This window comes from Diaphorina citri, unplaced genomic scaffold (genome assembly GCF_000475195.1).
Source record: "Diaphorina citri unplaced genomic scaffold, Diaci psyllid genome assembly version 1.1 scaffold296, whole genome shotgun sequence".
Classification (NCBI taxonomy): Eukaryota; Metazoa; Arthropoda; class Insecta; order Hemiptera; family Psyllidae; genus Diaphorina; species Diaphorina citri.
Window position 1 is genome coordinate 84337 of NW_007377732.1, and position 69962 is coordinate 154298.

The 69962-nt window shown below is 39.4% G+C and overlaps 9 protein-coding genes and 1 non-coding gene across 15 annotated transcripts in view; 6 read left to right on the plus strand and 4 right to left on the minus strand.

Moving 5' to 3' along the window:
- Nucleotides 1-7488: 7488 nt before the first annotated feature.
- Nucleotides 7489-35142, plus strand: LOC103507206 (60S ribosomal protein L13a). Of its 5 annotated transcripts, none has more exons than XM_026822132.1 (3): nucleotides 7489-7595; nucleotides 33346-33586; nucleotides 34832-35142. In XM_026822132.1, the coding sequence occupies exons 1-3, from the start codon at nucleotides 7575-7577 to the stop codon at nucleotides 35125-35127; spliced, it is 558 nt and encodes a 185-aa protein (XP_026677933.1). In that variant the 5' UTR covers nucleotides 7489-7574; the 3' UTR covers nucleotides 35128-35142. The 5 variants fall into 5 exon arrangements, with proteins under 5 accessions (XP_026677933.1, XP_017298710.1, XP_026677934.1 ...); XM_017443221.2 differs by lacking the exons at nucleotides 7489-7595; nucleotides 33346-33586 and adding exons at nucleotides 27390-27492; nucleotides 30684-30924; XM_026822133.1 differs by lacking the exon at nucleotides 7489-7595 and adding an exon at nucleotides 27391-27492.
- LOC103507203 (60S ribosomal protein L13a-like) lies at nucleotides 7913-9983 on the plus strand. Its single transcript, XM_026822134.1, has 2 exons — nucleotides 7913-8218; nucleotides 9798-9983. Exons 1-2 carry the CDS (start codon nucleotides 7950-7952, stop codon nucleotides 9802-9804), a joined length of 276 nt encoding a protein of 91 aa, XP_026677935.1. The 5' UTR covers nucleotides 7913-7949; the 3' UTR covers nucleotides 9805-9983.
- Nucleotides 12159-12231, minus strand: Trnaa-agc. The gene has a single exon. It is a non-coding gene; the product is annotated as a tRNA-Ala (tRNA).
- Nucleotides 22564-26484, plus strand: LOC103507204. The gene is made up of 5 exons (XM_008471655.3): nucleotides 22564-22679; nucleotides 23306-23442; nucleotides 23902-24136; nucleotides 24447-24688; nucleotides 24823-26484. The coding sequence occupies exons 1-5, from the start codon at nucleotides 22616-22618 to the stop codon at nucleotides 26482-26484; spliced, it is 2340 nt and encodes a 779-aa protein (XP_008469877.2). The 5' UTR covers nucleotides 22564-22615.
- A 7552-nt stretch (nucleotides 35143-42694) lies between the features above and the next one.
- LOC103507207 (hepatoma-derived growth factor-like) lies at nucleotides 42695-45623 on the minus strand. Its single transcript, XM_026822127.1, has 4 exons — nucleotides 45282-45623; nucleotides 44427-44903; nucleotides 43421-43543; nucleotides 42695-42981 (listed from the first exon to the last, which is right to left on the minus strand). The coding sequence occupies exons 1-4, from the start codon at nucleotides 45487-45489 to the stop codon at nucleotides 42695-42697; spliced, it is 1095 nt and encodes a 364-aa protein (XP_026677928.1). The 5' UTR covers nucleotides 45490-45623.
- Nucleotides 45624-47230: 1607 nt separating this feature from the next.
- LOC103507198 lies at nucleotides 47231-52687 on the minus strand. The gene is made up of 6 exons (XM_026822135.1): nucleotides 52629-52687; nucleotides 51577-51789; nucleotides 50733-50784; nucleotides 49983-50104; nucleotides 48111-48277; nucleotides 47231-47874 (listed from the first exon to the last, which is right to left on the minus strand). The coding sequence occupies exons 1-6, from the start codon at nucleotides 52629-52631 to the stop codon at nucleotides 47661-47663; spliced, it is 771 nt and encodes a 256-aa protein (XP_026677936.1). The 5' UTR covers nucleotides 52632-52687; the 3' UTR covers nucleotides 47231-47660.
- A 2180-nt stretch (nucleotides 52688-54867) lies between these two features.
- LOC103507199 lies at nucleotides 54868-66278 on the plus strand. The gene is made up of 3 exons (XM_008471649.3): nucleotides 54868-55151; nucleotides 55808-56187; nucleotides 56967-66278. Exons 2-3 carry the CDS (start codon nucleotides 55959-55961, stop codon nucleotides 64979-64981), a joined length of 8244 nt encoding a protein of 2747 aa, XP_008469871.2. The 5' UTR covers nucleotides 54868-55151; nucleotides 55808-55958; the 3' UTR covers nucleotides 64982-66278.
- A 494-nt stretch (nucleotides 66279-66772) lies between these two features.
- Nucleotides 66773-68495, plus strand: LOC103507210 (succinate dehydrogenase cytochrome b560 subunit, mitochondrial-like; the record flags this gene model as incomplete). The annotated part of the gene is made up of 2 exons (XM_026822128.1): nucleotides 66773-66947; nucleotides 67839-68495. Coding segments are annotated over 2 exons (324 nt in total), but the record flags the coding sequence as incomplete, so codon positions are not given.
- Nucleotides 68496-68793: 298 nt separating this feature from the next.
- Nucleotides 68794-69962, plus strand: part of LOC103507211 (succinate dehydrogenase cytochrome b560 subunit, mitochondrial-like) — a 1364-nt gene continuing 195 nt past the window's right edge. The window contains exons 1-2 of the mRNA XM_008471662.2: nucleotides 68794-69051; nucleotides 69382-69962. The exon at nucleotides 69382-69962 is cut by the window's right edge and continues 195 nt beyond it. Of these exons, the coding sequence (XP_008469884.2) occupies nucleotides 68854-69051; nucleotides 69382-69630 (447 nt within the window). The 5' untranslated portion in view covers nucleotides 68794-68853 and the 3' untranslated portion in view covers nucleotides 69631-69962. The remainder of the gene's footprint in view (nucleotides 69052-69381) is intronic.
- Nucleotides 69855-69962, minus strand: part of LOC103507212 (superoxide dismutase [Cu-Zn]) — a 57944-nt gene continuing 57836 nt past the window's right edge. For both annotated transcript variants that reach the window (XM_026822138.1, XM_026822137.1), the window contains one exon: nucleotides 69855-69962. This exon is cut by the window's right edge and continues 634 nt beyond it. The gene's annotated coding sequence lies outside the window, so the exon portion shown is untranslated.

A 69962-nucleotide genomic window follows, 5' to 3' on the forward strand; every position in this document is an offset into this window, starting at 1 on the left:
AAAATTCACCGTCCCGAATTTGGTTCTGCACAATGTCTCCCCGATTTCGGTGATATTTTTCGGAAAATTGAAAGATTTTTTGCGGGTTCGATTCCCGCCCGGGGCGAACCATATCCTAACCTGATAAGGTTTCTTCTCGTTACGGCTGGCTTTCTACTATGCTTTTCGTCTCGAAATCGAAGAGAGGAGGACAGGATAGGAGAAAGCCCGCCGTCCCGCGAATGAACCTTAACTGTAGAATAAATTTCGCCCTGGTCGGGGAACGAACCCGCTACTGGGCGCTTACAAGGCAGACGCGCTACCCTCCGCACTCCGCGCTGATTAACACACTTTGTGTGAAAAATTTTATCCGATGTTGAAAAAACAATAGTCCGTCCCTTATACCTTTTTATTACTATTGTAATAATAAAGGAAGGACGGACTAAAAATCTGCAAAACTTCCCTCAGTGGGTAAAGCGAAAAGGAGAGCATCTGAAATTCACCTGCCAAAAAAGAGATCCATTTACCCCCATTTAGGTGGGTAATCATAATATTATAACAATTTGGTGTTCCCTTTCAACTTTTTGGATATCTTTCCAACTTCCCATTTAGTAGATCCCTAGATAATAGAAAGATAGGTAAATTGTAGATTGGTTTAAGACCTAGATAAGGGATCTGTAGCCGAAAAACGGATGAAATTAGATAATTCCATGATTACAGGTCGGTAGAATTTTTGAAAATGGAATCAAATGCAGGTTGTTTTTGTCTCGAGCAGGTAATTTAGAGTACCCTGATTAGGTATTAATTTAATTTGTACCTTCACAACCAAGAATTACGGCGTTCATTCAATTTTGAACCTCCATCCTCGGTAATTGATAGCTGAAAAATGATCAATATTGTAGGAATTTATTAGGATAACAACAAAAAAAGAGAAGCGAATAGCTTGGAGGGTAGCCCTAGGTTGTGGGTTCGATTCCCGCTCGGGGCGGACTTTATTCTGAACATTAGTTCGTTTTTGGAAGGACTGTTTTTCTCCTGTCCTGTCCTTCCACTCCTTTGCTTTTGGGACGATAAGGCCTCCGTTGTTACAGTATGTACCCTCTATAAAAAGAAAAAAAAAATTGTCCCACCACAACTTCCGAAAAGGTTTGTCCGTTTGACCGATTTTGATGAAATTTGGCAAAAAATTGTTCTACCTAGGTACCTACTTGAAACTTAATTTTTCTCATCGGATTTTGGGTCCAATCGAGGGTCCGTATTCCGTAAGTGTCCCTCAAAATTCTTCGTTTATCTCTTGTGCACTACACAGGTAGGTAGGTAGGTACATACTGTTTTGAATCGGGCTTTGTGCTTTTACAATGGCAAAACCTTCTAACGCCAGCCTAGTTAGCTTAGTTGGTAGTGCGTCTGCCTTGTAAGCGCTGGGCCGCGGGTTCGATTCCCGCCCGGGGCGGATTTTATCCTGATGGGATGATGTTCGTTCTCGGAACGGCTGGCTTTCTCCTATCCTGTCTTCCTCTTTTTTTGTTTTTTTTTTTTTTTTTTTTTTTTTTTTTTTTTTTTTTTTTTTTTAAGAGGTTTGACAGAGGGAACTTTAACTGCTATGGTCTTATCGTCCCGAAATCGAGGAGAGAAGGAAGACAGGATAGGAGAAAGCCAGCCGTTTCCGAGAACGAACATTATCCCATCAGGATAAAATCCGCCCCGGGCGGGAATCGAACCCGCGGCCTAGCGCTTACAAGGCAGACGCACTACCAACTAAGCTAACTAGACTGGGCTAAAAACAGAGCGGAGCGGAGAGCATAGCGTATAGAAGAGCATCGACCAGGTAAACAGAAGCGATAATAGACCTTGCTATACCTACTTTCAATGGATCACTAGAGGGCAAAGAGATATTTTTGCAAGAAAGCGCGACAGTGAACTTTGTATCAGCTTCTTTATGACTGGATAACGCAAAATCAGCAGTCATTGTTGAACGGATCACTGAAGTTTTCAATAAATCACTGAAGTTAAGCAACGTTTTGCGTGGTTAGTATCAGGATGGGTGACCTTCTGGGCAATCGCGTGTGTTACTGGCTTTTTACTCAGGCTGGATGAGGTTAATGTCCGCGTCCGAAACTGCTGACATTGACTCCGGTGACTTACTAGCTTACTACCTACTTTCCGTGTCGTCACCATCTTATTCCAAGCGACAATAGAGGGAAGCGATAACTTGAAAACACATAGAACTGAGAGGAAAAAGCTCTAATATGCTCTTTTCTCCCCGCTCCACTCTAGTTAGGCGGATTAGAACCGATTCTTGTTCGAACCCCGTGTAGAACCGATTCTTGTTCGTAAAAAATGCTGAGGGGAGGGCCCCATTGATGGCGTTAACACGGGGGGCCGGGTAGGCTGAAAGCGGCCCTGTTCGGTATAAAATGGTTGTTTTATATGTGAAGACAACACATCACACACAGAGGTACACGGAGTCACAATGCAATTTCTCTTCTTGTGGAGAGACTTTGCTCGGTGGCTTGTGGGGAATTTTGATCGAACGAAATGCTTCAAGACCCATTGGACTGAGTGACATTGGATTTAGGGGACTTTTCAGTTTCATACTGACAGTATATGTATCTATAGGCAAGGTACAATTCTACTTTTATTTCAGGGTTTTAACGTAACGGTATAATTGCTAAAGGTTTTTAGTGACGTGGTTTTACCCTCCTCACACCTCATCCAGCCTGAGTAAAAAGCCAGTAACACGCGATTGCCCAGAAGGTCACCCATCCTGATACTAACCACGCAAAACGTTGCTTAACTTCAGTGATTTATTGAAAACTGCAGTGATCCATTCAACACTGACAGCTGATTTTGCGGTATCCAGTCATAAAGAAGCTGATACAAATTTCACTGTCGCGCTTCCTTGCAAAAATTCCTCTTTGCCCTACAGCCGCCTACCTAAAGGAAACATACAATACATTTTAATGGGATACCTAGGTACCTCTCTCTCTCTCTCTCTCTCTCTCTCTCTCTCTCTCTCTCTCTCTCTCTCTCTCTCTCTCTCTCTCTGGCGCCTAAGCGGAGAGATATTCAGGTGTTTTGCCCCGGGCAAGAATCTCGGTATTCAGGGGCGATGGCAGGGGGGGTCTATCATTTGCCCGGGCTCTTCGGTAGGGTCCCTAAATGGTAGTTTTTTCTTTTCTTCTTCTTCTTCTTCTTCTTTTTAAAAAGGATTTTTTTTAAAGAGGTTTGACAGAGGGAACTTTAACTGCTATGGTCTTATCGTCCCGAAATCGAAGAGAGAAGGAAGACAGGATAGGAGAAAAGCCAGCCGTTCCGAGAACGAACATTATCCCATCAGGATAAAATCCGCCCCGGGCGGGAATCGAACCCGTGGCCTAGCGCTTACAAGGCAGACGCACTACCAACTAAGCTAACTAGGCTGGGCTAAAAACAGAGCGGAGCGGAGAGCATAGCGTATAGAAGAGCATCGACCAGGTAAACAGAAGCGATAATAGACCTTGCTATACCTACTTTCAATGGATCACTAGAGGGCAAAGAGATATTTTTGCAAGAAAGCGCGACAGTGAACTTTGTATCAGCTTCTTTATGACTGGATAACGCAAAATCAGCAGTCATTGTTGAACGGATCACTGAAGTTTTCAATAAATCACTGAAGTTAAGCAACGTTTTGCGTGGTTAGTATCAGGATGGGTGACCTTCTGGGCAATCGCGTGTGTTACTGGCTTTTTACTCAGGCTGGATGAGGTTAATGTCCGCGTCCGAAACTGCTGACATTGACTCCGGTGACTTACTAGCTTACTACCTACTTTCCGTGTCGTCACCATCTTATTCCAAGCGACAATAGAGGGAAGCGATAACTTGAAAACACATAGAACTGAGAGGAAAAAGCTCTAATATGCTCTTTTCTCCCCGCTCCACTCTAGTTAGGCGGATTAGAACCGATTCTTGTTCGAACCCCGTGTAGAACCGATTCTTGTTCGTAAAAAATGCTGAGGGGAGGGCCCCATTGATGGCGTTAACACGGGGGGCCGGGTAGGCTGAAAGCGGCCCTGTTCGGTATAAAATGGTTGTTTTATATGTGAAGACAACACATCACACACAGAGGTACACGGAGTCACAATGCAATTTCTCTTACATTGTGACTATATCCATGGGTCATGTTCCAATACCTCATTGAACAGATCAGCTTTTGTCTTATGGAACCCTAATAATATGAACATGATTCATATTCTTGATTGTGTAGAATGGAACAGACCAAGTCCATGTGTGACCAAGATATAACTTATAACAATAAGAATATTGAAATGAAAGACCAAATAAGAATACAGATGTGAGCCTAGAACAACTAGGACATGTATCAAAAATGATATGTCCAAGACTAGGACAAAGATCATAAGAACTTTGCTATATGGTAATACTCGTACAAATTCTACTTTTTACCTATTTTTACTTTCCACTCAAGAGTCTATTCTTTGGTCCAGTGTATACCGGGCTTTGAGTAGAATAGAATAGAATGGAATAGAGCTTGGTCCATATCAGAACTCGGTTAGATAACGCCCTAATAGAATGACCTCTGACCGACCACCCCACGAGTGGGACATGTACGGACCATAATAATCTGGTCCGCTGGTACTCGATATGTATCCATAATCAACACACACTGGTCCGCTGGTCCTCCATAATCAACACACTGCTGGAATGGTGCTCCATAATCATTGGTGCACGTTACACCAATTACTACACCATATGCACCAGGCAATCAAGGTGTACACGTCTGGAACTCTGCAAACTGATTAACCGTGAAATGAAAAAAAAAAAAAAATCCCAAGAACATCTGAACTCTTGGGTCTTTAGCCTCGGAACTGCTCTTTTTCCTGAAGAAGTTTAATAGAGGGAACTGTAACAGGTCTTATCGTCCCGAAATCGAAGAGAGGAAGACAGGATAAGAGAAAGCCAGCTGTTCCGAGAACGAACATTATCCGTTCGGGGTAAAATCTGCCCCGGGCGGGAATCGAACTCGCGGCCTAGCGCTTACAAGGCCGATGCGCTACCAACCAACCTAACTAGGCTGGCTATTATACTTTTAAAATTCAATATTTTCAACCTTGTTTCAAGATTTTCAACCACAAAAAAATGCATTCACAAAGTGCATTCTGTGCAAGTGTGCAGTAACAATTTAGGTAAAAATAAATGTACCTATGAATAACCTGAAAGAGACCTTGTCAGCCTTCAGCCTGATTTAACCTACCTAAAAAACCACAATCCTATACGGTCAATACAAACATTGAAAGTATACCTCTACGTATAAAAGTAGCTGTTTATTTCTTTTTTTAATGAGTCACCTAATTTGTCTGGCGAATCCGGTTTGGGTTCTGAAAGACAAATACGAGGTGTCCAACTGGTATGACTATGGCATAACGTGGCAGGGCCCTAACCTAACCGGGACCCGGACCCTGGTGTCTTGGCAGGGCAGTACACGGAGAAAAAAGAAATGAGTGATAGGATGCGGATGCCACAAGTTTTAGGAGACTTAGGGTGGAAGAACGGTATTGGGTTATTTTACGCCTCATTTAGAGTGTTGGTATAGCTATGTCTTACTAATATATCAGAGTTCCAGAAACCAGTCACTCAATTGGCCTGCCGATGCCGGCACTCTAGTTTTGCTCTCAGTGTAAAAAAATCGTGTCGTGTGTAGTGGGAACGCTCTCGTTTAAATTACATTGCCTACAAGGACGTTTTGTGTAGTTCGGGAAAAAAAATCATGTCGTGTGTAGTAGGAACGCTCTCGTTTTAAATTACATTGCCTACAAGGACATTTTGTGTAGTTTGGAAAAAAAAGTGTGTGTTGTTGTTGTTGTAGCGGCTTTAGCTTTCGCCGAATGGCGATAGCAGAATAAAGAAAAGATGTCTTTTTGTATCTGCTATACACCGGGGTGATGGTCTCTAGCTCTAGCCATGTTAAATTGGCTGGCTCGTCCTGAACCGCAGTCAACCATCGTGAGGACTTGTGCTTGGTCTTTAAAAGCAGAGAGAACCCTTTGAGGAACTGCCAGCTTGCTAGGCTGGTTAGGGTTAGCTGTTCTCCTCCCTGTTTATAGTCCCACAGCCAGACGCTAGTCTTCTCTCTGTTTAACGTCCCCTAGCCAGACACGTCTATAGTGAGTGGCTAGCCTCAGATAACTTTTGATTGATAGAGGTGTAACGTCACGGTACGAGTATGACTGCTAAGATTTTAAGAGAGGGTGGTCAACTCATCAATTGGCAACAAGCAACCCGCCTTCTCACATTAACATCATCCAGCCTGAATGGGGAAAATGGTGGCAAGAGACATCCAATGTTGTACGACAGGAAAGGGGTTATTGGTCCTCTTCGTACACAAAAACCCCACACTGAGGCTTAGGTGTAGGGGCAAATAGCCCTAAAATTTGGCCTAAGCTTATACGATTCTAACACGATATTGGTCATCCGTATATCTTGCTTTAAAATGCTAGTGCTTATTCTGAAAAGTAAGCCTTGGTAGAAAATACATAGGTAACCGTACGAACTACCAAACGACCTGCTTTACAAGAAATCACACGTGCAAAATCTTCCTTCAAGACGCAACATAGAGTTCAATTGGTTCTGGTGCTGGGAATCGAACCCGCGGCCTAGCGCTTACAAGGCAGACGCACTACCAACTAAGCTAACTAGGCTGGCAGAATATGCTTAAACAACAGTTTGATCGATGTCTATTCTTTTTATCCTCAGAGCCCGAACCCACAACAACCACGACCACAACCACAACCACCACCCATCACCCTCTGATTCGACCCCGTCCGCTGATTCGTCAACGGAACTCCTTCCGTCCCAAATCTGTCTCGTCAAGAGCCACAAAATCCGAACCGGCCGTTCCGTCCACCACGGAAAATTTGGCCGGGGAAGTGGTTGATACTAGCGTGTCGTATAAAGTGAGCGCGAGACACGGGCCCAACTTCCGGTCTCGCGTCACGCGAGAAATCGACCAAGGTAAGCGAAAGGGCAGCTTGCTCCTCGACTATTTTTTTTTTTTTTCGTGTTTTGGCACTAAAAACTGACCGTCGAAAATATTTGACCCGATTACATTACTTTCCTTCCTACAGGATAAGGAGAGTAAAAAATGATTGCAGTGGCGCTATCTATTGAGGATACGAGGTAGTATTTTTTGAATGCGCGGCAAAAAGAAGAAGAGTCGACTCTCGGGAAAACACGAAGAGAGCCGGCTCATGCAAAAGTGCCACAACCCACAACACAGCAGTATTCGGAAATAAAATAAAAAAATAATTTTTACCTGTTCCAACTGATAAAAAATTAGGTACCTAGGTAATTAATTACATAATTTAAAATGTCATTTGATTAGTTTAATTAATCTTTTGATTACGATGAAGGGACGAATGTTATAAAAAAAGTAATTTTAATTTTTTAATTTGGCTACCAAAAAAGGTTGGCAACACTTGTTACAGAAAAAACAACGAGCACAAAACGTAACATCGGCCATTTTGACCGAAAACGTAAACAAGCAAGGCACGAGTCCAAAATCCGTGCCGTGGAAAAGTTGGAGTTATTTTCCATAGAAAATGCCCGGAATCAGTCGGAAAGTAAGTAAATCTGTTCATTTTTTGACATTTCTTCATGTTAAAATCATAGGAAACAAGATTCACAGTGTTATAGCCATCCTGGTTGCTTGTGAAAGGTGAAATTCTTGTCAGTAGGAATACCACCGTGTGTTGTGTGAACCACATCACTCAAAACGTGTCGGTGGTTATTAAATAGACACAATAAAACGTTTTTTATGTCCTGTTATCCTCTTTTTGGTCGTATTCGCTTAATATGATTTGTGACAAACAGGATGATTATTTTTTTATGTTAATTTAAATGTGAGAACAGCTTGAACTCTATATTTGATCTTTACTGACGGACTAACATTGGTATTTTCTGTCCATTTTCCAGGCATGACCCCCCACAAGTTGGACCGTGGTGCCAAGGCCCTCAAGAGACTCAAAGTCTACGAGGGAATCCCACCCAAGTACGCTCGTCGCCAGAGGCTGTGTGTACCAACAGCTCTGCGTACTGTTTGTCTGAAGCCAGGCCGCAGTTACTGTTCGGTGGGCAGAATTTCACATGAGGTCGGCTGGAAGTACAAGACCATTGTGCGTCACTTGGAACGCAAGAGGAGAGAGAAGAGCATCGAGAAAATCAAGCTGCATACTGTGTACTTAATGTAAGAGTTAACTTATGTAGTTGAATTCAGGTGCTAGGCCATGGTTTAAATCTGGCTGGCTTCCTTCAATCCTGTCTTTCCTTCTCACCTTCTTTCTTGAATTTTGGGATATCAGCCTTATAAGTGTTAGGTCGTAGTTCTGATTCCCATCCAGGGGCAAACTTTATCCCCAACAGACGAGGTTCGTTCTCGGAACAAATGGCTTTCTCTAACCTGTCAGTAAGACATTCAACAAATCCTTGTACCTATGATGACTAAAAAACCACCTGCCTTTACTACATTATTATTACCTTACCTACATTATTTGAATGAAAATATGAAACTAAGTGAGGCTCTTTATGAGGTACAAGGAATTGAAAATGTCTACAATATTTTAGGAAGTTATTTTTTCCCTTGTGTGATAGTGATAGAGATTCTAGGTATCGGTTGTACCAATGATTACAAAAAACCACCTTACCTTACCTACATTATTTGAATAAAAATATGAAACCAAGTGAGGCTCTTTATGAGGTACAAATATTTAGAAAATTGTTACTAAATTCATTCATCTAAACTTCAAAAGTACATAGGTAGTTACAAGATTTTTTGTTTTCTAGGTCTTCTATCTGTTGCACCAATGATTACAAAAAACCACATTACCTTACCTACATTATTTGAATGAAAATATGAAACTAAGTGAGGCTCTTTATGAGGTGCTACAGATTCTCACAGAGGGAACAGTAACTGCCAAAGGTCTTAAATATTTTCCCCTAAAATGTAATTTATTACTGAAATATATTGTTTAGACCTTGTTTAGACTGTGAGAGTGTGAGAGTAAAGGGACTTTTCAGTCCTATGCTGGTAGTATAAACAAGGTATTCTATTCTATTATTCTCTCGATAGAGAAGAGGAGAGAAGAAGACATTATAGAAGAAAGCCAGCTGTTCCGAGAACGAACCTTACCGGTGTAGGATAAAATCCATCCCAGGCGGGAATCGAACCCGCGACATAGCGCTAACTAGGCTGGCATTTTTAGTTTTATACGACTCTACTATTTGTTGTACCAATGATTACAAAAAACCACCTTACCTTACCTACATTATTTGAGAGAAAATATGAAACCAAGTGAGGCTCTTTATGAGGTACAACAGGTTGATTAGTATACTCAGTTAGTATGAAAGGTAGCGCGCCTTACTTGTAAGCGCTAGGTCGCGGGTTCAATTCCCGCTCAGCCGAACTGTATCCTAAACAGCAAAGATTGGTTTTCGGAATGGCTGAGTTTCTCCAGTATTGTCATTCTCTCTTCGCTTTCGGGACGATAAGACCTAGGGAGTTACAGTTTCCTCTATTAAACCTCTAAAGGTGTGTTCCTTAGGCCGTTGATCGATGATTCCAAGCTAACATAGTCGGGTTGGTCGACGAGGTAATAATAATAATAGTGCTTATTCATACTGCTCGCATAGGACTGAAAAGTCCCTTTACTCCAGCAGTAGGCTACTACTATTATTGTGGTCTCTCAAAGTAAAGTCACTTTTAGCTATGGACCCCAGGGGGCATTATTTTCCTTCTTTTTTCTTACGCCATTGCCTTTTTGTTTCAGAACCTGACAAAGAAGGCCGGCAAACAAGTGAAGAAGGCTACCTTCCCCTTGACCAAACAGATCAACACTTTTGGTTACAAGTAAACAACTCACTTCCCCGCCTATCATACTTCTGTATCTATCATTTACCGTCTCTCATATCCTTCGATCTTGAAAACCTCTGTCAATAGCAGAAAATACTGACATTTGCAGACAGAAATTACGACATTCTGCGAGAGACAATTTGCTGTGAAAAAGAGAACCTGTTATGTGTAATTTGTGAGAAAAATAAAAGCCTTTTTGTTTTATATTTCTTTGATTCCAAAATATTTGCAATGTTTTTTTTTTTCTTTTTATTTGATGTTTTGTTACGTGTTTCGATTCGATAGAAAAATTGAAATGAAAGAAAAGTAGAACAAACAGATAAACATAGTAATAGGTCTACCTAGTCAAAGGAGAAAAAAAGTTGGGAAAAAAAATTGCGAGAGCTTTTTTCAAGCTTCCCAGACCTGTCTAGTATGAAGGTTCCCACCCGAATCCCACCCTCGGCACCTAACATTGGTAGCACAACTTTGTAGTTCAGAAAGAGGAGGGGCTTAAGTCAGAATCAAGTGGGGGAAATTTCTCCTACATTGCCTTTGAATTGAAGTACCATCGTATACAAAGCTCAAAATTCTGTGGCAGGAGCAGGAGAAATTTCCCCCACTCTTGATTTCGACTTAAGCTCCTCCTCTTTCTGAACTTCGAAGTTGTGGTACCAAAGTTTGGTGCCGAGGGTGGGATTCGGGCGGGAACCTTCATGCTAGACAGGTCCTTTTTTTCATCCCTTCTTTTTTTACCCTACAAAACCTCTTCAAAGCTTAGAACGATGACATAAATTAACAGAACTATTCGAAAACATAAAAATCGTCCAAAACATCAATAAAATCTCTGTTACCAGCCTAGTTAGCTTGGTTGGTAGCGCGTCTGCCTTGTCAACGCTAGGCGAAGGGTTCGATTTCCCCCCCCCCCCGGATTTTATCCTGAAAGGATAAGGTTCGTTCTCGGAACGGCTGGCTTTCTCCTATCCTGTGTTCCTTCTCTCTTCGGTTGCGGAACGATAAGACCTTAGCAGTTACAGTTCCCTCTGTCAAACCTCTTCAAAAAAAAGGAAGCACTTGGTAATGCTGTGATATCCACAAGAAATTGTGAAGAAGCTCTCTCTGCTTTGCCACAAAGAATGCGCGATTCCATTCGATTTGATGCTTATGGTGCTTCCCCATTTAAATTACATCGTCAGTCATACGCAGCACATCACTCGCTGACATATCCCGTGTTCTCTTTATAAATTGGGCAATCTCCAGGCGATACTGACAGATGAACTCCATCCTTCTATCTTCGATTTCGGGACGATAAGACCATAGCACTTTGCAGTTCCCTCTGTCAAACCTCTTCAAAAAAAAAAAAAAGGAAGCACTTCGTAATGCTGTGATATCCACAAGAAATTGTGAAGAAGCTCTCTTTGCTTTGCCACAAAGAATGCGCGATTCCATTCGATTTGATGCTTATGGTGCTTCCCCATTTAAAATACATCGTCCGTCATACGCAGCACATCACTCGCTGACATATCCCGTGTTCTCTTTATAAATTGGGCAATCTCCAGGCGATACTGACAGATGAACTCCATGTTTGCCGGGACGGTAAACAGGGAGGCGAACTTATCGAGCGCCCTGGTGGCGAGAGTTCGAACTACGGCGGCGTGTTCGTCGAATGTAGATCGCGTACTGGGGGGCAGTTTGGCTTTGACGCGCTCTCCTGAATACCTGGAAAAGGGTTAAAGGGAGAGTTTTTATTAAGACCGGAGTCAGAAAGGGAGTTTAAACTACGTTTAAGAGATCTGATTGGCTGATGTTTTATTATTATTATTTTAATCAACCAATCAGATTGCTTAAACCGAGTTACTTAAATCTCACTTTGAGTGAACGAAGGAAGTAAAGTTCTTTTTCTTCTTTATGATAAAATAAATAAGGGCCTGGCCGGGGTACTTTAAACAGGGAATAGACCAGCTTGGTCTAGCTGGGGGACTTTACAAGTAGGATAGTAGAGTAGAATAGAATACACCTTGTTTATCCTGCTAGAATGAGACTGAAAAGCGCGTATGCCTTGTAAGCGCTAGGCCTCGGGTTCAATCCCTGCCCGGGACGGATTTCATCCCAAACAGATAAGGTTCGTTCTCGGAACGACTGCTTTCTCCTATCCTGTCCTCGTTCCTTCGGTTTTGGAACGATAAGACCTTCGTTGTTACAGTTCCCTTTTTCACACCTCTATGGGATGAGCATGCTACTACACAGACCACACGAGTCTAAGTAAAAAAAAAAAATCATTACATCTTGCAAAAATGTTTGGAGGTGCGGGGCATCGATCCCCGTACCTCTCGCATGCTAAGCGAGCGCTCTACCATCTGAGCTACACCCCCTGTTGGAATGAGAAGGCAAGTTTAGTGTTTATAAAGTGGATAATATTCGGTAGTATTGATAAGAGATAGTTCCAGTTCGAGACCCGATACAGATAACATCAAGGTCATCTAGTGATAACAAAATCTCTGGCTATTCTGAAGTTACTGAACCAGTTTTGGATTGATTATTTCTGGGTCGGCAACTCGGTACTATTTTTTCAACAATTTTTTTTTTTTTTTTTTTATTTATATTTATTTTAGAGTGGCTTCCTACTTTTTCTAGGTGATTAAGTGCTAGGTTGCAGGTCTGATTCTTGCCTGGTGCAAAATTTTTCTTCAACAGATAAGGTTTGATCTCTGAACAGCTAGCTTTCTCCTTCCCTGGGTTTGTCTTTCCAAAAGTATTTGTACCAATGATTACAAAAAACCACCTTACCTTACCTACATTATTTGAATGAAAATATGAAACCAAGTGAGGCTCTTTATGAGGTACAAATATGGAGTCTAATGATGATGTCCCATATCCAAATCATGAAACACATTTGTGAACCAATTTAGAGTCTTTTATGGTCCATATCCAAATCAATATGAACCACTTTAGAAATTGAGATTTTATTTAGAGATCTTTTAATTCTTCTGGTGTTGGTAGATTACCAATGATTACAAAAAACCACCTTACCTTACCTACATTATTTGAATGAAAATATGAAACCAATTGAGGCTCTTTATGAGGTGTCTACCAACACAGGAATAAATACCTGAAAATCCATTTCTTAAAATTGAGAAGGATGCTTTCTCATAATTTTGACTAAGTAGGTAAGAGACCCTTCTTTTAAAGGGATATGTGGCTTTTAACCTAAAATATTTTCAATCAAAAATGGGCATGATCAATTTTGAACTTTTTCCTGTGTTGATTTTTCTCTGACGTACCAATGATTACAAAAAACCACCTTACCTTACCTACATTATTTGAATCAAAATATGAAACCAAGTGAGGCTCTTTAAGCTGACTAAATCAAGACTTTAACTTAAATCAAGTTTAAACGCTCATGCTGGTGGTCCCTGGCATGAGCCGCCTCGTACTGGAATCAACTCTTAGCGCCCACCTTCGCGTTGTTAGCAAGTTTGAATTGGATATAAAATACAAATCTTCCTGCAGAATCCGATTATTGTATTGAACGCATTTTGCACGGTCACCCAGCGCACAGGGGCCCGATAATGGGATTATCAGATGTCTTACACCCGTATTAAATTCACTCTCTCAAGTCTGACTGAAGTCATCAAATTTCGCCAGCCTAGTTAGTTTGGTTGGTAGAGCGTCTGCCTTGTAATTGGCAGGTAAGATTCTCGCCCGGGTCGTCCTTTATCCTAAACTGATAAGGTTCGTTCTCGGAATGGCTGGGCTTCTATCCTGTCGTTACAGTTCCCTCTATCAAACCTCTTAAATTTTAGTTTTAGAACGATTTGTTTAGATTTTAGAAGTCACTTTGTCAATAATGTTCAATAACTTGCAACAAAAGAGAACCAATTTATTATTTTTACAACATCTATCTACAACTATTCACAGAATACAAGATTTTTTTTTACAATTTACAACACCCATCTACCTACCTACCTACCTACCTAATAAAATATTTTTAAAAGGTTCCACGCCTTGTTTTCGATTTCCAAAGAATTCAATTTATCTCTCGTTGGGAACCCAATAGACAGATTTCGCAACGCATTTTTTTTGGGGATCGTGACGATGCTCGACGAGTTTTGGTTTCTGCGCATGACACACATTTTGGGGTTTTGAACACGAGGATCGGAGTTACGATGTTTTGGCTTGAACATGGTAATTTTTTTCGTATTACGAAAATGAAATTTCCATGTTAGAAACGCGCGTAAATTTAAATTCTTTTTGAATAGATCACGGTTATTTTACATTTTTGAAGGGGATTTGAACACGAGGATCGGAGTTACGATGTTTTGGCTTGAACATGGTAATTTTTTTCGTATTACGAAAATGAAATTTCCATGTTAGAAACGCGCGTAAATTTAAATTCTTTTTGAATAGATCACGGTTATTTTACATTTTTGAAGGGGAAATTAATTTTGACTGAAATTTTTTGATGTAGGTAGGTACCTTAATTAATTCAGAAATTAATTAAAAACAAAAACATAGCAAAAAACTCATTTTTCATGTAATAATTAATTATTAATTTTTTCTTTTCTTCGTTATCTGTTATGTCCTTTTTTTACCTATCGTTTTATTTGTACAAAAAAGAACGTAACAGATAACGAACACGGTGGAATAATTAAATTGAGAAAACAAATAAATAATTTTAAAAAATCATTGTTTCCTGTTTTTAATTAATTAATTCAAAAACTGATTTGAATAATTTGTTATTTAGGACAAGACAAAACATTGAACAAATGAAAGGTATGATTACTTGAGCGTCCGCTAGGTTCGCTTCGGTTTTCAGTTTCGGTTTTCGTTCGGTTTTCGATCTCGTGCTAAATCTAAAAACATGATGTAAATGTAAACAAGATGGCGCTAACATGGGTTGCGTTATGGGGATCAGGATTCGATGCGAAATCTCCCTAGTGTTTCATAAGCTGGTATGAGAGACCACCCTATAACTATTTTGTCACATAGTATGAAGACGACTCATGTCTAAGATAAACTCCTAAACACTAGGATTACTTCTGGTGCTCTATTGTCTATTCTATTATATTTTAAGAATTAAGAACAAGTCCAAGAACTAACCATAAACAATCTCTGGAGGTGGTCACTGGTCATAGACGAACAAAGGTTTTGGTAGCCCACTGTCCCACTGACACCAACATCACCTACCACCTAGCCAAATACCACCTTGGAGAACCAAAATTAATTGACGTGTAAAATCCAAATTGAAATGGAACAATTCGTCAAAGCCAAGACAAAAACCAACAAAGAAAATCTACAATCAAACTTTTTGAACAATCGAAGTACCTAACACAAAAGATCTAGAGTGATTGAACAATCAAACACAAATATCTATACAATGATGCTGGACAATCGAACAGATACTTTTTCAGAAGTGGGATGTGATTTCTGCGAAACCTTCCTACTGACTATACTAACATTGTCAACGACACAAAGGATGCCAACTGTGGCAAGTGGACGCCTGTATCAAAATAAACACAGACATTGTAAGATGTTTTGTAGATGAGAAGCAAAATGAAGATGTAGTAGATTATGAAGGTGAAATGTAAATTCGTAAAGAATACATACGTTACAAAGAAGAAGGCAAATACAAAGAAGAATTACTAATACAAAAGAATGAATAAAAGACAGGAATCACAAACAATTAGGAGAGAAGTTAGAGAAAAAGAAGAGGTAGCCAAGATGTTGAGGAGGAAAAAGAGGAAATTGACCACCGAAGTCATTTACGTGTCAAAAGAAGCAGAGATAACAAAAGAGGTGTCCAAGATGATGAAAAAAAAAAGAAGAAGAAAAAGAAGAAGATGAAGAAGAAAAAGAAGAAGATGAAGAAGAAAAAGAAGAAGAAACATGAGATTACTCATACGTAACTGTTGTACAACCTATATGTTGTAGACACCTCCACTAATTCGAATGCAAAATTAGTGGAGATGTTTGAACTACAAAATGTCTAATTTGTCATTTCACAATACGAAAGAGGCCTTACATGTTTATTGAAACTAATTACATACTAATTGGGTTTGTATATTAGGGCTAACATGCCAATAGACAATAATTTCAGTTTTTCAAGTGTGCTTTCAAATATCCTTTCATTTTTGCTGCACACTAGATTGACTTTATATTGTAGGAATTTATTAGGATAACAACAAAAAAAGAGAAGCGAATAGCTTGGAGGGTAGCCCTAGGTTGTGGGTTCGATTCCCGCTCGGGGCGGACTTTATTCTGAACATTAGTTCGTTTTTGGAAGGACTGTTTTTCTCCTGTCCTGTCCTTCCACTCCTTTGCTTTTGGGACGATAAGGCCTCCGTTGTTACAAGTATGTACCCTCTATATAAAAAAAAATCTTTGTCCCACCATAACTTCCGAAAAGGTTTGTCCATTTGACCAATTTTGATGAAATTTGGCAAAAATTGTTCTACCTAGTACTTGAAAATTAATTTTTCTCGTCGGATTTTGGGTCCAATCGAGGGTCCGTATTCCGTAAGTGTCCCTCAAAATTCTGCGTTTATCTATTGTGCACTACATAGGTAGGTACAGTCATACTGTTTTGAATCGGGCTTTGTGCTTTTACAATGGCAAAACCTTCTAACAAGCAGGCTTAAAGACCAAGTGCCTGGCCAATAAAAGAAATCCCAGCAGATAGAAACGCGTCTACTTTATGGCCAGAGAGGGTGGGTGTAAAAACACATCGGATTGCCCTGGCGCCTATGCGGAGAGATATTCAGGTGTTTTGCCCCGGGCAAGAATCTCGGTATTCAGGGGCGATGGCAGGGGGGTCTATCATTTGCCCGGGCTCTTCGGTAGGGTCCGGAAATGGCAGTTTTTTTCTTTTTTTCTTCTTCTTCTTCTTCTTTTTAAAAAGGATTTTTTTTTTTTTTTAAGAGGTTTGACAGAGGGAACTGTAACTGCTATGGTCTTATCGTCCCGAAATCGAAGAGAGAAGGAAGACAGGATAGGAAAAAGCCAGCCGTTCCGAGAACGAACATTATCCCATCAGGATAAAATCCGCCCCGGGCGGAAATCGAACCCGCGCATACAAGGCAGACGCACTACCAACTAAGCTAACTAACTCAACCTTTGCTGTTTCTTTAGCAAGGAAATGTCAGGCTGGTATACTCCTTGTTTAACGTCCTCCAGTTAGTATTCTATTCTATAAAATGTTAGTTAAGCAATATACTGCCCTAGGTATTTCACGAAAAGTCCGCCACTGATCGAAGTTATTAATTTATAAATAGCGATTTTATAGCTTTAATAACAGTTATCAAGTTATAATTAGGTTCTTAGCTCGGCTACCTAATGACGAATACTAGTACCTAATAAAAGACTAGTATGTTTTGATACCCAACAGTTACCTAGATTGCTCATCATCCTCTATAAATGCAAAAAGCACGTACTTTTACGTCAGATAGCTTGTAAAAAAATCTTAAGTATCCCCAAAAATAGATTAACAACCCCACTTGAAATCGCAATGTCCAACTTCAATAATATGTACAACAACTTGGACATTAGCATGAATATAGGGGAAATCATAAAAAGATTAAAATGTAATATCTAGCTAGGTAGTCAGTACCTTGACTACATAGGTAATTTTAGTTATATTATAAGCTCCAAATTCACTTAATTGTATTTTCATAAATTTATTTTAAAAGGGGCACGACTTCGAATGTCATTAGCCCCAATTGAGGTAAAGGTCTATTTTTGATAAACTCTCTCTTCTAAAATGCAGAGGTAGCTCTAAGTTCAGAGGTTGGATTCCAGAACAGGTAAGGTGATATCCGCTTAACCTGACTTTGTTCAACTGTCGGAGGAAGCACTGTGCAAAATTACCTTCCCCTTTTAAAGATTCTCTACCTCTACCATTGTACATGTGACATGTTTGGCAACAATGCCTATTTTTTTGCTGTCACATTGATCTGGACACACTTTAGTCTTCTACGTAATCAAAGCTCTTGCATTCAGCTTTTCCGGTTAATATTCCGGTTGTCAGCGCCAAACTGAGCAAAACATTCCGCCCGGAATCCTCGAACCCAGACCCTCCCAAGTGCAATGACCATCACGACGCGACTTCCATGACCGTTTTAAGATTTAAAGACACCCCACGGACCTAGTGCACCTTCGCCTCTCTCTCTCTCTTTCTCTCTCTCTTACTGATTGTGGTGCCTACCTCTACATACTAATGAAGCCAAGTTCAGGACCGTCAGCGGGACGAAACGGCGGGACAAGATAAGCAAGGCACTTGAATGTATCCTAAACAGATGAGGTTTGTTCTCAGAACGGCTGGCTTTCTTCTACCCTGCCTTTCTTATCTCTTTGCTTTCGGGACGATAAGACGATACAGTTCCTCCTTTCCAACATCTTCAAATTAAATTGATCTCAAGGGCAAGAAACCCAGATCCTTGACAAATTTAGAGTGTCTGAACCCATAAGGCATTTGGTGTGTTCCAATTTAATCTACCAAGGTCACTTTCTTAGGCCTGCCACTCACTATCAGCTAAGGAAGGTAGAAAGAGAGAGAGAGAGAGAGAGAGAGAAAGAGAGAGGGAGAGAGAGAGAAAGAGAGAGAGAGGGAGAGAGAGAGTCTGGCGTTTTGGCATCTCCACTAATTTCTTAAAGGTAGAGTAGTGATACTCTAAGTTCTAAGAGATAGTTTTAGGCAGGGACATCGCATTACAATTATTACCAGCAATATTGTCATTATTGGTTATAATTTTAACTCTTGGATATTTTTTTCGAATTGCTTAATGCTTAATCCATTAGTAAAACCGACTTGAAACTCTGATTTTGGTTCCGGCCAAAGTTTTTTTTTGAAGAGGTTTGACAGAGGAAACTGTGACAACTAAGGTCTTATCGTCCCGAAATCGAAGAAAGAAGGAAGACAGGATAGGAGAAAGCCAGCCGTTCCGAGAACGAACATTATCCCACCATATTTGCATGATACAAATTTCTTGACCCCGCCGGGAATCGAACCCGGGTCTCCCGCATGCAAGGCGAGCACAGTGACCACTACGCCATGGGAGCTGACTAAATCAAGAATTTAACTTAAATCAAGTTTAAACGCTCATGGTGGTCCCTGGCATGAGCCGCCTCGTACTGGAATCAACTCTTAGCGCCCACCTTCGCGTTGTTAGCAAGTTTGAATTGGATATAAACCTTGTTTTACAAATTCCTCGCCTCCATGTATGCAGTTGCAACTACAATTTAGCCACAGAAGAAGAAGGAAGAGAGAGAGAGAAAAAAAGAAAGAGAGAGAGAGAGAGAGAGAGAGAGAGAGAGAGAATGAGAGAGTCTGGCGTTTTGGCATCTCCACTAATTTCTTAAAGGTATAGTAGAGATACAAATTAAGAGATAGTTTTAGGCAGGGACATCGCATTAAAATTATTACCAGCAATATTACCATTATTGGTTTAATTTTAACTCTTGGATATTTTTTTTAAATCAATCAGTCAATCGAATTGCTTAATCCATTAGTAAACCGACTTGAAACTCTGATTTTAGTTCCGGCCAAAGTTTTTTTTTTATTTTTTTAAAAAAGAGGTTTGACAGAGGGAACTGTAACAACTAAGGTCTTATCGTCCCGAAATAGAAGAGAAAAGGAAGACAGGATAGGAGAAAGCCAGCCGTTCCGAGAACGAACATTATCCCACCAGGATAAAATCCGCCCCGGCCAGGAATCGAACCCCCGGCCTAGCGCTTACAAGGCAGACGCGCTACCAACTAAGCTAACTAGGCTGGCCAAAAGTAATTCTATTAGTTTTCCCTCCTTCCAGTAAGAAATCTAAGTCCTTCTATGGGGACAGACTGACAGACACCGAAGCGAATACAATAGCCCGTCCACTATACCTTTTGTTATTACGATAGTAATCCTTTGTTATACCTTTGTTACTATCGTAATAACAAAGGTAGGACGGGCTAAAAAAGACAGAATACAAGAAATACTTTTTGATCGGTACCTACCTATAGCTAATTTGGGAATTCAACGCTTTTTTTAAAAAAAACTACCTAGGTAGGTATAATGATTAATATAAATAAAACAAACATAGGTACAGTTTTCTGCTGAAGGTACAACCAGTGAACTCGGTACAACATATTTAATTTGTCACAACAAAAGTTAAGTTCACAAAAAGAGGATCACATTGCGCTTTCAGTGAAGCGACCTTTTAATAGGGTAGGTCACACAAAGAACAAAAGATAAATAGGGGAGGGTTCTTTTGTCCCTCCCTCTCCCCCCCCTCTCCCCCCTGGATTATCTCCTAATATCTGATTCTGATATTTGATGGATTAATGTAGGGTTGGGACATCGAGACGAAAACATCGATGTTCGATACATCGATGTTTTTAAACTTCGATATATCGAGTATCCGATGTAAAGCCAAAAAACGGATGAAATTAGATAATTCCATGATTACAGGTCGGCAGAATTTTTGAAAATGGAATCAAATACAGGTTGTTTTTGTCTCGAGCAGGTAATTTAGAGTACCCTGATTAGGTATTAATTTAATTTGTACCTTCACAACCAAGAATTACGGCGTTCATTCAATTTTGAACCTCCATCCTCGGTAATTGATAGCTGAAAAATGATCAATATATTGTAGGAATTTATTAGGATAACAACAAAAAAAGAGAAGCGAATAGCTTGGAGGGTAGCCCTAGGTCGTGGGTTCGATTCCCGCTCGGGACGGACTTTATCCTGAACATTACCATATTCGTTTTCGGAAGGACTGTTTTTCTCCTATCCTGTCCTTCCACTCCTTTGCTTTTGGGACGATAAGGCCTCCGTTGTTACAGTATGTACCCTCTATAAAAAGAAAAAAAAAATTGTCCCACCACAACTTCCGAAAAGGTTTGTCCGTTTGACCGATTTTGATGAAATTTGGCAAAAAATTGTTCTACCTAGGTACCTACTTGAAAATTAATTTTTCTCATCGGATTTTGGGTCCAATCGAGGGTCCGTATTCCGTAAGTGTCCCTCAAAATTCTTCGTTTATCTCTTGTGCACTACACAGGTAGGTAGGTAGGTACATACTGTTTTGAATCGGGCTTTGTGCTTTTACAATGGCAAAACCTTCTAACGCCAGCCTAGTTAGCTTAGTTGGTAGTGCGTCTGCCTTGTAAGCGCTGGGCCGCGGGTTCGATTCCCGCCCGGGGCGGATTTTATCCAATGTAATATCGAAAGGATGAATAAGCTATAAGCTCAAATACTAATGTAACTTATAAGCTCCCTATAACCTATACGATATTAATGGTAAGATCAGAAAGATACATTATTACAATGTGGCCTCTGTGTCTATTGTTGGGAAAATTTACCAGCACTTTGAGGAAGCTTTTGAGGGTAGTGCGACCGGTCAAGTTTTAGCTTTCTTCCTCCTTCTTTTCTTATTCCTTCATCCTCCTTTTTTTTCCTCTCGACAAACAATACAAACATTCACTTGTTTACCGGTGTGCTGGACAGAGGACAGACATTCTCTTAGGTTCTTCTTCTTTCCCCTCCTCCTCTTTTTCTTCTTCCTCTTCTTCTTCCACTTCTTCCTCCCCCTCCCCCTCCTCCTTTCTCTTCTTCCTTCCTTCCCTTTTCTCCTTCTCATTCTTCTTCTTCTTCCTCAAAAACCGAAACGAAGGAAAAAATCTCCATCTCCATAGAAGTTAGTCGAATCTTTGAGTTCTTTTACGTGCATTTTTTTCAGAGCCTCACCTCATCATTCCGCGATCGCGATAAACTTGACATTCTTTTTTTCCGCACGCACCGTTTTTCACCCCTCGCGGGAGGCGTGCAGGCGTGCACGTGACCCCGATCGTGCACGCCACGTGTTGCACGTGCAAAAACACAACTCCCTTGTTTTGACCTCTGTCTAGGTATTAAAATGAGGAATGGAAAAAGATTATTAGATTACCCTGGGAAACATTTCAATTAGATTTAGATAGATTTATATACCTGTTTAGGTTTAGATTTATGTACCTGTGTGTTCTGGTCTAATTAAAAATCTATAAAATACAAGTGCTACAAGGGTTGGACTGGTTGGAGATCGTAAATTTGTTGGCAAAGAGAGAACATGTAAACTTGTTTCTGGATCAGATTGATTGACTATTTAGGTAAGTATTTTTAAATTATGATGTCAAGAAAAAAAGTTTTAATTCCCTGTTTCTTTAACAAGGCATTCCTAGACTGAAAATAGGGAGGGATGATAAATTTCACCTTACGGCATCGGAATCATCAGCTTTTTGCAAATTTTACCTGAAAAACACTCGTAGACTGAAAACTTTCAAGAGGTTTGATAGAAGAAACTGTAACTGCTCAGGTTTAATCGTCCCGAAACCCGAATGCGAAGAGAGAAGGACGAGAGGATAGGAGAAAGTTAGCCGTTCCGAGAACAAACCTTATCTGTTTAGGATGAAATCCGCCCCGGACGGGAATGGATCTCGCGACCTAGCGCTTACAAGGCAGACGCTCTACCCTCGAAGCTAACTAGACTGCCTAGGGTTATACATAGCAGGCTTTTGGGCCTCTACTTTTCACTGGGATTTTCCCCGAGAGTCACACTTCAGTGGTCCGTTGGGAACTGTTGATGAGCTATTGCCGCTGGCATGTGATCTGTTCGGTATCAAAGTTTGTGGTAAAATTTGGCCATTTCCTTCAAACTTTCCGAATAATGGACAGAGTTTACTTGCTTAATTTTCTATCTAGGTGTTCAATTTTACTGTTCGTGTCGTTTTATCGTTAAAAGAATGTTTTATTCGTTATGTGAGACGGTGGTTTTAGTGTTTTTGTTGACAAATTTTAATGTTTATGGTAAGTGGATAGGAATTCTAAAGTCCTAACTACTAGAGATTGATCTTTTTCGCTTACCCAGGTGCATTAGAAAATTAGATCAACATAAAGTTAACTTACTTGGAATTAGAGGTGTGTAAAGACTGTAAAGAGTAACTGCGTTATATACATATATATATAAAAAATACCCTTTTCAGTAGGACTACTCGGACCAAAAATCAAACGCGTTTTGATTCTCTCGGACCGGACCAATGGTGGGGCGGCAAATTTGGTCTGCCGGACCAAATTTTAGACTACACACTAGTCTGGCGGACCAAAAATTTTGGTCCGGAGAATGGTCTGGTGCAGTCTGCTCCGTGGCTCCGTCTAATGTGTAGTCCACTTTAATAATTCACATTTTAACTTCTTATACCTTACAGTCCTTACCCTGTCTTTTAAGTAGTTCTTTTTTGTTGGAACTGCCGCTCAACTAACTTTCCTCTCCCGTAGGTTCATCAGCTGTGGAACAGGACAGTGAATGTGTTCAATGTACGGATCCACTGAAATCTTGCAGTCGATATGTGGAAGGAATTAGACTTCAACTAACTTTTCTCACCGTAGTTCTTTTTAGTTGGAACTAGACTTCAACTAACTTTCCTCTCCCGCAGGTTCATCAGCTGTGGAACAGGACAGTGGATGTGTTCAATGTACGGATCCACTGAAATCTTGCAGTCGATATGTAGAAGAGTTGGGAGAGGTGGAACATAGACGGGCGGCCCAATTAGTGAACACTCCAAATAGCCAAGTGAGTTGCTAATTTTTTTTCTAATTTAACCATTCAGAAGCCACGACAGTAAAAAAAAAGCTCCTTTTTTGTGTTTAACCTAACCCTGTAATAATACTGGTCACTGCTTACTTGTGACAGCTCCGTTTTGTGGCGATTCTTCACTGTCGTGGCGTTTCATCTAGATTCTATACTTATACAATGTTTTTGAAGTAAGAGTGTTCGTATTACGTCCGCCACTCACGCTTAAACTGACAGACCGCAGTCTCACAGCTCTGGCTGTCAGACGGTCTTGACACGGCGGAAAAGTTCGAGACCTAGGTCTCTCAGACGCTCTAACAGACGTAGGTCCCTACCCTATAATTTTCCGCCATTCACGCTGACTGTCAGACACATCCTATGACACCACGGTCTATCAGATGGTCTGAGCGTGGCTGGACTTGAGCCTTGAGGTTGTTAACCACCTATGAATTCTCTCAGGACCAATACAGATGTATGCGCAGCGCAGACTATGCGCGAGATTTGGGAGACGCCACCAGAATGCGCATCAGTAGCAAAATCATGCGCCTGAATCGCATAATCGACGAGGCGAAGAAGCACGAGAAAAATATGGCGGACGAAGGCTCGAACCTGATACCCATCAAGATGAAGGACGTCAACCGTCTGTCCTTGACCAATATTCGGAATAGGGACTCGTCTAAACGTAGTAAATTTAGTAAGTATGTACTTGTATTCACCGCGGACACCTTGGGAAAAGGAAAACAATACACTGAGAAAAAATCTAGTGTGTCGGAAACCCAATCGAGTGACTGGATTCTGTAACTTTATAGGTTAAAAAAAGGGAAATAAATAAACAGAGAGAAAAACTAAGGTGCTGGAAACCCAATCGAGTCACTGGGTTCCGTAACTCTACATATATCAGCGAGCTCAATAATATTATAACGTATAGGATTCCAACTTTCAACACCCTAGATCAGGGGAAATAACCCTCCAGCTCCAAATCAAATAATTTCTTCTTTTTACAGAAGGCCACGGCGAATACAAAATCAAAGACATGGTCAGCGAAACGCTCAGCCCGGACGTCAACATTCAAATCGATGCTATCAAAGACAGCGTCACCAACTTGAAAGAAGAGCCCGTGCTTCTGACGGAAACCGATTCGAAAACGGTCGGCGAAAAGAAAGACCTCGTAGAAGTGAAAGACGAACTAAAGGAGACGGGTGGCGAATCGAAAGAAAAGGTCAAAGAAGCGAAAGGCAAAGAGAAGGTGAAACGCTTCTGACGGAAACCGATTCGAAAACGGTCGGCGAAAAGAAAGGCCTCGTAGAAGTGAAAGACGAACTAAAGGAGGCGGGTGGCGAATCGAAAGAAAAGGTCAAAGAAGCGAAAGGCAAAGAGAAGGTGAAACTGTCCAAGGACCGAAAGCTGTCGAAGAAGCATAAAAGCAAGCACAAGGTTAGAGATTTCAAGCGGCCAAATGCACTGGACGCTGAGAGTTCATCCGATTTTGAAGATGAAAATGGTGAAGTCATCGCAGCAGACGAAACACGTGGTGATAGTGCCATGAACAAAGATACAAACGAGGGAAGCAACGCATATCCTACTGACTCCACTGACAAACAGTTGGGAGATTACGTCTCTAGTTCAAATAACGAGGAACAACCGTTTTCTGACCAGGAGCAATCGTCCGATGACCAACTGAGCGATTTAAACTTGAAACTAAACCGGAAATCTCCAAGCGATCCTTCTGAAGAATCTGCCCTGGGTGACTCTAATAACAGTGGGGACGGTGTTGAAAACGGACCCGACGGTATTGAAACCAAAGAAGTTGATGGACTCAGAGAATATGGCGATTCCGACCAAGCCTATGACAACGTCCAGGGTGGAAGCCAAGACGAAAGCTCTCTGACGGAAACCGAAACGAGTAACGCCGACAAAAGCTTGGCGAGGCCCAACTGGAACTCCCAGGTCAATCCGCCATACAAGATCAAACCGTGCAACTGCGAATGCAAACCGCCGGCGAGCACGACGAAATCCACGTGGACTACTCCGTGCACTATGCCTTGCACAAATAAGTGTACTACTCCGTGCACCACAAAGTCTACAAACACTTGCCCCACCACCTGCCCCACGACAAACAAATCCCTCATGTGCTGCCCGGCCAAGATCTACATCTGCTCCAAACCGCAGACCACCTGTCCACCGCCTGCGTCCTGTCCTATGTGCAACAACGCCGAGCTGAGCGAAGACGCTGACAAATCGGACGAAACGGAAAAGTGCGAAGCTGCCCCGAAGGCGACCGAAGAAGAGAAACCCGAAAAGGCCGTCGAGGACAGCAATGACAGTAACATAGCGGTGCTCTCCAAGGAAATGCAAGGGATCAACAATCGTTTGGAGAAGATAATTAAGATCATTCACGGCCAGAAGAAGTCGCTGGAAACGTGCGAAGCTGCCCCGAAGGCGACCGAAGAAGAGAAACCCGAAAAGGCCGTCGAGGACAGCAATGACAGCAACATAGCGGTGCTCTCCAAGGAAATGCAAGGGATCAACAATCGTTTGGAGAAGATAATTAAGATCATTCACGGCCAGAAGAAGTCGCAAGGCCTGGGCATTGATAAAACAGTCAAAAACGACGCAGGAGAGATCCACAAGAAATCTCTAAACTTGGATAGTGACAAAGGGACTAACCTGGTGGAGGTTCAGAAGAAATCCCTGAGCTTAAACAATACCCAAGCTGGCGTCAACAATGAAGGGAACAAAGTTGAAGTCCACAAGGCTCAATGTTTGGACAAGAACAGAGCTAACCTCCTAGACGCAGACAAAGTTGAAGTCCACAAATCTCAAAGTTTGGACAAGAACAGAGCTACCCTCCAAGACGCAGACAAAGCGGACGTCCACAAGTCTCAAAGTTTGGATGACGAGAAGAGTAAAAGTGACGGCGAATCCAGAGTAGAAGTGGAAGCGTTGAGTAACGTCGGTGAACTGGGTATGTTAACTCCTGGCTTTCTTTTCGCCCTTCTACTTCAGTACCTTTCACATGTTTCCTGTGAACAACAAACCTAACCTCAAACTTGTACCTCCAAGTAATATCTGTTCTATTTGGGCCATTGACAGAACTTAGCTAGCCTCTGGACCTATAGGTTTATATTTTAAAGACCTCCATGCTTGGAACTTGCGCTTAATATTCATGTTAGTTAACTCCTGGCTTTCATTTCGCCCTTCTAGTACAGTACCTTTCACATGTTTCCTGTGAACAACAAACCTAACCTCAAACTTGTACCTCCAAGTACTATCTGTTCTATTTGGGCCATTGACAGAACTTGGCTAGCCTCTGGACCTATAGGTTTATATTTTAAAGACCTCCATGCTTGGAACTTGCGGATTAAGTTTGCTCCGGGCGGAAATTGAAACCGCCCCGCGCGGAGCTTTTTTCTAAGCTTGAGTGGGGCTAAGATAATACATCAGCACGCGAATGTTTACTTATCCGGATACCGACCTTGCTCAACGTTGCTTAACTTCAGTGATCTATCGGAAACTGGTGTATTCAACGTGCTGTCGGCTATCATCAATGGATTCCAACAGCCGGAGAAGGAAAATGATTGCAGTGGCGCTATCTATTGAGGATACGAGGTAGTATTTTTTGAATTCGCGGCAAAAAGAAGAAGAGTCGACTCTCGGAAAAACACGAAGAGAGCCGGCTCATGCAATAGTGCCACAACACAGCAGTATTCGGAAATAAAATAAAAAATAATATTTACCTTTGTAATAAAATAATAAAGTTCCAACTGATAAAAAATTAGGTAGGTAATTAATTACATAATTTAAAATGTCATTTCATTAGTTTAATTAATCTATTAATTACGATGAAGGGACGAATGTTATAAAAAAAGTAATTTTAATTTGGCTACCAATAAAGGTTGGCAACACTTGTTACAGAAAAAACAACGAGCACAAAACGAAACATCGGCCATTTTGACCGAAAACGTAAACAAGCAGGGCACGAGTCCAAAATCCGTGCCGTGGAAAAGTTGGAGTTATTTTCCATAGAAAATGCCCGGAATCAGTCGGAAAGTAAGTAAATCTGTTCATTTTTTGACATTTCTTCATGTTAAAATCATAGGAAACAAGATTCACAGTGTTATAGCCATCCTGGTTGCTTGTGAAAGGTGAAATTCTTGTCAGTAGGGCCACAAGAAATCTCTAAACTTGGATAGTGACAAAGGGACTAACCTGGTGGAGGTTCAGAAGAAATCCCTGAGCTTGGACAAAACCCAAGCTGGCGTCAACAATGAAGGGAACAAAGTTGAAGTCCACAAGGCTCAAAGTTTGGACAAGAACAGAGCTAACCTCGTAGACGCAGACAAAGCGGACGTCCACAAGTCTCAAAGTTTGGACAAGAACAGAGCTACCCTCCAAGACGCAGACAAAGCGGACGTCCACAAATCTCAAAGTTTGGATGACGAGAAGAGTAAAAGTGACGGCGAATCCAGAGTAGAAGTGGAAGCGTTGAGTAACGTCGGTGAACTGGGTATATTCTTTCTGTGGCGTCTATCGAAGGACTTATCGTCCCGAAAGCGAAGAGGAACGGAAGACAAAATAGAGAAAGCCAGTCGTTCCTAGAACGAACCTTACCTAATAATTTACCTAAACCTTTGGTGACCGATAGATGTAAACTGTAGTTTATATCGAGGTTTAGACGTTCTGCGTAGCAAACTAATCCTATTTAGCGCCAAAGGGCTAACTAGGTACCTACTTACCTATGTCGGTACATCAATGATTCATAAATTAGATTATTAGAGAACAGCCCGGATTTTTCTACGTGTTGATGTCGGTAAGTCGATTGACTCCACAATCGGCAGTGTGTGCCAGTCTAGGTAGTTAGCTTGGTTGGTAGCGCGTTTGCCCCATAAGCGCCAGGCCGCGGCTTCGATTACCGCCCCGGGCGGATTTTATCCCGATGAGAAAATGTTCGTTCTCGGAACGGCTGGCTTTCTCCTATCCTGTCTCCCGTTACAACGGTGAGATCTCCGTTGTAACGTGTTTCAATCGATGTCGATTGACCTTAACGTAGACGTTAGAGTATATAGATAGAGTTTAAACTCTGCTTTAGAGATTAGAACCAACGATAAAGACAATAATATACAGTGGAACCTCGATAAGAGATATGTAACTCGATAAGAAATAGTGTTTCTAGAAAACCTCGATAGTAAATAATTTTTTAGGCAAACCCCTCGATAAGAAATAAAACTCGATATTAAATAAATCTCGATAAGAAATAACTTTGGTCTTTTCCCTTGAATTATTTCTTATCGAGGTTCCACTGTAGTACCACCCATGTTAAAAGTTCTTTTACCACCTACATCTTAACATTCCAATCCTGGCATTCTTATAAGAGATTACTGAACTTTTAATCGGGTTTTATCTTTTCACTTAGGTACATTACATCTTCATTTTAGCACGAACATTGTCTTTATTTCTATTTGCCTGTAGGGTATTTTTTATTTCGCTGAATCTTTTTTTTTTTTTTTTTTTTTTTTTTTTTTTAAATAGGTTTGATGAGAGGGAACTGTAACAACAATGGACTAATAGGAGATCTTCTCGTTTCGAAAAAATGGAAGAGAGATCAGTACGGGATTGGAGAAAGCCAGCCGTTCTGAGAACGGAACACCTTATCGTGCGGATTATAGTTTGCTCCGGGCGAAATTGAAGACTGCCCCGGCGCGGGAGGCTTTTGTTTGCTAAGCTTGGAGTGGGGCTAAGATAATAATCAGCACGCGAATGTTTACTTATCCGGATACCGACCCTTGCCTCAACGTTGCTTAGACTCAGTGATCTATCGGAAACTGGTGTATATCAACGTCTGGGTCGGCTATCATCAATGGATTCCAACAAGGCCGGAGAAGGAAAAGATTGCCAGTTGGCGCGTATCTATTGAGCGATACGGAGGTAGTATTTTTGAATTCGCGGCAAAAATTAAGAAGAGTCGACTCTCGGAAAAACACGAGAGAGCCGGCTCAGCAAGTAGTCCACAACACAGCAGTATTCGGAAATAAAATAAAAAATAATATTTACCTTTGTAATAAAATAATAAAGTTCCAACTGATAAAAAATTAGGTAGGTAATTAATTACATAATTTAAAATGTCATTTCATTAGTTTAATTAATCTATTAATTACGATGAAGGGACGAATGTTATAAAAAAAGTAATTTTAATTTGGCTATCAATAAAGGTTGGCAACATTTGTTACAGAAAAAACAACGAGCACAAAACGAAACATCGGCCATTTTGACCGAAAACGTAAACAAGCAGGGCACGAGTCCAAAATCCGTGCCGTGGAAAAGTTGGAGTTATTTTCCATAGAAAATGCCCGGAATCAGTCGGAAAGTAAGTAAATCTGTTCATTTTTAGACATTTCTTCGTGTTAAAATCATAGGAAACAAGATTCACAGTGTTATAGCCATCCTGGTTGCTTGTGAAAGGTGAAATTCTCGTCAGGAAGAATACCACCGTGTGTTGTGTGAACCACATCACTCAAAACGTGTCGGTGGTTATTAAATAGACACAATAAAACGTTTTTTATGTCCTGTTATCCTCTTTTTGGTCGTATTTGCTCAATATTCATGTTTGTTAACTCCTGGCTTTCTTTTCGCCCTTCTACTACAGTACCTTTCACATGTTTCCTGTGAACAACAAACCTAACCTCAAACTTGTACCTCCAAGTAATATCTGTTCTATTTGGGCCATTGACAGAACTTAGCTAGCCTCTGGACCTATAGGTTTATATTTTAAAGACCTCCATGCTTGGAACTTGGAGTTTTTCAAGCTTGAAGACTGAATGGTCTCGTAGCATATTTTGAGGTCAACACAAACCTCTAGGCTGTAGCCTAAATGGTCATGTTAATCCTTTCAAATACCGTTCCCCCAGGATTAAGACTAATCGAGGATCAATTTTATACTGTCACCTTCCAATATTAGGTGGGTCCATTTGTGGAAGGGAATGTGTTGTTACTAGCAACAAGTGAATGTTCATTTCACTTTTCCTATAGATCAGGGAAATCAACAAAAAAATTTCTTGTACAGCTTACATCCCAAAAAACATCCTTATTGAAATTGTTCTTGGGTTCATTCCGGGCCAAACAAGTGCAAATTAGGGGAATGAAGCTGATTTTTGACATACCCCAGGGTAGTGATTTTGCCAAATACTGGAAACAAATTATTTTGAACCTCAAATAACTCCAGATTTTTTTCTTCTTACTTACAGCCCATCTTGATCGATGGCAGAGGCCATCTGCTTGGTCGTTTAGCATCCATTGTTGCCAAGACCATCCTGAACGGAAACAGAGTTGTTGTAGTCCGTGCCGAGCTGCTCAACATTTCCGGTAACTTCTTCCGAAACAAGCTGAAGTACTTGGCCTTCTTGAATAAAAGATGTAACGTAAACCCTGCCCGTGGACCCTTCCACTACAGAGCCCCTGCCAGAATATTCTGGAAAACAGTCAGAGGTTAGTATACTTCCTACTTTTTCTAGGTGATTAAGTGCTAGGTTGCAGGTTTGATTCTTGCCTGGTGCAGACTTTTTCCTCAACAGATATGGTTTGATCTCTGAACAGCTAGCGTTCTCCTTCCCTGGGTTTGTCTTTCCAAAAGTATTTGTACCAATGATTACAAAAAACCACCTTACCTTACCTACATTATTTGAATAAAAATATGAAACCAAGTGAGGCTCTTTATGAGGTACAAATATGTAGTCTAATGATGATGTCCCATATCCAAATCATGAAACACATTTATGAACCAATTTAGAGTCTTTTATGGTCCATATCCAAATCAATATGAACCACATTAGAAATTGAGATTTTATTTAGAGATCTCTTAATTCTTCTGGTGTTGGTAGATTACCAATGATTACAAAAAAACCACCTTACCTTACCTACATTATTTGAATGAAAGTATGAAACAAATTGAGGCTCTTTATGAGGTGTCTACCAATGCAGGAATAAATACCTGAAAATTCATTTCTTAAAATTTCTCATAATTTTGATTAGGTAGGTAGGATTCATATCCCTTCTTTTAAAGGGATATGTGGCTTTTAACCTAAAGTATTTTCAATCAAAAATGGGCATGATCAATTTTGAACATTTTCCTGTGTTGATTTTCCTCTGGTGTACCAATGATTACAAAAAACCACCTTACCTTACCTACATTATTTGAATCAAAATATGAAACCAAGTGAGGCTCTTTATGAGGTACACATTTGACAGCGTAGATGCCGTTAAGAAAAAAGCGGCAGAAGTTATGAAAGGCCTTACACAAAATGACCTTCACCACTGTTTCGATTAATGGAAAATTCGCCTGGAACGTTGTAGGGATAGAGGAGGGGAGTACATTGAAGGGGACAACTACTAAAGTTGGGTAAGTTAAACACACATCGTTTTATGGGAAAAGTCCACGAACTTAATAGCCACACCTCGTATATTATATTAGATTAAGACAACTTTTAATTTTAATAATAGAACACGTTCATTGTACCATAATATCATAAAGAATAATTATTTTGAATTTTATATGATTTAGATTAGAAATTGACCATTGTACAATGTACTTTCATGTATCTTATGTGCAAATAAAACATATATTCAAAAATAGTTTATCTCTTGCTCATATTATAATACCTATTAATTATTAGATATACATACCTACATAATTATATTGTCACTTCTGGTGGTAACTTATCAGAAGAAAACTGTCCTTCCTAGGAAGAGTGGGTAGGTATACCGCGGAATTCAAGAGGCAAAAAAAAACTTTGAATCCATTGGGAATCAAACCCAGGACCTCCGGTGTGATGGCCTCTGGCCACAGATGTTGCTCGCTTAAAAAAAGGTTATCAACTTATCATAGGTTTTCGAAGGTCCTCTGAAGGTGTGTCCACACATAGTCGCCCGGCCGTCGATCGACCGATTGACCCGTCCACACTGCCTCGATTTTCGCCCGATCGACTTTTTTTTGGACACACCTTTATAGTCATCATTTAAGTATCTTCCGTTTCTACGTACTTATAGCTAGGTAAATCATTTAGCTACTTCTGGTTCGAAGGTCCTCTAATCCATTCCTGACTCCCTCTCCTCCCCCTCTAACCTGCCCAATAAATACCTCATCATCTTTCACAATCCCTCTCGACACAAAGCGGCCCCGGTATCCCGTCACCTCTAATCACATTCCAAAAGGTATTAAATCAGAGAATGAAGAACTACTCTCTAGTTGCGTTCGAAACGACCCAAGGAGTACTAATGAGAGACACTTTTTTTTTTAAAAAAAAAAGAGGTTTGACAGAGGGAACTGTAAAGTGCTATGGTCTTATCGTCCCGAAATCGAAGACAGAAGGAAGACAGGATAGGAGAATGCCAGCCGTTCCGAGAACGAACAATACCCAACAGGACAAAATCCGCCCCTGGCGGGAATTGAACCCGCGGCCTAGCGCTTACAAGGCAGACGCACTACCAACTAAGCTAACTACTAGCATATTTTGAGGTCAACACAAACCTATAGGCTGTAGCCTAAACGGTCATGTTAATCCTTTCAAATACCGTTCCCCCAGGATTAAGACTAATCGAGGATCAATTTTACACTGTCACCTTCCAATATTAGGTGAGTCCATTTGTGGAAGGGAATGTGTTGTTACTAGCAACAAGTGAATGTTCACTTTTCCTATAGATCAGGGAAATCAACAAAATCTTTCTTGTACAGCTTACATCCCAAAAAACATTCTCACTGAAATTGTTCTTGGCTTCATTCCGGGCCAAACAAGTGCAAATTAGGGGAATATCTAATTTTTGACATACCCCAGGGTAGTGGTTTTGCCAAATACTGGAAACAAATTATTTTGAACCTCAAATTACTCCAGATTTTTTTCTTCTTACTTACAGCCCATCTTGATTGATGGCAGAGGCCATCTGCTTGGTCGTTTGGCATCCATTGTTGCCAAGACCATCCTGAATGGAAACAGAGTTGTTGTAGTCCGTGCCGAGCTGCTCAACATTTCCGGTAACTTCTTCCGAAACAAACTGAAGTACTTGGCCTTCTTGAATAAAAGATGTAACGTAAACCCTGCCCGTGGACCCTTCCACTACAGAGCCCCTGCCAGAATATTCTGGAAAACAGTCAGAGGTTAGTATACTTCCTACTTTTTCTAGGTGATTAAGTGCTAGGTTGCAGGTTTGATTCTGGCCTGGTGCAGACTTTTTCCTCAACAGATAAGGTTTGATCTCTGAACAGCTAGCTTTCTCCTTCCCTGGGTTTGTTTTCCAAAAGTATTTGTACCAATGATTACAAAAAACCACCTTACCTTACCTACATTATTTGAATGAAAATATGAAACCAAGTGAGGCTCTTTATGAGGTACAAATATGTAGACTAATGATGATGTCCCATATCCAAATCACAAACACATTTGTGAACCAATTTAGAGATCTTTTAATGCTTCTGGTGTTAGTAGATTACCAATGATTACAAAAAACCACCTTACCTTACCTACATTATTTGACTGAAAATATGAAACCAATTGAGGCTCTTTATGAGGTGTATACCAATACAGGAATAAATACCTGAAAATCCATTTCTTAAAATTGAGAAGGAGGCTTTCTCACAATTTTGATTAGGTAGGTAGGATTCATATCCCTTCTTTTAAAGGGATATGTGGGTTTTAACCTAAAATATTTTCAATCAAAAATGGGCATGATCAATTTTGAACTTTTTCCTGTGTTGATTTTCCTCTGACGTACCAATGATTACAAAAAAACCACCTTACCTTACCTACATTATTTGAATCAAAATATGAAACCAAGTGAGGCTCTTTATGAGGTACATCAGAACATTGAAACCAAAGCTTATCTTGATTGAAGTAATGAACTCTTATGTCTTTTAGAGTGCTCTCAAAATCTAAATTTGGACCTTTACCTATAGGTCAAAACATCTACCTCCTGGCTATGGTAGGTATTTATTTTTCCACTACAGAATATGAATCATCATCAATTAATGAGATTTGTGACAAAAAAAAGAAGAAAAATGTCTGTGCAACTGGTTTGTCAAAGTCCGTTCTGTACGCAACTAGTCCACAGCCAAATCAAAGAGAGATGCACCCATAAACTTCTACTCTCTATTAGATAGAATAGAATAGAATAGAATATATATATTAGGTTAATTTATTACCCGTACAGGTGTATCTCAAGGTCACACACCTGAGAATTTCAGTACCAAATATTCTTTAAAGGACCCAACCCGGTCTTATGGTCTCCGAAGGTTGCTGGGATTTGTTTTCTTCTTCTTCTTCTTCTTCTTCTTCTTCTTCTTCTTCTTCTTCTTCTTCTTCTTCTTCTTCTTCTTCTTCATTGGTATTTTTTGTCCATTTTCCAGGCATGACCCCCCACAAGTTGGACCGTGGTGCCAAGGCCCTCAAGAGACTCAAAGTCTACGAGGGAATCCCACCCAAGTACGCTCGTCGCCAGAGGCTGTGTGTACCAACAGCTCTGCGTACTGTTTGTCTGAAGCCAGGCCGCAGTTACTGTTCGGTGGGCAGAATTTCACATGAGGTCGGCTGGAAGTACAAGACCATTGTGCGTCACTTGGAACGCAAGAGGAGAGAGAAGAGCATCGAGAAAATCAAGCTGCATACCGTGTACAATGTAAGTATTATTGAATTTAGGTGCTAGGCCATGGGTTTAAATCTTTGCTGGCTTCCTTCAATCCTGTCTTCCTTCTCACCTTCTTTCTTGAATTTGGGACTATCAGCCTTATAAGTGTTAGGTCGTAGTTCTGATTCCCATCCAGGGGCAAACTTTATCCCCAACAGACGAGGTTCGTTCTAGGTGCTAGGCCATGGGTTTAATTCTTGGCTGGCTTCCTTCCATCCTGCCTTCCTTCTCACCTTTTGGGACTATCAGCCTTATAAGTGTTAGGTTGTAGTTCTGATTCCCATCCAGGGGCAAACTTTATCCTCAACAGATGAGGTTCGTTCTCGGAACAAATGGCTTTCTCTAAGCCTGTCAGTAAGACACAGGTGCTAGGCCATGGGTTTAATTCTTGGCTGGCTTCCTTCCATCCTGTCTTCCTTCTCACCTTTTGGGACTATCAGCCTTATAAGTGTTAGGTCGTAGTTCTGATTCCCATCCAGGGGCAAACTTTATCCCCAACAGACGAGGTTCGTTCTCAGAACAAATGGCTTTCTCTAAACCTGTCAGTAAGACATTCGAAAATCCTTGTACTAATGATTACAAAAAACCACCTTACCTTACCTACATTATTTGAATGAATATATGAAACCAAGTGAGGCTCTTTATGAGGTACAAGGAATTGAAAATGTCTACAATATTTTATCCCAAATCTCTTGTTAACAAAAGTTATTTTTTCCCTTATGTGATAGTGATAGAGATTCTAGGTATCGGTTGTACCAATGATTACAAAAAACCACCTTACCTTACCTACATTATTTGAATGAATATAAAAATCCTTGTACCAATGATTACAAAAAACCACCTTACCTTACCTACATTATTTGAATAAAAATATGAAACCAAGTGAGGCTTTTTATGAGGTACAAATATTTAGAAAATTGTTACTAAGTTCATTCATCTAAATTTCAAAAGTACTTACATAGGTAGTTACAAGATTTTTTTTTTATATATATATAGGTCTTCTATCTGTTGCACCAATGATTACAAAAAACCACCTTACCTTACCTACATTATTTGAATCAAAATATGAAACCAAGTGAGGCTCTTTATGAGGTACAAATATTTAGAAAATTGTTACTAAGTTCATTCATCTAAATTTCAAAAGTACTTACATAGGTAGTTACAAGATTTTTTTTTTATATATATATAGGTCTTCTATCTGTTGCACCAATGATTACAAAAAACCACCTTACCTTACCTACATTATTTGAATGAAAATATGAAACCAAGTGAGGCTCTTTATGAGGTGCTACAGATTGTCACAGAGGGAACAGTAACTGCCCAAGGTCTTAAATATTTTTCCCTAAAATGTAATTTATTACCTATGAAATATATAAGACCTTGTTTAGACTGCAAGAGGTAAGGGACTTTTCAGTCCTATGCTGGTAGTATAAACAAAATATTCTATCTATTCTATTTATCGTCCCGAAAGAGAAGAGGAGAGAAGAAGATATTATAGAAGAAAGCCAGCTGTTCCGAGAACGAACCTTATCCGTGTAGGATAAAATCCATCCCGGGCGGGAATCGAACCCGCGACATAATAACTGCCCAAGGTCTTAAATATTTTTCCCTAAAATGTAATGTTATTACCTGTCAAATATATAAGACCTTGTTTAGACTGCGAGAGTAAAGGGATTTTTCAGTCCTATGCTGGTAGTATAAACAAGGTATTCCATTCTATTATTGTCCCTAAAGAGAAGAGGAGAGAAGAAGACATTATAGAAGAAAGCCAGCTGTTCCGAGAACGAACCTTATCCGTGTAGGATAAAATCCATCCCGGGCGGGAATCGAACCCGCGACATACACTTCGTAATGCTGTGATATCCACAAGAAATTGTGAAGAAGCTCGCTCTGCTTTGCCACAAAGAATGCGCGATTCCATTTGATTTGATGCTTATGGTGCTTCCCCATTTAAAAAACATCATCAGTCATACGCAGCACATCACTCGCTGACATATCCCGTGTTCTCTTTATGAATTGGGCAATCTCCAGGCGATACTGACAGATGAACTCCATGTTTGCCGGGACGGTAAACAGGGAGGCGAACTTATCGAGCGCCCTGGGCTACCTAGGCTGGTGATGGGCCTTTTTTTTCAAGAGTTTTGATAGAGGGAACTGAAACTGCTAAGGTCTCATCGTTCCGAAATCGAAGAGGGAACTATTTCTTCTATGGGGAAAGTAATAAGTATAGGGTGGACTCACCTCTGACATTTTCGAATCGTGTCCATCACCTCCGGGTTTTTCTTCAACATGAGTCGCGTCACCTTCAACCCCACTATGGAATTCAATGCGGACAGTGCCTGCGCGAAGTCCACCCTGTTGAGAGTCAGACTCTCCTTGATTGAATTTTCCAGAGCGAGCAGTGAGCACTCGGTGCGTAGGTCGTCGTATTTAGACATGGGGATAGTCGGCGCCGGTGCTTTCTCAATTTGAACTGGCGGGGAAGCTGGGCGGGCGGTGCTGGTGTGTTGAGGAGTGGTGGATGCTGGAGGAAAAGAATACTAGTATTTTATTATGTGACTTTTAGCTAAATCCCCTTTAAGGATGTGCTATTCATTCTTTTTTTTTTTTTTTATTGAACGTTATTTACAGAGGGAAACTATAACAATCAGAGTCCTTGTCCCTTATATTCATTTCTAATTTTCAGATTCAACCAAGGAGATATGAATTTTCAACTTCAACACCCTGACTGCCAAAGCATATTCTATGGTGATTACTGATTACAGTGATTACCCATAGAAACCCATGTATTAAAACATCTCTCTTACCATGGGAGACAGATTCTTTGATTCTTGGTATTTTTTAATAAATAGGTAAAAAAAAAAAAAAAAAAAAAAAAAAAAAAAAAAGCCTCCCGCGTGCAAGGCGAGCGCAGTGTTCACTACGCCCTAGGAGCTGACTTCCGTTTCTACATAGCTAGGTAAATCATTTAGCTACTTCTGGTTCGAAGGGCCTCTAATCCATCCCTGACTCCCTCTCCTCCCCCTCTAACCTGCCCAATAAATACCTCATCATCTTTCACAATCCTTCTCGACACAAAGCCGCCCCGGTATCCCGTCACCTCTAATCACATTCCAAAAGGTATTAAATCAGAAAATGAAGAACTACTCTCTAGTTGCGTTCGAAACGACCCAAGGTGTACTAATGAGAGACACTTTTTTTTCTTTTCTTTTTTTTTTAAGAGGTTTGACAGAGGGAACTGTACGAGTAAGTGCTATGGTCTTATCGTCCCGAAATCGAAGACAGAAGGAAGACAGGATAGGAGAAAGCCAGCCGTTCCGAGAACGAACAACACCCAACAGGACAAAATCCGCCCCTGGCGGGAATTGAACCCGCGGCCTAGCGCTTACAAGGCAGACGCACTACCAACTAAGCTAACTAGGCTGGCATATTAGAGACACTTTTAAAACACATATTAAATTATTGCAAACAAAAATTAAGTAAAACCATGTAAAAAGAATCAGAATGCCGGCCTAGTTAACTTGGTGGACAGCTCACTAGAGCGGAGGGTATAAGCTCACTGCCTTGAAGCTAACTAGGCTGGCATATTAGAGACACTTTTAAAACACATATTAAATTATTGCAAACAAAAATTAAGTAGGTAAAACCATGTAAAAAGAATCAGAATGCCGGCCTAGTTAACTTGGTGGACAGCTCACTAGAGCGGAGGGTATAAGCTCACTGCCTTGTACATGCTAGGTCGCGGGTTCGATTTCTGCCCGGGCGGACTTTATCCTAAACAGATAAGGTTCGTTCTCGGAACGGCTGGCTTTCTCTTGTCCTGTCTTCCTTCTCTTTTCGCTTTCGGGACGGTAAGACCTTAGCAGTTACAGTTCCCTCTATCAAACTTCAAGAAGAAGAAGAAGAAGAAGAAGAAGAAGAAGAAGAAGAAGAAGAAGAAGAAGAAGAAGGAGGAGGAGGAGGAGATGCTAGGTCCTGGGCTCGATTTCCGCCCGGGCGACTTATTTATCCTAAACAGATAAGGTTCGTTCTCGGAACGGCTGGCTTTCTCTTGTCCTGTTTTCCTTCTCTTTTCGCTTTCGGGACGTTAAGACCTTAGCAGTTACAGTTCCCTCTATCAAACTTCAAGAAGAAGAAGAAGAAGAAGAAGGAGAAGAAGAAGAAGAAGAAGAAGAAGAAGAAGAAGAAGAAGAAGAAGAAGAAGAAAAAAATAAGTAAAACTATGTAAAAAGAATCAGAATGTAAAAAGAATCAGAAAAAAAAAGAAGAAAAAAAAAAATGTCTGTGCAACTGGTTTGTCAAAGTCCGTTCTGTACGCAACTAGTCCGCAGCCAAATCAAAGAGAGATGCACCCATAAACTTCTACTCTCTATTAGATAGAATAGAATAGAATATATGTATTAGGTTAATTTATTACCCGTACAGGTGTATCTCAAGGTCACACACCTGAGAATTTCAGTACCAAATATTCTATAAAGGACCCAACCCGGTCTTATGGTCTCCGAAGGTTGTTGGGATTTTTTTCTTCTTCTTCTTCTTCTTCTTCTTCTTCTTCTTCTTCTTCTCCTCCTCCTTCTTCTTATTCTTTCTGTGGCGTCTATCGAAGGACTTATCGTCCCGAAAGCGAAGAGGAACGGAAGACAAAATAGAGAAAGCCAGTCGTTCCTAGAAAGAACCTTACCTAATAATTTACCCTACTAGGTACGTTAGGTAGGTAGGTAGATCAATGATCTATAAATCAGAGAACAGCTCGAATTTTTCTCCGTGTCTATGTCGGTAAGTCGACTGGCCACAGTGTAGACTCTGCTTTAGGCTAAAAACAGGGTGTCAGCCTAGATAGCTTGGTTGGTAGCGCGTTTGCCCTATAAGCGCCAGGCCGAGGGTTCGATTCCCGCCCCGGGCGGATTTTATCCCGATGGGAAAATGTTCGTTCTCGGAACGGCTGGCTTTCTCCTATCCTGTCTCCCGTTACAACGGTGAGATCTCCGTTGTATAACGTGTTTCAATCGATGTCGATTGACCATAACGTAGACGTTAGAGTATAGATAGATTTTAAACTCTGCTTTAGAGATTAGAGCCAACGATAAAGACAATAATATTACCACCCATGTTAAAAGTTGTTTTACCACCTACATCTTAACATTCCAATCCTGGCATTCTTATAAGAGATTACTGAACTTTTAATCGGGTTTTATCTTTTCACGTAGGTACATTACATCTTCATTTCAGCACGAACATTGTCTTTATTTCTATTTGCCTGTAGGGCATTTTTTATTTCGCTGAATCTTTCTTTTTTTTCAAGAGGTTTGATAGAGGGAACTGTAACAACAATGGACTAATACAGGTATTCTCGTTTCGAAATGGAAGAGAGAGTCAGGACGGGATTGGAGAAAGCCAGCCGTTCTGAGAACGAACGTACCTTATCTGTGTAGGATAAAGTTTATTATTATTTTTTTTTTAAAGAGGTTTGACAGAGGGAATTGTAACTGCTATGGTCTTATCGTCCCGAAATCAAAGAGAGAAGGAAGACAGGATAGGAGAAAGCCAGCCGTTCCGAGAACGAACATTATCCCGTCAGGATATCGATAAAATCCGCCCCGGGCGGGAATCGAACCGGCGGCCTAGCGCTTACAAGGCAGACGCTCTACCAACTAAGCTAACTAGGCTGGCTGATAAAGTTTGCTCCGGGCGGAAATTGAAACCGCCCCGCCGGAGCTTTTTTTCTAAGCTTGAGTGGGGCTAAGATAATATATCAGCACGCGATTGCCAAAATGTTTACTTATCCGGATACCAACCTTGCTCACCGTTGCTTAACTTCAGTGATCGATCGGAAACTGGTGTATTCAACGTGCTATCGGCTATCATCAATGGATTCCAACAGCCGGAGAAGAAAATCTGGTGTGAACATCACACGACTTTCCTCATCCTATTGAATTATGCTTATTTAGAAAATTGTTACTAAATTCATTCATCTAAACTTCAAAAGTACATAGGTAGTTACAAGATTTTTTGTTTTCTAGGTCTTCTATCTGTTGCACCAATGATTACAAAAAACCACATTACCTTACCTACATTATTTGAATGAAAATATGAAACTAAGTGAGGCTCTTTATGAGGTGCTACAGATTCTCACAGAGGGAACAGTAACTGCCAAAGGTCTTAAATATTTTCCCCTAAAATGTAATTTATTACTGAAATATATTGTTTAGACCTTGTTTAGACTGTGAGAGTGTGAGAGTAAAGGGACTTTTCAGTCCTATGCTGGTAGTATAAACAAGGTATTCTATTCTATTATTCTCTCGATAGAGAAGAGGAGAGAAGAAGACATTATAGAAGAAAGCCAGCTGTTCCGAGAACGAACCTTACCGGTGTAGGATAAAATCCATCCCAGGCGGGAATCGAACCCGCGACATAGCGCTAACTAGGCTGGCATTTTTAGTTTTATACGACTCTACTATTTGTTGTACCAATGATTACAAAAAACCACCTTACCTTACCTACATTATTTGAGAGAAAATATGAAACCAAGTGAGGCTCTTTATGAGGTACAACAGGTTACTCAGCTTAATTAGTATGAAAGATAGCGCGCCTTACTTGTAAGCGCTAGGTCGCGGGTTCAATTCCCGCTCAGCCGAACTGTATCCTAAACAGCAAAGATTGGGTATTGTCAGTATTGTCAGTTTCTCCAGTATTGTCAGTCTCTCTTCGCTTTCGGGACGATAAGACCTCGGGAGTTACAGTTTCCTCTATTAAACCTCTAAAGGTGTGTCCTTTAGGCCGTCGATCGGAACAAATGGCTTTCTCCAAACCTGTCAGTAAGACATTCAAAAATCCTTGTACCAATGATTACAAAAAACCACCTTGCCTTACCTACATTATTTGAATGAAAATATGAAACTAAGTGAGGCTCTTTATGAGGTACAAGGAATTGAAAATGTCTACAATATTTTAGGAAGTTATTTTTTCCCTTGTGTGATAGTGATAGAGATTCTAGGTATCGGTTGTACCAATGATTACAAAAAACCACCTTACCTTACCTACATTATTTGAATAAAAATAGCAATTTCAATTTAGTAGCATTAGCCATAGACAGCCTGGTTTGCTTGGAAGGTAGTGCACTTGGTTGGTAGAGCGCCTGTCTTGCAACCGCTTGGTTACGGGTTCGATTCCCGCCCAGGCCGAAATTTATTCCAAACAGATGATGTTTGATCTCGGAACGGTTGGCTTTCTACTATCGGAAAGGCTGTCTTACTTTTCTCAGGACGACAAGATCTTCGTTCTCCGTTACCGTCCCTTCCATCAAACTTCACCAAGTCCATTATGACGGGTTTTTTTTTTCTCTCAAGTCCCGAAATGAAAGAGAGAAGGGACAGGACAGGAGAAACTGAGAACGAACATTATTCGTCCCGGGCGGGAACCGGAACCCGCGGCCTAGCGCTTACAAGGCAGATGCGCTACCAACTAAACTACCTAGGTTGGTGATGGGCCTTTTTTTTCAAGAGTTTTGATAGAGGGAACTGAAACTTCTTATCGTCCCGAAATCGAAGAGGGAACTATTTCTTCTATGGGAAAATATAGGGTGGACTCACCTCTGACATTTTCGAATCGTGTCCATCACCTCCGGGTTTTTCTTCAACATAAGTCGCGTCACCTTCAACCCCACTATGGAATTCAATGCGGACAGTGCCTGCGCGAAGTCCACCCTGTTGAGAGTCAGACTCTCCTTGATTGAATTTTCCAGAGCGAGCAGTGAGCACTCGGTGCGTAGGTCGTCGTATTTAGACATGGGGATAGTCGGCGCCGGTGCTTTCTCAATTTGAACTGGCGGGGAAGCTGGGCGGGCGGTGCTGGTGTGTTGAGGAGTGGTGGATGCTGGAGGAAAAGAATGCTAGTATTTTATTATGTGACTTTCAGCTAAATCCCCTTTGGGGAGGTGCTATTCTGTGACTTTCAGCTAAATCCCCTTTGGGGAGGTGCTATTCATTTCTAATTTTCAGATTCAACCAAGGAGATATGAATTTTCAACTTCAACACCCTGACTGCCAAAGCATATTGCATGGTGATTACTGATTACCCATAAAAACCCATGTATTAAAACATCTCTCTTAACATGGGAGACAGATTCTTCAATTCTTGGTATTTTTTATTAAAAAAAAAAAAATTAATAAAAAAATAGTGTAGTGTAGTTATCAAGTGGGGAATGACATTTGTGAGAAGCATTTAGGCTTAACACAATTAAAATTACTCTTTTTTTTAAGGTATTTACTTAAACAAGAAAAAAACAAATACCTACTTGTGAAAATTGTCTCACCTGTTTTTCTTCTTGGCCTAGTTTTAGAACTGGATGGTTTAGGTGTATCATTGTTGGCTGGGGAATCTTCATCATCTAGATTTGGTTGGGTTTTATCACTGGAGACATCTTGTCTTTCAGAGTCTGAAAAAAAATAATTGGACTTTTAATTTAATAATAATAAAAAAAAAGGAGCTGTAACTTACTCATGGAACAAAGGTAGGTATCATCATCCCAAAATCAAAGAGACATGGAGGACAGGATAGGAGAAAGCCAGAATGAACCTTACAATACATATCTGTTTAGCATAAATAGTTCACATTTCAATCTAATTTAGGCTAATATAAATGGTATGGACATGTAAGAAGAATGGATGAGAATAGATTGCCTAAGAAATACTTCCAAATGAATATAGAAGGAACCAGAAAGCAAGGTAGACCACGACTGAGATGGAATGATCAAATCAACAAAGATATCATCAAAAGAAATCAAAATCCCAGTCTCATTGAAAACCAACAAAAATTTAATGATAGAACTTGGTGGAGAGGTTTTGTGAATAGTCGACCTGTTCCACCAAACAGAACGACTTAGGATATGTATGTATGTATGTATAATGGAACAATTTGTTCTACGCTGATAGTCTAAATGAAGCACTACTTGTACTTATAGGCTGACATATTTTATTTTTGCATGTCTGTGGAGTTGCAAATGTTTCTTCCTTTTCACTACCTTCTGCTCTTTCATTAACCACATCCTCTTCATAAGGCTCCACATTTGTCACAAAGGTAGGTATCATCATCCCAAAATCAAAGAGAGATGGAGGACAGGATAGGAGAAAGCCAGAATGAACCTTACAATACATATCTGTTTAGGATAAAGAGTTCACATTTCAATCTAATTAGGCTAATATAGTGGAACAACTTGTTCTACGCTGATAGTCTAAATAACGCACTACTTGTACTTATAGGCTGACATATTTTATTTTTGCCTGTCTGTGGAGTTGCAAATGTTTCTTCCTTTTCACTACCTTCTGCTCTTTCATTAACCACATCCTCTTCATAAGGCTCCACATTTGTCACCGTTTCCTCCTTTCTCGATCCTACACTCCTCTTCTTTTTACTTTTTGGTGTAGATTCTTCCACAGATTCATTCATCTTCTGCTTTTTTGTTTGTAGTGTAGACTCTTCAACAGAATCATCAAAGGAAATTTTCTGAACTGAACCATCCTCCATTTCATCAAGCAGGGGTCCGTTGTCATTTTCCTCCACAGATTCATTCCTCTTCTGCTTTTTCGTTTGTGGTGTAGACTCTTCAACAGAATCATCAAAGGAAATTTTCTGAACTGAACCATCCTCCATTTCATCAAGCAGGGGTCCGTTGTCATTTTCTATTTCTTCCAGGGCAAGTTGAAAGGTGTTTTTCAGGTTCTTGGATGACTGACAGATGTCTTTGAACCTCTCTTTGTTTGCTTCATAATCATGAATATCGGTAAACGCACACTGACCTATTGGACAAAAAAGAAATAAAGGTGTCAATGTCAACAAGTAGTAATCAACAATTTACTATTCAGTAGGTACATATTAGGTACAGGGAACTATGGACTAAGAGATCAATGGTTTAGGTCCAGATTTGTATAACAGCTTAGCCCAAATTTTTGGGCTGTTTGCCCCTACCTTTAAGTTCTTTTTAAAACAAAACCCAATTCCCAACTTACCGATTTGGTTAGACCCATAGAAGTACACTTCACACTTAGATTTCAATGACTTGCTCTTAGCATCCACCTTGATATTGGTAATTTTAGCCGGCCAAGGTGGATAGCATTTTGGACTGTTTGCCCCTACCTTTAAGTTCTTTTTAAAACAAAACCCAATTCCCAACTTACCGATTTGGTTAGACCCGTAGAAGTACACTTCACACTTAGATTTCAATGACTTGCTCTTAGCATCCACCTTGATATTGGTAATTTTAGCCGGCCAAGGTGGATAGCCTCTGAGCCGTGCAAACACTTTATCGTACACATGAAAATCTCGCTTCTCTGATGACCCGTACTTGTCAGAGGCTGCATTGGATTTTCTTTTCAAAGGTGCCATGACTTGGTGAGATTATTGGGACGAAATACACATAAATACACGAATTTACAAATGATTTGATGGATTGATAATGAAGTTTTCTTTGAAAGTTCACACTCTGATCAACTTTTGAGCTTTTCACTGCTTTTCTTTTCAAAAATTCAAATATTCCCGCGCACAATTTTTTTACAAACAAATGCAATGCAACGTTGCCAGTTCTACGGATTCCGTCTGTCGTGCATAATTTTATGCACAAAAAAAAAGTTTTAAAGATGAGAGCTTTTAAAATTTAAAATCGCAGAAAAGGTTATTATATTAAATTTGAATTTCCCATGTGCATTTATCTAGGTACCTGTTTCCACAGGTGCACCTATTTCTTCGAAAAATAAGACCCACATCACTTAACTTTTGCAAAGTGCGATGTTTCTTTCGGGCACGTTCGTTGCCCTGTAAATAGATCACATAAAAGTTTAAGATGAGAGCTTTTAAAATCGCAGAAAAGGTTATTAAATTTGAATTTCCCATGTGCATTTATCTAGGTACCTGTTTCCACGGGTGCACCTATTTCTTCGAAAAATAAGACCTGCATCACTTAACTTTTGCAGAGTGCGATGTTACTTTAGGGCTCGTTCGTTGCCCTGTAAATAGATCACATAATAAAAACATGAAATTAAACAAATTTTCATAGAAGTCAACACAATTTTATTCTTCTTTAGGAAACAAAACTATCGGAAAAAAAGGGTAACTCAAAAAACAATTAAAAAATATAAATTTAGGTATATAATACACAATAATACAGTCAGGTAAAATAATGCTACCTACAACAAAGAAATGAACTCTAAAAAATGCAATAGAATAATAGGAAGTAGAAGATTTACAAATATTATACAAACCATTCAATTCACTGTACATAAAATCGATTTTCAATTTTAACCAAATTTCCCCAAAACTGCCGCGGTGTCCAGATGTGTAAGTTTTTTTTTGTACCGCGGAACCGCATTTTTTTTTTTTTTTTTTTAAGGTTTTTTAAAGGGAACTGTAGAAAAAATAAATAAAAACTATAAATTTAGGTATATAATACACAATAATACAGTCAGGTAAAATAATGATACCTACAACGAAGAAATGAACTCTAAAAAATGCAATAGGATAATAGGAAGTAGAAGATTTACAAATATTATACAAACAATTCAATTCACTGTACATAAAATCAATTTTAAATTTTAACCAAATTTCCCCAAAACTGCCGCGGTGTCCAGATGTGTATTATTATTATTATTATTTTTTTTTGTACCGCGGAACCGCATTTTTTTTTTTTTTTTTAAGAGGTTTGTTTCAATCCCAGCCGAGGTATGGAATTTTATCCTCAATATAATTTGAGAATTTGACCACAATAATAGTAGTAGCCTACCCAACAATAAACTGAAGTGCGTAAAACCAACAATTGGCCCCTGGAATGTATCCGATTGCAACAATAGATATGAGGAAGTTGTGCTGACCAGAGTGAGAATCGGACATACGCGCCTGACCCACAGTTACCTCTTTACCAGATCCGTCTTGCCAATGTGGGTTACGCCTGACGCCCTGACCATCCGCCACTTGCTGGAATGTCGCTCCTACAATGTCCTACATTGATCCATCCCGTCCAGCCTTCCACAGGATCCCTTCACTGGATGATGACCGGGATTCCGTTGAGAACCTATTTGAATTCCTAAAATATATTAATGTTTACAACCTAATCTAATAAAGAAGCCAGCGCGAATGACCTTGTAGTTAAAGCGCTTTACTAAAAAAAAAAAAAATCATTGCTTTTTCGCTGTAGGTAGGTACTGGTTTTCATTACCTACTTCAACTATATTCCGTTAATGCCGACGAAGCGACTTTTCAGCAACAATCCTTGAGAAAAATACTAGAGGAGATCCAAAGATTGCAAAGAAAGGATACTTGCAGAACGAGGCATACTGTTCTAGATTAAAGATTTAAAGAAGAGTACACTTCTAGGTTTCAATCACAAAGTAGTTTGCAAAAATCTCTTGGTTTTTCTTTGCATAGCATGCTCCTCTTTGACTTAGGACACTATACCTCATTCTGTAGGTACCCTAAAAAAAGCTTGGGCGCAGAGAAGCTATGCCCAACAAACACTCAGTGACTCAGTTTACGTGACTTCATGACTTGTCGACTATTGGTTAGGTTCACGACTTGTGTTTGGTCGCTCCCGTACTCTTGCGCTGTTCATAGTCCGCGCAATACACCTCATAGAACGACTTGCCCGGGGGGATGTCAAATAGCGCGGCAAACTTCTCGCAGACGCGCTCCGCGCCAAACCGTATGAGCGCGGCCTGGATTTGCGCCACGGTGAAGTCGTCCTCGTTGGAAATGCCGCTCAGTTCGCGATGAACGTTGAACCTGGGAACAGAACATTGGGAAATAATTAGTGAATACTAAAATTTATGTAAAAAAAAAAAAAAAAAAAAAGATCTAGAAAGCGAAGAGAAAAGAAAGACAGTTGTTCCGAGAACGAACCTTAAAGGCCGAGAATCGAACGCGCGACCTAGTGCTTACAAGGCAGACGCGCTACCCTAAAAGCTAACTAGGCTGGCTTAAAAGGGTTTGAAAAGGGGTGAGAAAAAAAAACAATATACCTTTGTAATCGTCGGAACGTGTCGATCACCTCCGGATTTTTGATCAACATCTGTGAACTAATATCTAGGAACATCATTGCGTCAATACGGGACAAAGCTCGTGGGAAATTCATCTTGCTCATGGTCAAACTATCCTTGATTATCTTCTCTAACGCCAACATCTTACACTGAAAAAATAAACATTAACATTAATTAATGTTAATCTGTGAGCTAATATCTCGGAACATCATTGCATTAATACGGGATAGAGCTCGAGGGAAATTCATCTTGCTCATGGTCAAATCAAATTACATAAACCATTTCAAATTTTCAACACATTTCCCCCTATCTTAACTCCGTTAATTTTCCAAAAAGGTTAACATCTGTGGATGGGGTTAAAGGATTCTCCATTCGTGGCACAAGCTTTGCTTTCACGGATGGGTATACCATTTAGGTATATGCATTTTTTTTTTTTTTGTTTTATTGATATGCTGAATTATTAATAAATAGAAACGTAAAATTTAATTAATTTAATCCTAAGGCCTAATGGAATTGAGAAAAGTGTACACACCGAAAGGTATTAACACAATAAAAAATATTATCATAATTAAACATACCTCTATCCTTAGGTTATCATATTTCACAGCCGGGTTATTGATGAGTTCTGACTGGCGATTCTGCCATGGAGCAGAAGATGAAGAGGAGTATGGGGTGTCATATTCGAGAGGTATGGCGCCTCCTAGAGAACAGAACCAAAATAAAGTTGAGTCAAAAATATCTATTTATTTGTTACACATTTGGCAATTAGTTATCAGCCATTATTGGAGATAAAAATGATGGTAGAATATGATTCAGTAGAATAGAATAGAATATACCTTGTTTATCCTGCCAGAATGAGACTGAAAAGTCCCTTTACTCCCGCAGTCTAAACAAACTATATAGTTTTATCCACCCATAATTTGTTGATCTGAAATGTATGAAAACCAACTTCTATGTTGATCATTTTAAATTTGTTGATCGTTCTGTTAATCTGCGAGCTAATATCTCGGAACATCATTGCATTAATACGGGATAGAGCTCATGGGAAATTCATCTTGCTCATGGTCAAATCAAATTACATAAAGTTAATCTGTGAGCTAATATCTAGGAACATCATTGCATTAATACGGGATAGAGCTCGAGGGAAGTTCATCTTACTCATGGTCAAATCAAATTACATAAACCATTTCAAATTTTCAACACATTTTCCCCCTATCTTAACTCCGTTAATATTCCAAAAAGGTTAACATCTGTGGATGGGGTTAAAGGAATCCCTATTCGTGGCACAAGCTTTGCTTTCACGGATGGAGGAGTGGTTTAGGTAGGTAATTACATAAACCATTTCAAATTTTCAACACATTTTCCCCCTATCTTAACTCCGTTAATTTTCCAAAAAAAGGTTAACATCTGTGGATGGGGTTAAAAGATTCCCCATTCGTGGCACAAGCTTTGCTTTCACGGATGGGTATACCATTTAGGTAGGTATATGAATTTTTTATGTTTTATTACTTTAATTGATATATATATAGTTGTAAATCTGTCCTGGGACAGGTACCACCGTGAACTTCAACTTTTCTGATTCATGATCCTCTTCTCCATCTTTCACGATCTTGTGCTTCTTCCTTTATGTCTTGAAAAGTCTTTCCCTGCAAGATGTCGGTCAGCATTCCGAATTTCTTCCTTCCTCTTGATCTTGTTCCTTCTATTTCACCTTCCATTATTCTTCTCTGTTTTATTGATATGCTGAATTATTAATAAATAGAAACTTAAAATAAGGCCTAATAGAATTAAGAAAATTGTACACACCGAAAGGTATCAATACAATACAAAAAATATTATTATAATTAAACATACCTCTATCCTTAGGTTATCATATTTCACAGCCGGGTTATTGATGAGTTCTGACTGGCGATTCTGCCATGAAGCTGAAGATGAAGAGGAGTATGGGGTGTCATATTCGAGAGGTATGGCGCCTCCTAGCGAACAGAACCAAAATAAAGTTGAGTCAAAAATATTTATCCATTTATTACACATTTGGCAATTAGTTATCAGCCATTATTGGAGATAAAAATGATGGTAGAATATGATTCAGTAGAATAGAATAGAATAGAATATACCTTGTTTATCCTGCCAAATGAGACTGAAAAGTCCCTTTACTCCCGCAGTCTAAATAAACTATATATATAGAATTGAATAGCATAGAATTTTTTTTTCATTTTCGATATCCTGCTCAGATAGGACTGAAAACTTTTACTTTATCTGGACCTAAACACACCAGTTCCAAAAGTTACAGTAATTGTTTGGGCATTCCCAGCCCCACTCAGGCTGGGTGATATTAATGTGAAGAGACAGGAAGATTTTGATAGAAGGAACAACTGCTAGGGTTTTAGCACCCCAGGATTGAAGAGAGAAGGAAGACAGGATAGGAGAAAGCCAGCCGTTCTGAGAACAAACCTTATTCTTTCAGGATAAAATCCACCTCAGGCGGGAATCAAATGGGCCTAGCACTTGCAAGGCAGACATGTTACCAACCAAGCTAACTAGACGAGCTATAAAAACTTTTAAAACTTATTAAATTCCAGCCAAAAAAAAATGTTGATTTACCTTTTTCAATCAGTCTTTTCAAGTTCTCAAACTCTTGCACTTTGGCCTGGACCCCGGTCATATCCGTCGGTAACAAATGAGTTTATTTATCTATTACACATTTGGCAATTAGTTATCAGCCATTATTGGAGATAAAAATGATGGTAGAATATGATTCAGTAGAATAGAATTGGATAGTGTAGAATTTATTTTACATTTTCGATATCCTGCTCAGATAGGACTGAAAACTTTTACTTTATCTGGACCTAAACACACCAGTTCCAAAAGTTAAGTTACAGTAATTGTTTGGACATTCCCAGCCCCACTCAGGCTAGGTGATGTTAATGTGAAGAGACAGGAAGATTTTGATAGAAGGAACAACTGCTAGGGTCTTAGCACCCCGGGATTGAAGAGAGAAGGAAGACAGGATAGGAGAAAGCCAGCCGTTCTGAGAACAAACCTTATTCTTTCAGGATAAAATCCACCTCAGGAGTTAAGTTACAGTAATTGTTTGGGCATTCCCAGCCCCACTCAGGCTGGGTGATGTTAATGTGAAGAGACAGGAAGATTTTGATAGAAGGAACAACTGCTAGGGTCTTAGCACCCCAGGATTGAAGAGAGAAGGAAGACAGGATAGGAGAAAGCCAGCCGTTCTGAGAACAAACCTTATTCTTTCAGGATAAAATCCACCTCAGGCGGGAATCAAATGGGCCTAGCACTCGCAAGGCAGACATGTTACCAACCAAGCTAACTAGACTGGCTATAAAAACTTTTAAAACTTATTAAAGTCCAGCCAAAAAAATGTCGATTTACCTTTTTCAATCAGTCTTTTCAAGTTCTCAAACTCTTGCACTTTGGCCTGGACCCCGGTCATATCCGTCGGTAACAAATGAGGTGGCAGCTTATCCGTTGACTCAATCGGAATGAGACCATCAGGAAATTTATCAGCAAACTCAGCGGCTGCTGTGAGAGCATCCAATGGGTGTTTACCGAGAAGAGTGTCGAGTTTGTCAATGGAAGGATGTTCAACGGGGACGGCATTTGGGTTCAAGAGGGAGCCGTCTTGAAGAGTAAAGTCCTTCAAATAGAATAGAATCGAATGGGATATACGCTGTTTATACTGGCAGAAAAGTCTCTTTACTCCCACAATCTAAACAAGGCAATAGGAAAATAAAAATTCCTGACATGGGAAATTTCAAATTCCCGAGATCGTGTTCAACGGGGAAGGCATTTGGGTTCGAGAGGGAGCCGTCTTCAAGAGTAAAGTCCTTCAAATAGAATAGAATCGAATAGGATATACGCTGTTTATACTGCCAGAAAAGTCTCTTGTTTTTTTGTTTTTTTTTAAAAGATGAGTGTTTCACCGCCATTTTTATTTCGTAGCAATGAAACAACTGCTACATTGGACGCATGTGGTCTGTGTCATAGCATGCCTAATAAAGATTTCTATAAGTACTCTTTAGATAGTGTAAGTTAATTGTATTCTTCAGGAAATTGTCTGACAATTGATTTAAAAAATAATAGGTAAAAAGGACATCACTTAGCATAGAATTTGAAGTACGCAAGTATAAATCGATAAATTGAAGTAACTTCTTAAATTCTGAACTTCAATATTTATAAATGCTTGATTATGTAAAAGTTCTTACCAGACTGAGACATTTGTGTTGTTTCATGAAACACTTCTTGTTCATAATCATTTTCATCTCTCTCTCTCTTTCTTTCCTCCTATGTCCAGTCTCTCCATCCTCTTCGCCCAAACTATCTCAGCCTGCCCTCTTGTATTTTCTTGGACTACCATGCCCTTCAAATTACATGACACAGACTACTTGTGTCTAATGTAGCAGTTGTTTCATTGCTAAGAAATAAAAACGGCACAGTGGTGGAACACTCATCTTAAAAAAAAAAAAAAAATCTTACCATATCTAATTCTCCAGTATGTTGTTGGATCAGATCCTGCTCAGTTGGGGTGACTAGATGGAACGACCAGTGCCTTTCTTTGGACGGCCTCTTTTCTTGGCTACACAAGTCCACAATGAGGGGAAAAAATAGCAACAAATTAATACTTTTTAATATGTAATTGACCATTTAGTCTAGCTGATGAAAAAAAAAAAAGAAAGAAAAAAAAAAAAAGAAGTCCAATCCTGTCTGTCCATGGAAAAAGGTAAAGGAAAAGAAGAATTGACTAGTTATTCCCAACCTTGCTCCTACTTGGTGAGTGAGAAAGAACTTCTCAGTTAATGAACTCTGAGAAAGAAGCTCATTATTCCTAAATAATTCCAAACATGACCAAAATGACTGAGCCCTCATACCTTTTCTTCCTCTTTGTTTCGGCTGAGATTTGACCTCTTTGTATTTGAACAGGGATGTATCTACATCAGCATCCTCCTCTGTACTGTTACCATCTCCCGGGAAATTGACGGGATCCTGTTCATCCTGACTGTCGTAATTACCTGTGAACATTGGAGAACAGTAAGATTATGATTAGGTACTTGTGAATATCAGAGAACAGTAAACTTGTATTTTTTTGTGTGGAGAAGCAAGCACCACTCCACTATTACATTTTTTTTTTTTTTTTTTTTTTTTTTTTTTTTAATTTTTTGTCCACACTTAAAAATTTCATTGTTCCCAAGTCCACAGGCTAACGTATAAACAGTCCAAGCAAAAACAGCAAATATAAAGAAAGTAATAGTAAAAAAAGGACATCACTAAGCATCAGAGATATTGAAAGTATGCAAGGTAATAAAATCAACCACACTAGAAGTACTTCAAATCTGAACTTCAATATTGTAAATGCCTTGATACTGCTAGAAAGTCTTACCAAGACTGAGACATTGTGTTGTTTCATGAAACACTCTGTTCATATTCATTCTCGTCTCCTGTCACCACAGCATCTGGCCACCTTCTCCGATACAATTGACTCGGAATACCTTTCTTTTCCTTGGACCTCTTCCTTTTTTAGAATGGGCTGTTAGTTCCTTTTCTTATTTCTGCCCTGATCATTTTCAATTCCTCCAAGCCCAGTTTGAACAGTTTGCTCAGAACTTTAGTATGATGGAAATGCTTTTTGAAACTGGGCCTTGTTGGATTCATATTTGTGAATATGTATGAGTTGCGACAACAAGACAGGGGAGGGGGGGGGGGGGGGAAAGGTGAGTAATCAAATGAAAAGACTGTCTTATGACTAGGATTACAGAATTTGATCCCTACTTGTTCAGAAGTCACGACAAAGGAAAATTGCTACAAAAAGGAGCTGTCAGAAATGAGTGGTGACCTGTTAGTATAGGGTTAGGTTAAACACAAAGAGCATTTTTTTTTTGTCATAGCTTCCAAATTATTACCCATAAAAATTAATTGGGAACCTTCTCACTTACCACACTCCCTTCGCCCATAGAAGTACACTTCACATTTGCTCTTGGCTCGGTTCTTAACATCGGGGAAGAGTTTTGTGATTTTCCCCGGCCAAGGGGGGTACTCTTTGAACTGTGCAAAGACTTTATCGGAGACATGAAACTCTTTCTTTGGAGAATCTGCATCGGAGGTGGGATTGGGTTTCCTCTTGTAAGTTCTGGGAGGCATTGTATTCTGTGAACCAGCTACACACTGCTATAACTGTCACAGGTGAATGGTCTGTGAAGGATCACATTCAAGTTATACCAAAGTACCAAACTACCAAATCGACTCAATCGAGAGAAAAAAAGAAAAATGAAAAATCTCTCCTGGAAAATCACATAAAATGGAAATGTCGCGGGATAATCGGGATATAAGGGAAATGAAAATTGGCAGGACAAAAAAAAAACTTCGAACACGGACTTTTCCGGCTAAAGAGTTCCGTTTCTAGTTTCAACAATTTGATCGTTGGACGATTTTTATTTCCATCCTACCTTTCCCAGACAACTAAAAAAAAGAAAGAAAATTCACCTTTATTTTATTGTAGTTTTAGAGCTCCAAGGTAATAATTATCATGGCACCCTCCACCCTCCTGATAATTAGTAAAAATCATTTTCCGTCCCAAAAGGGCATAAAGGGGGTTCAACATCGAAGACCTGTGATCGTGTAAATGGTTCTTTATACTCGCAAAAAGTTCGAACACAGCCCTTTTTGTTTACATTGGCAGCCATTTTGATTATTTTTATTTTTTTCTGAAAACCAAGAGCGAGCGAAAAAAGCGTAGAGCGTACTTCTGAAAATATCAAGGGAAAAAACTACCCTTTACCATTAATTAATTATCAAAATAAGTCAATTGAATGGTAATTCTTACAGTCAAGTTGAAAGTTCAATAGGGAAAAACATTTGAAGGATTCAGAGGGATTTCATTAATGCTTCATGTCCCCCCAGCAACTCCAGCCATCAGCCCTTTCAGAGTACTGAGCACAAGCAAGAGTGACTTGAACCAAGGCAGTCATATTCGTTGGAACTACAGTCAACATCTCTCTAAACTGGGTAATTATTATCTTTTTTCTAAGTAAATGCCAGCTATTGCTATCTTGGGCTGCATTGGTGCACAAATATCCATTGTACGTGCTATCAAGGTCAACATTTATTCCATCACTGCTCACATTCAAATGAATTCTGTGATATTTTTCTCTCAGTAGTGTGACCTACCCATTTATTCACTTCACCAACTGGTACACTATTCAGATGGAGTGTTGTGATATGTAAAAATGGCGTTTTTCTTTTTCACTAAATCTAAACATTCGGGGGAAAATAATAGTATTTGCATTAATGTTTTTTTCCCTCCACATGCATTTGTAAAGTTAATGTTGATGCTTGAAATTTGTGACGAGTATTTCACAATGATTTGCTAATATTGTGAACTTCTACTCAAGAGAGCTATATGGGTGGGTGTTGATGTAGTAGTTTATTTTTGTCATAATCATAGTGAAACAATAGACCTCCTAAGTGATGATGTCATGAATATCACACACGGAGTAAACATTGTAGGTATCGGCAACTTTTATTTTCATGGCACCCTAGTTGTTAGTTGTTCATTGGATTTTTTTTTTTAATAAAGATTTCTATAAGTACTCTTTAGATAGTGTAAGTTAATTGTATTCTTCAGGAAATTGTCTGACAATTGATTTTATTATTTTTTCCAGGTTCAAATTTGCAAGAAATATGGCGGGCGGGTAAAACATGCCTACTAAGTTTACACTAATATAAAGCTAAAGCATTTCAAGCAAAATTATATATCGAGAAGATGTATGCACTTCTGTAACATAGTATCGAACTCTTTTAAAATACCTAACAATGGAGGTAGATCATGGCCCAAGTTTGAACTCTTGTGTTTCAAGTGACTCGGAAGATGAAGAAAATGATGGTGTGATGCAGCAAACTAAGGATAGTATGGAAGAAGAACAATTGAATTGTATTCAAGATCCTGAGAAAGAAATTTTAGGAGTAGAAGACAACTTGTCCAACCCTAATGGAAATAGTCTAGAGCATCAGGGTGGAATGTATGAAACTAATACAAGAGTAGGTGAGTATTACTTTCTATTACCCTTACGTATAGGGAACCTATACAAGGTAATGATAGTCTTACATATAGGTAGGTAATGATAACTAAACAAGGTATTGTAATTGGTCCTTTTTTTTTTAATTTCACTATCAATATGATCATTAAACTAGGGACCTTCAAATGCGTTTTTGCACTAGAAACTGACCATCCAAAATTTCATCTAAAAACTTGACTTGCCTTCCTATCCTATGGAATATCTAGGTAATATTAATGGTTTAAATGTAATGTATTCAAAGCTCCCATGGTGTAGTGGTCACTGTGCTCGCCTTGCTTGTGGGAGACCTGGGTTCAATTCCTGGCAGGGTCAAGGAATTTGTATCATGCAAATGATTGATTCCATGACTGGCTGTTGCAGGGCCCACTCAGCCTTGTGAGGAAAATGAGTAGCTATGACATATAAATGCACATAGCAACCGGTGCCAGCATCGTAGGTAAACATTGGATTAGTATTATTGAGATATTGGGAAAATCCTACAATGCTGCAGTGAGCACCAAAGTTGTGACATAATAACACAAAGAAACTGCATTTACATTTTTACATGTAGTGTTATTTCAATATTCTCATCTGGCCAAACAAGTAAGGGTGAGTCACTAGGTACTCAGTGTTTTTTTTTTTTTTTTTTTTTTTTTTTTTTAAATAAATTTCATTTTTTTTTCCAGGCCCCGCTTTTACAAATCAGTGTTTTTTTTTTTTTTTTTTTTTTTTTTTTTTTTTAAATCAATCTCAATTTTTATTCCAGGTCCAGCTTCTACAGAAAAAAACCTTCAAGAGGGTACTCAAGTTATCAGTACAAGTAGTAAAGAGCCTCAAGAAGACATCCCCATAGAAACTGCAATAGATGAAGCTGTAGAAATGTTATCAAAGGACAAAGATGCAGATGTATTATCAAAAGAAGAGGATCTAGAAATGTCAAAAAGTGAAGAGCGTGTGGTTCAGAATTCACCTGAACAAGCAGCAGAATCCAGGAGTAGACAAGAGGAAGCAATGGAGGATTGTACAGAAAACCATTTTAGTAGTAATGTATATTCTAGTTCTAGTGTAAATAGTATTCCTACATCTAATGTAAACTTAGTGACACAAACGTTCCCTACCTACTGTGATGAAAATACTAGCTCTTCCCCTATTGAACCTGAACCTATGGAAAGTAACAAGAACTCAAGTAGGGAGGTTGGTTTAGATACAGTATTGTACAGGGATAAAGATTCTGGTGAAGAGAGTTTAGGAGGTAGGGAATTCGACTTGGAAGGAAATAGTCATTCAAGTGATTGTCAACAGGGGGTTAATAATAATAGTGAAAGTTCTAATGACATTGATAATAATAGTAGGACTTCTAGCAGTAAAATAACCATTGATGCAAGTCATGATAATGTAACAAAACAACATACTTCTGATGTCAGTGAAACCATTGCTGAACAGCCTGAAGAGTTGAGTAATTTGGATAACACAATAAACAATCAATCAAGTACATTGGATAGTAGTATAGAGGAGACGGTAGATGAAGTCAACAGGCATGTATCAAATAATATTGAAGATAATCCCATGAACTGTGATTCCAATATGAAGGTAAATTTAGGTGAAAATCAAGAGCTTATTGGAAGTAAAACTATCACTGACAGTAGTGAAGTTAGTGTGAATATAACTGAAAAAGATATTGATTGTAAGGAAACGAGTGATGATACCCTGTCCGAATTTGCTAATAAATGTGATAAACTTGTAGACTATGCAGGATCTGATGATGAAAGTGCTGAGAGCGAACAAGATAATGGTGATGGTTTAAGAACATCTGATGATGAGATAAAACTCAATGAAGATACTACACATATAGATGGCAATGAGACGACAAGAATAAACAGTAGTAACTCAGAAATACAAATGAACCTACAAGAAACAATTGACAATGCATACAGCAAAGAACACTCTGACCTTCATTCAAATAAAACACCAGGAATAAGTGAAAGTCATCCGCAAAGCACACTGGATTTTGACCAACCTGCCCAAAGTCATCTGAAAGAACCAAGTGAAAACGTGCATGAACATAAAGTGATGAAAAGTGAGAGTAAAATTCCTAATGAAGAATATAGTGATGATGGACTTTCAATGGATCATGATAGCAGATCTTCTGATGAAGAATTACCTGAAAAGTCTGACCAAGAAATGTCAAATGATGGACATCTTGATCCTAAAGGCAATGAATTACAAGGACACAAAATATTACACCGTAGTGAAAGCATTGGAGACAATGTGCAAAATGAACTAACTAGACAGGACTTGAATAATTGTATGAGTGAAGATCCCAATGAAAATATTAAGGATCAGGACTCTGAGAAACCAGGAAATGAAACTAGCATTGATGGTTTTCAAAATCCCACCTCAAATAATTCTGATGAACTTAGTAGATCAAACGAAAGAAAATGTACAGAAATTACACCTAAAGAAAATTACATTTCAGAAGTAAATGAAAACAGAATCTGTGATGATGATCAGATTGATACTACCAAAGCTAATTATGGAAAAACTAATTTTGATGTATTGAAAAATATTGAAGCGCTTATACAAGAAAGTAAAACAAGTAGGAATTTTGATGTACAAGAAAGTCAAAATGTTCCGAGATCTGACACCGAATTAGTTGAAAAACTAGAAGAACTTATTAAAGAAAGCAGGCTCACTGTAGAAAGCTGTGAGGATAATGTAACTCTAAATCATTTAACTCGAACAAGCTCTGACATAGTAAGAAAAATAGAAGATCTTTTAATTGAAAATAAAACTTCTTGTGAAATCTATTCAAGTTCTCACGTTGAGAATGAAATTATTACCAACAAGCTCAGAATTATTGATAGGATAGAGGAAATTCTACAGGGATGCCGTGAAGAAAAACAAAGTAATCCACCAAGTGAAGAAATTAGTGTTGAGACAAACTGTGTTGATAAAACAAATGAACACCTTTCATCGGAAAATAATGAACAGGAAGATTTAGAAATGGGAGTTTTTGAAGCGACTGATGATGAACTCGATGAATCAACAGAAACGGACTCAGGAGATGAAGGTGGAAATGTTGAAACTGAAGAAACAAATACAAACGATAGAGAACCGATTTCAACTAATCCCTTGAAACGTAAACTAAATATGGACGATGTGAAGAGTAGTAAAGTTCCACCTGCGAAAAAACTAGCAATAAGTAATTCCTCAACCTCGAAACTGAGGTGTAGACATTGTAAATTGAGATTTCAAACTTTTTTAGAAGTTACAAAACATACTTGTAAAGCTAATCTTCAAAATGGCTTGACAGGTGATAGTGACTCTTCAATGGAAAATTCACTAGGAGTTGAAGTGACCAGTAGCAAAAGTAAACCATCTTTAACAGCACAAAAACCAGTTAATGTTGTTCCTCAGAATAACACAAATCACTTGGTAAAAAACAATGCCTCAGTCACTATGAGTTTGATTTCCAAGCCAGAATCCGTTCTAGATAAGATAAACAATGAAACCTCTGTCACTACCAGGAATATTGAACCTGGTAAATCATTAACACGGAAAGTATTTCTTTGTGCATCATGTCATATTTATTTCGAATCCTGGAACCTCTATCTACACATGTTGGAATTTCACAAAAGATTTATTTGTTTATATTGTCTAGGAATGTTTGGTAACAGTGCAAACTTGTGTGATCACTTACTCAAACATCATAATCTGTGTACTAAACATATCGCTGGGGAAACTAGTTTAGGTTATAAGGAATATACCAATGAGAATTACATTCTGACGTGTACTACATGTGGACTTGTTGTACCCCAGAATGACATAGCTAATCATACTTGTGATTTTTCTGATCGCAGTAAAGGTCTGAATCCAGAGTCCTTCATGTTGGCCACTATGACTGAAGGTGATGGTGAAAAAACTAACAAGAATAGTGTTTCAGTGATTTCACTTGATGAAGATACAAGTCCAAATAAATTAAATAGTGCTACAATACTATCGGAGACGGAAGTATTTCCTCGTCCTTCAGCAGTTGCAGAAAAAGCTGTCAGTAGCCTTGACAAACTTACCGAAACTATTAATGAAGTTGCCGAGAACAGAACGCAACAAACTCTACCACAGTGTGAAAGTGTAGAAAAACAACCTGAAACTTTGTCAAAACCCGAAAGTCCTAAAATTGTAGAAAGTGCGAGCGCGGCCCTTAGTGAACTAGAGAACTGTCACAAATTACTCATTGAAGATCGAAATTCAGGCGATGAAACGGAAAGTGATCTTGAGGATAGTCTGAATAAATCAATAATGAATTGTGCTAGTGAAACCCCAGAAAAATCAACAGAAATAAGTCTACAACAGGTTACATCAAATAAAGCAGAAACTCTTGATATAGTTTCAGATAATAACAGTAAGGCTATGGATACGCTTGAAGCAAAAGTCCAAGAAAACGATCGAAATGAAGTAAAAGACGTTCTAGTTGATACGAATCAAAAAGAAATTACATCAGATGAAACGAAAGAAACATCCTTCAAAGAGAAGTTAATAAAAGATTTGTTTGATGCAAGAGTTGTTCTGGATAAACTAGAACGAGAAAATCTCGCATCTGGTGAAAATCGGAACGAAGATTCTAGTAGTCCTTGCAGAGAAGAAAGATCCAATGTGAATGATACTACTTTGAATTCTTCCGATGTATCATCAAATGTTGAGACGAACGAAGACATTGTTGATGATAGTCCAATAAAACCAAATGATACTACCAATGAGAGAGAAATATCAGCTATGAGTGAAGATAATGAGGATGATGATAACCGAGATTTCAATGACAGTGATAATGAGAACTCATTGAAGATCGATGACTCGGTATTTGAAGATGACGATGACGTCAATTCTGAGCCTCCAGAAAATCAAAGAGAAATTCCTTCAATACCAACCGAAGAAACACAAGAAAAGTTGGCTTTGCCATCTTTCAAAATCAATCCTTTGCGAATTAAAATCAAATGTAGTAATTCGGGAGATACTTACGAACGAATCAAAACGGAAACTGAAATTAAAGAAAAAGAAGCACGAGAGAAAAGGTATGATGAAGCGATTGACGAAGTTATTCGGAAATCAATACTAGAGTACGAAGAGAAAGAAAATCAAAGAATGCAGGAAGAAAGTCAAAGAATACAGGAAGAACATGAGAGAAAGCAAAGAGAAAAGGACGAGTATGAAAGATTACAACAAGAACTGTTGAAAAAACAAGAAGAGTACCAACGAATGCAAGATGAGTACGTTAAAATGCATGCTAATGAAAGCATAGAACAGGATGAAACACATGAAGAAGATTATGATAGAGATGAGGAAGAGGAGGAAGATCAAGAGAAAGAAAATGAGAACACGTATAATGAAAGTTTAGAAGAAACAACCATTAAGAGTAAAACAGGAATTACAGAGTCAGAGTCCGAAGAAATAAAAGAAAATGAAGAACAAGAAGTTAATGAAAAAGAACCAGAGGAGCCAGTGAAACTCATCGAACGAAATAACGATGAAAAGGCCAGTTTGCTTAAAGAAGAACTTCTAAAGAAATGTGAGAAGCTGTTTGCAGGTGTAGATCAACTACCAGAAGAAGAGCAAGACGCAGAGCCAGAGATACAACTAGCGTCTGAAGATATTCAACCCATGGCACTCTCGTTGGACGAAAAACTTGAAAGTTTAGAAATCCGAGTGGTCATTAAAGAATGTGTCCGTACTTCCTGTAGTATCTGTGTGTATTGTTATCACGCAACGCGGATTGTAGTGAACGGCAAACAGCTTGCACTTCACATCCTGGCCGAACATCGCTATACACCTGTCAAGAATGACACAAGTGAAGATCTCATTCAATACATCAAAACCAATCTACACAAACTGGAAGACGACTTTTTCAGCTCGGATACGTTTGACGCTACAGATAAAGAATGTTTCAAACCATTTGATAACATTTACTATTGCTTGCAGTGTAGCTTTGCGTCTAAGTACCAGAGAGAGTTAACCAGTCATAAACGGAAGATGCATCCGAAAACAAGTCAAATTTGTCTACTGTGTAAGCAGATACTTTTGAATCAAAGCGAGCTCCTGTTCCATTACTGTGCAGGCGTAAGCAATCCTAACCCTCAAGATAATATCTACTGGTGTGGTGTGTGTGGCTTGGACAAAATTCCATCCGCGTTCCGACTCATGGTCCACTTGCGTAAGAAACACAACACGTGCAATGTTTGTCTTGAAAGTTGTGCCAACGAAGGGAAACTGTTGCAGCATATTCTCAAGCACAAAATCATCCATATGTGTTACAAGTGTAATATCTCGTATCGGAACAAGCAGGACATCACCAAACATTTGTTCTGGAAGCACGGCACAGAAAGTATCGTGTGTAAGAAATGTTTACAGAAGCGATGGTCTCATGTTTATCATTTCTGTCAACCCCCCGCTCGGTTTACGTGCGACGAATGTAATTTAACCTTCAAGAAATCTGTCACTCTAAAAGTACACAAACGAATACACAGTGGCATATTCCCATATGCATGCACCGAGGAAGGATGCGAGAAGAAGTTCGTATCAAGGAAACTACTTGAGAAACATATTGAATGGCATCGGGCACCTCCCAAGCCGCCAACACCACCCCCTCAAGACTCGAAGAGTGATCAAACCTCTGAGCCTCATATTGATGTGTGTAATGTAGACGATGGAACAAATCCCGCCCAAGAACTCAAACAGAGTAGCAAGAAGAAAAAGAAAAAGTCCAAGTTTGATTTGAACAGTATGAACCTTCCTCCTCTCAACCTTTCCTCTGACAGTGATAGCTCGGACGATGATGTACCTAGCGAAACACCCTCCAACACAGAAGAACCTAAATCACCTGCAAATACAGAATTACCCAAATCACCTACAACAGAAGCGACAACCCTTAACACCGACATCGTTCCAGCTCAACCTGAAGACACATCAAGTGACAAACCTGTCGAACCTTCTACAACTGAAAACCTCAATCCTCCTGCCGAACAATCAGAGACACCTGTAGAAAATACAAAGCCAACGGTTGACATGCCAGACCTTACAGCCGATCTGACTGTCCAAGCGCCAAGTGCACCTGCAGATTCAACAGAGAACACTCAAGTGTCTCTACCACCAGTTGAAGAACCTCTGACCACCACACTAGACATCGTACCTAACGTGTGGGATCAGTTCAAATCATTCACTCAATCACTGAACGTCTATCGGCATGTGGATGAAGAACATGATTACCACGTCGTTTATGAGAGACCTCGTGAAGAAGAACCGCCTCCCGAGGTACCTGCTGAAGCTACATCTGACGTTGCTAATCCCACAGCTGTAGATGAGTCTGCACAAAATCCCACTACTGCTGAGACGCAGGATGATACCGAACATGGAGCACATGATAAATCCGCAGACAGCACTCTGAACAAAACGACGAGTGATGATTCTTCTAGTGATTCCTCTAGTTCCAGCTCCTGTGGTTCTCAGTGTGGTTCCAACTGTTCCTGTTCTAGTTCAAGTTCTTCTTCCTCTAGCTCATCCGATGATTCCTCTTCCGATTCGGACAGTAGTGATCCGGAAAATCGAAAAAAGCAAGAGGAAAAACGGCTCACAAAGAAACAAGAGAAACGGAAGAAGGTGAAGGGAAAGCATCATAACCACAGTGATGAGCTGAATGTCACAATAGACAATAGTGTCGTCGAGGGTTCTCCCCCACGCGATGTAACAGTTGATCATGAGGTTGCCCCACCACCTCTACCCCCACCCTCTCCCATCCAGGAGTCTGATCTAGACACAGACGTTTCTGAGTCGGACGAAGACTTCTACGATGAGAAGCCTCAGCTAGCAGCACCCAAAGTTGAAGAGAAGCCACCGCCACCAGCCCTCCCTCCCCACAGCCCTGTGCAAGCACTCCCCTCACCTTTCCATTATCCTCCCCCACCGATCATTCCTCCCTTACATACTGCGGCGTCCTCCCGAACACCCAAGAAGCGAAAACGTCCACGCGTGCGAAACGTACCCACGTCAACCCCCAAGACATCCACCCCAGTGTCCGCGTTCAAAACATCATTCAAGCATCCGTTTATGAAGCCATCGCCTGCGTTTGAGAAGAAGAAAACGCCCGTCCCGTTGATCTCGCACACGCAGTACCCCGCGGATACCCCACCCTCAGCACCGCCTGGTGACGATACGACCCGCAGCTCCAAACGGAAACGCAAACAAAACCGTTTCTATGGTTACAGCGACGACGAGGACGATAATCTGGACTACGATAACGATGAGAGCGAGGAGTATTCGATTGTGAAGCAGCCGCCTTTCAAGAAGAAAATCCTGTGGAAACATTCATTCAATGATAAGATCCCCGTGCAGCCTCCTAGTCCTCCGCCCTACGAGAACAAGATCCGTATTGAGAATCCGTTCCGGCAAAAGTCCACGCCTGATTATTACGACACGTATAACCAAAGCTACGCCACCCCTGACTATGCCTCTGGGGCGTATCAATCCTCCCAGCAAAGTTCTAGCTCTTCTTCTGATGAAGATGATGACACCGCGGAGGAGCACTACCAAACACCCCCAGTAGAGCCAGCGCCTAGCGCAGTGCCCTTGTATTGTTACTGTCGCTGTCCATATGATGAGGTGTCGGAGATGATCGCGTGCGATGGAGAAGACTGTGAGATTGAATGGTATCACTTTGAGTGTGTCAATATCCTGGTGCCCCCGAAAGGCAAATGGTACTGTCCGCAGTGTCGGCCCAAATATCAGCCGTTCTAAACAAGTTATGCATAATTTTCTTCATAACTACATATGTTGAAAATGGATTTTTCATGCAAGGATGGAGATTTTCATCGTTCACTTGTGAACGCTTAAGGATTTTAACTCGTGCTACCTCCAGAGGATTCTTTTTCTGACAAATAAATAGTGAGTGACTTCGAGTTGACTTTGAACCTGTGCTAACTACAGACGACGATCTCATATTCTTTGGCACTTAAAATATACCACATTGGTAACGTTTTAATTGACTTTTTAACCTACCTGTAACCTGTACTGTATTAATTGGTTCAAATTGACGTAGGTATTGACAACACCTGAATGGCAAAGATTTTCAATTCAATTATTTATTTATTTTATAAATAACAGCTATCCCAAGTCAGTACTGACTTCTAAAAAAACCGGGATTAGGAAGGAGAAATGGTTAGATTTTAGATTAGCTATTGGATTCAAATTGCACCCATATAATGTTGTACTTAGCGGAATAGCTATAGGATATGAGGCTAATTTAAGCCAAACCAGATTGACATTGGTAAACATGGCATACACAAGCCCCATCTTCTTAACCATCCTGGTAGTTTATTAACCACTAACCTATCGGGGTTAAGTATTTACTATGGTGGTCTAGTTATCTAGTACATGCAATTTTATTGATAACTACTCTCCTGGCCAAACATGGTTTAACTCCTGGTTTAAGCAATCTCATTGATTGGGTTCAAACTTTTTAGCCAATCCGATTGTTAATCCAAGAGTTAAACTCAAGTTCTCAGATTATGATCCTGGCAATCAATAGAGATTTTTTTTTTTTTTTAGAGGAATACGAAGACCAAAAATTTTTACCTGTAGTAGTATTATTATGTACTCTCCATACACATTACATAAATAATATTTATTATACATAGTTACAGTTTTCAGGGCCAATCATTACTGGCCCACATATTTGCCATTTTTTTATGGCCAAATGATACCACTTGGCTATTTGATATCAGAATATTCTGATTGGGCAGAGTGGTTTGTTCCTTCCTGCTAACCATTAAAAGTCGGATTAGGTATTAGTCCTATCAGACATACATAAATACGAGATTCATATTAGTCCCTGAAAAATTCTCTGATTTGGACGAGTTTTGTAGATTGCGTTGGTTCAAAGGAACTTATAAAGGGTTACATATAAAGATTCTTGATTACTGAGGACAAAAACCCATTTTCGTACGTTCTTTGATATATATTTAGTTAAGCAAGCCTCCAGACATAGGTAAATAATGGAACATAAAAAAAAAAAAAAAAAAAAAAAAAAAAAAGGGGGTTATTTCTTTTTGGGGAAGTTTATAGGATTAAAAAAAAAAAAAAAAAAAAAAAAATGGCGTTAGTTCCTTCTGGGGAAGATTATAGGTATTTAACTCCCAGAAAAAATAACTTGGTGGGTGAAATTTAACTTTTAGTCTTATATTAAAATGATAGGTATAATCTATTTACTTTTTTTTGTTTACCTATCCCCGTAAATTTTTTAGAAGCTATCACAAGAGATAGTTTGTTCTCTTTTTGGATGTTACTTTGACATTTTTCCAGTTGACTTGTCTTTGTATATTTTTTTCAATAGCTAGTTCTTTTTTTTATTATTAATAATTATTTGTGTTTATCTCTTCCCCCCCCCCCCCCCCCCCCCCCCCCTCTCCATTCTCTTTTTCTCTCTCTCTAGTATCTAGGTACTTTATGTAAATTGACTAAGGGGGATAAAAAAAAAAATAATAATAATAAAAAAACTTCTGTCATATTTAACTAATCTGACTGACCTCTTTTCAGATCACCTCTGTTCTGTCAATCACTCACCGAGGCACTGGTGTGGCTCTCACAGCATATGCATTAGGTTTAGCCGGTGTAGGTTTGACAACCGATATCAACTCAGTGGTTAGTTTTGTGGATGCTCTCAATCTGTCTGCTCCAATCCTGCTGGCTGGCAAATTCATTTTGGGTAAGAATTGAGATCTAACACAAGTTTGTTAGTTTATTCCTCCAATTATTTCTGTTTTTCTAGGGCTTTTAATCTCCATTCAATGACTTGGCTCAATTCAACAATACATACAATTCTACCTGGCTCCTCACATTAACCTCACCGACTGGGGCTGGAAAAATCCAGCAGGATGCATTTGTTGCTTAACTGGTGCAAACATGCTATGGCTTATTATATGGATATTTATTTAAAAGAGCAAATTGGTACAATGGAGTTCTTTTTGTCCCAAAATCTAAGAGAGGAAAGCCGTATAGAAGAAAATCAGCTGTTCCAAGAACGAACCTTCTATGTAGGTATAGGATAAAGTTGACCCCAGGCAGGAGTCACACCCGTGACCTAGCACTTACAAAGCAGATGTGCTACCCTCTCAACCAACTAAGCTGGTGAAAATTACTTTATCTCAAATCAACACAATAACAAAAACTGCTTCTTGTTTTTGATCTCTTTTTTGTTTGTCCCCAAGAGATGGATGACCAACCACTTCCTTTCATTCCTTTTTTTCCCCCATTAGGCACTTTAACTCTGTTATTCTTACCGTTTTTATTATTATTGGATACTTACTAGGTATTAACATTAAACTAGGTATTACCTAGTATCCAATAATAATAAAAACGGTAAGAATAATGTTAATACATAGGATGTCTAATATAAACCTAACAAATAATCACTTTAACTCTGATTTAAACAGGTCGTTCGCGCCGATTCCACACTGCAATTATATGTATTTTTCTATACCAGTTCAGTTTTCCCAAATAGCATAAGAGGGAGTTGATGCTCAACATTGTCTGTCAGAGCAGGAGGTCATTACTCTTTTATTAACAGAGTTTTATCCTCTTTCTTTCTCTTCCACAGCGTTCCCAGTGTCGTATCACACGGCCAACGGGATTCGTCATCTGATCTGGGACACTGGTCGTGCCCTCACTATCAAAAAGGTCTACACCACTGGTTATGCTATGTTGGGAGCTGCAATATTGACCAATCTAGTCCTAACTCTACTGTAGACAAGTGAGTTGATCAAGTAGAAAAAAACCCCCCAATCCCCTTGTTATAATTGAAAATTGGTGTCATTGTTAAGGTCTACAGTTTACACCACTAAAGGAGCCAATCTCATCTTGACTCTACTGTAGACAAGTGAGTTGATCAAGTAGGAAAAATTTATTAAAGTAAAAAGGAAATATTATGTAACCACCTTTGGAAAATAATATGGTAAATTATGCCCAAGTAGGTAGCTATTTCTTAAAAACTTGATGAAATAGCAATTAATACCTACTAAGTTTTTTTTTTTTTAATCTTTTTTTTTTTCAAGTGGGTTTTTTTGACACCCAGAGACAATATCTAAGTTCCTTCCATGTCCTGGGTTTACAATACTTAATTTTGAACTTGATTTTTTTTTTTCAACACATGTAGTAGGTACCTATTTTACTAGCTAATGGCCCATTTTCATGAATGTCCTTGTAAATATTATTTATTCATAAATGAATAAAAGTGTGAACTTTAAAATCAAAATCAGTCCCACATTCTTTTCACTTTACCATTTTTTTTTTAATTAAGCATCAGAAGCCATGGCAATGAGAAATTGCATTAGGCATCTACTTGTCCAGAAGTCACAACGGTGAGAAATTGCTTCAATAAGGAGCTGTCAGAAATGAGCAGTGACCAGTGTTATTACCTATATATTTATGTTTAAACACAAAAAAAGAGCTTTCTCAAAGGAGCTGTGACCAGTGTTATTATACGGTTAGGTTAAACACAAAAAGGAGCTTTCTTTTTCATTGTTGTGGCTTCTGAATAATAACCACATGCATATTTTACAAACTTATTTTATGCTCAATTTCTTTTCCAGATCACAAACAAACAGTAAACAACCATGAACTCCATTTTCAAGCTGAGTACTCTGTGCAACCCCATCGCTTCTTCACACTTGAGGTTGTTACCTCACATACGCACAATTACCATCAAACCTGTTGCAGCTCCCACAGGTGTCCCGTCTAAAGAAGGCCATGCCGTCAGAAATGAACGACTGGGAAGGCCTCTGTCACCTCATCTTACTATTTACAAGCTGCAGGTAAATGTGAGAGAATGACCTAATGGTCAAGTTCCTGACATTTGGAAACAACATGGGTATACGGATACGCCATGTTTGCTAGGCAGTGGTTAATGGAACCCAGAATAATACTAGAAGGCTGAAAAGTCTTATTAATTTACAAGTAGTATTGTTAAAGTGAAAAAAAAAAAAAAAAAAAAAAAAAAAAAAAGGGCTCACCCCCAAAGTAAAAACAATATCAAATAAGTATCTAGGTACTTTATGTAAATTGACTAAGGGGGATAAAAAAAAAAATAATAATAATAAAAAAACTTCTGTCATATTTAACTAATCTGACTGACCTCTTTTCAGATCACCTCTGTTCTGTCAATCACTCACCGAGGCACTGGTGTGGCTCTCACAGCATATGCATTAGGTTTAGCCGGTGTAGGTTTGACAACCGATATCAACTCAGTGGTTAGTTTTGTGGATGCTCTCAATCTGTCTGCTCCAATCCTGCTGGCTGGCAAATTCATTTTGGGAATTCAAAAAAAAAAAAAAAAAAAAAAAATAAGAATAAAAAAAATGCGAAACTCACAAGTGGGAATGGGCTGCTCTTAGAGGGATATCTACATACTATTTTTGTTTCGAAATTATGAAATTAATTCTTATAAAAATGTAAAAATAATAATAATAATAAAATAAACTGAAGGCTCGAATTTTAAATGGGCCCTTTTTGGGGTTAAAAAAGCCCACTTCAAGGCTTATGTAGGTGTAGGGCAAACGTCCCTAAAGGATTGGCTAAGCTCCTACGAGTACGAATCTAGTGGGTACATTATTAGAATATGGCCAAAGTTTAAAATATTTGATTGATATTTTCGTCCCCGCCGGGAATCGAATTAGGTCCCTAAGGAAAAATGAGAAAAGCTTAATTTTTACTTAGTACATACTTT

Bases quoted from the DNA above. Each gene is read 5' to 3' on its own strand.
- LOC103507206 (XM_026822132.1), top strand. From the start codon at position 7,575: ATGCCCGGAATCAGTCGGAAA. The intron at 7,596-33,345 runs GTAAGTAAATCT...TCTTACTTACAG, and splicing joins TGCCCGGAATCAGTCGGAAA to CCCATCTTGATTGATGGCAG. The intron at 33,587-34,831 runs GTTAGTATACTT...TCCATTTTCCAG, and splicing joins ATTCTGGAAAACAGTCAGAG to GCATGACCCCCCACAAGTTG.
- LOC103507203 (XM_026822134.1), top strand. From the start codon at position 7,950: ATGACCCCCCACAAGTTGGACCGTGGTGCCAAGGCCCTCAAGAGACTC.
- LOC103507204 (XM_008471655.3), top strand. From the start codon at position 22,616: ATGTTTTATTCGTTATGTGAGACGGTGGTTTTAGTGTTTTTGTTGACA. The intron at 24,137-24,446 runs GTAAGTATGTAC...TTCTTTTTACAG, and splicing joins GTCTAAACGTAGTAAATTTA to AAGGCCACGGCGAATACAAA. The intron at 24,689-24,822 runs GTGAAACGCTTC...GGCAAAGAGAAG, and splicing joins AAGCGAAAGGCAAAGAGAAG to GTGAAACTGTCCAAGGACCG.
- LOC103507207 (XM_026822127.1), bottom strand. From the start codon at position 45,489: ATGGCACCTTTGAAAAGAAAATCCAATGCAGCCTCTGACAAGTACGGG. The intron at 44,904-45,281 runs GTAAGTTGGGAA...TTTGTCCAATAG, and splicing joins CTACGGGTCTAACCAAATCG to GTCAGTGTGCGTTTACCGAT. The intron at 43,544-44,426 runs GTAGTGAAAAGG...ATTTTTTTTCAG, and splicing joins GGTTAATGAAAGAGCAGAAG to ACTCTGAAAGACAAGATGTC.
- LOC103507198 (XM_026822135.1), bottom strand. The intron at 50,105-50,732 runs GTAAATCAACAT...TCTGTTCGCTAG, and splicing joins GAAAAGACTGATTGAAAAAG to GAGGCGCCATACCTCTCGAA. The intron at 48,278-49,982 runs GTATGTTTAATT...TTATTTTTTCAG, and splicing joins ATGATAACCTAAGGATAGAG to TGTAAGATGTTGGCGTTAGA.
- LOC103507199 (XM_008471649.3), top strand. From the start codon at position 55,959: ATGGAGGTAGATCATGGCCCAAGTTTGAACTCTTGTGTTTCAAGTGAC. The intron at 56,188-56,966 runs GTGAGTATTACT...TTTTTATTCCAG, and splicing joins TGAAACTAATACAAGAGTAG to GTCCAGCTTCTACAGAAAAA.